Source organism: Ixodes scapularis, unplaced genomic scaffold (genome assembly GCF_016920785.2).
Source record: "Ixodes scapularis isolate PalLabHiFi unplaced genomic scaffold, ASM1692078v2 PGA_scaffold13__105_contigs__length_92229423, whole genome shotgun sequence".
NCBI lineage: Eukaryota > Metazoa > Arthropoda > Arachnida > Ixodida > Ixodidae > Ixodes > Ixodes scapularis.
The window spans coordinates 64,557,318-64,622,775 of NW_024609839.1; the positions used below are offsets into that span (position 1 = coordinate 64,557,318).

Below are 65,458 nucleotides of genomic sequence, written 5' to 3' on the forward strand. Positions count from 1 at the left end.
AGGACATAGAACAAACTGATATCTGATATTCTCAATCGCGCCGAACTTTGGCCCTGAGGCGGCCATGATAAATATAGAATAACTTTACCAAGCCTAGATACTCGTCGTTAGGGGACGACATCATAAGAAACAAGATCGCTGCGCCTACAAGGAGATGGCGCCAGGAATTACAACCATCGCTAACTCATTCGTCTCCGAACACGTTGGTCGTTGTACATGGCAAGTTTGTCGGTTTTCCAGGGGAAAAGAATTACCCCTTAAAATTCTACAGGGTAAATTCCACAATTTAAATAAACATTCGGTGAAAATGTGAACTTTTTATGAGCAAGCGCCGTTCTTTCGGGTTCGTTTTACAGCACTGGGGTCAATTTGGACTAACCTATACTTCATAATTCTGACACTCACAACTTATTAGAAAACAATGGCCAGCCGAATCACCACCTATCGATCATGATCTTAGGTAAGGCGCCTGTCAAATCTAACGAACCTGTAATTTTGGGCAAAGTGTTTACGTATTGCTTCTTGACGAAGTTGCGGAGCGTGTTTCCTTGAACCAGCCGAGAGTAGTAGGCAGTTACCACAGAATAATATCATTTATTTTCAAGCTAAGGCGACAGCATAAGAATTCAGCCAATACTTCACATATCAGTTCACTGATAAGATCTTAGTTGTAAAGTTACTGTTATCAGAAGGCCGTCCAATAAGAAGTTTAGTAAAAAAAGTTAACAGCCTTTTTCAAAACTGGAAAGCGCCGTGAGAGGCGCGCACGGGCAAAACGCCGTAGAGGCGACATGACGGCACGAGTCCGTAAATGTACGGCTTCACATATTTCTTAGTTCAAGTCTGTGTTCCCTTTTCTTTCAAGTAAAAACAGATAACACACGCCACTTTCGCTCTAGAGATAGTTTTCTTGTTGGCAGATGTCTCATGTTACGTGCCATTCGTGCCAATACTAAAATCTCTTTCGAACGGCGGAGGGAGACCCACCCAAAGGCCGGCGCACTCAGCTCGCGGACGACGACAACCGAGCGAGGAGCGGCGTCCATCACGTGATGTTTACTTCCCGGTCCCGACGCGTGTACGCTCGCTCACGCGTGAACAACCACGGGCGGGGAGCTCGGCAGCACTCTTCGTCGTCGCGGCGATCATCTTTCACCATTCAACCGGACTAGGAAGGTAAGCTAGCTCATTTTCGCATGCGCCTTGCGAGATAACCGAAGTGCAGAAGGAATCAAAGACGCGTAACTTAACGCTATTCGCAACTCCAGCGACCTATAGGGGGCGCCACCACCAAACAAACATGGCGGCTGAGTCCAGGTCGCGTCGGCTCGGCCGGGCCTCCTGAACAGGTGGCGCGTTCAATTTAACAGATTTTATTTTGTTTAATGCCCAGCTTTATAGGTATTTGAACTGAGACGGTTAAGTGTAGCCGGTGCAGATAAACTTGCAATGCATAGTTTTGTTTTGCCGGTGTTTTTCGTTCTTTTCATGTCAAACTTTCGTTTCGGAGATTTCGCTCAAAACCGAAACTATGGGCTCCGGAGAGACGGCAATATACTAATCAGTGTTGATCATCTAAGGAAAGCGGCGATGGCTACAGAGTTGTTCCACAGACAGTAACTTTTCAGCTAACTCGCTTGCCTCGACCATGCGACTTATCTGTTCGCGAAATCGAGCTTTTGCGCGTATCCGCGTTTAAGAAACAGCTCCAGTCGTCTGCTCGGTCAACAACACAGCCTGCAGGAAAATTACGAAAATTAAGCAAGCGCTTCTTGAGCCAAGGAGCATCTTAACCCGCCGACTAAGCAGCTGATACTCGTATTTTAATTCAGGTTTTAGTAGCAATCTAGAAGTCATTTTGACGAGCGTGTTATGTATTCTATTACGTACTATGGGGGGGGGGGGGGGGGGGGTGTCCCACTAAAGCGATATTAGTATATTCTTCGGGTTGAAATATGAGCTTAGTTGACTAGCTATTAGGTGAGCTGCTGAATAAAAGTATATTTGACAGACAGAGAGATACTACTTAAACTTAGTCAAATGGTCCTATAGCCGGCAGCACGGGGACAAACTGAAGAGTCTTCATCGAAGATTCACGCAGAACCTTTCTGCATTGAACTTTGCTTCAAATCCTGAACGGAGAAAATGAGTATTTTTTTGGCCGGTCAACCTGGACAATGTAAACGTATATTGTTGCTGGCTTTGACGTCCTCGTAATATAAATGGAGGCGCGATAGGTCAAAATGCCGTGACAGCATCTAGACTCGTCCCCCACCTTTTGAAAACAGATAATTTCCCTCATTCATTATTTGCAACGAGCAGGTTTTCCTGAATCAAGTAATTGCGAAATCAGCCCAACTCCTTCGGTGTGGTCCAGAGGCTTTTTCGGCGAAAAGCAGCCAAGATGAATAGCCAATGCACCGACCGGCGTGGGCGGCTCAATCTTGAAGCTAATCATACACAACCAAAATCAAGAAAAGCAGCTATCTGACTGCAACAATGGGGTTCCCTCCAGTGAAATGCCTCGTCTGTCGTCCTCAGTCCACTGTCCTACATCCTTATAAAGAAACCACTTATCAGTTACCAAGTAGTCGTAACTTTGAATGTGATTCGAGACAGACAAGAAATCAAAACGTTTTTGCGCGATTCCTCCCCATCCAAGAAACGAAAGCACGCGACAGTGTGTTGTCGAGTAAACGGGCTTTCAAACACGTAATAGAAGAAAACAATCTACTGAGGCTTCACCACACTAATTGTCACTATGGCAAACTTAAGAAATATTCGGACATTCGTCAACACGTCTCCGCAAAAGCCACCAGAGACGCGGAGGGGCGCGGAGCGACCTGGACCGGCTGGTTCCCGGTTTACCCGCTTGGTGGCGTCCGTTTTGCTGGAGTCGCGAATAGCGCGGGCTGAGTCAGAAAACGCGCCATATTTTTTGCTTTAGCTTCCCGACTCAGTTGCGCGAGGGAAACCCATCCACGCACCAGACTCGACTCGATGGACATGTGCAGGCACAGGGCTCATCGCCATGAGTGTTTAGTTTGCTCTAGGCTGACTGGGCTCTCCCGAACTCCTTCTGTTCGTACCTTTTTTGCTTTCGGGCGCCGTCACCCTTTCGCTTTCGGGCGCGGGAAGAACCGGAGAAATCAGATTTTAACATGAAAGACTGAACCGCGCTCGTTGAATAATCATAATGAGCGCTCTCGCGTACTGAATTTAAGAGCTTGTCGTGTTTTCTCTAGTTTATACACTTATGTTTAGAACAATTGCCGGATCGCGTACCCCCGCTTGATCGCTGCAGCCCGAGTGCGGCCACCGGACGGCAATTTTGCATGTTGAGAAAGCGCGCTTTTGGAGCGTTGCGGAGGCTGGCGGCAGCGTGCTGAAGACACGGTTTTTACTCGTTCGTCGTCATTCACCGAAGAAGTTCTTTAAAACTCTATGTAAGACGTGAGATTTGCCGTTGAGAACACGTGACAATTTTTACGGAAGCGCAGTGCAGCAGAAAAAAAAAAACACAACTCGTCGAAAGCAAGTTTCGCCGGTCTCGCGGCATGCTCAAAGCTTCATTGGCACCCCGAAGCGCTGCGTCTCTATGCCTTCGCACGCTTGGATGCCGGTCAAGAATCGACACCGTGTGAATGTGTTTTGCGAGTGCAATGTGCCTGTAGCCGTATGTGCCTCTGGAGCAGCGGTTTACTTTACTCTGACGACTGTATTTGTAACTAAGTGGCGACGGAAGAGGGGAGGAAGGTACTTCTTTTTTTTTTTTTGTTAGACGGTTCGGAGAATACCGCGCACAACAGCTCCTCGTCAGTGATCAGCGGTGTCTCATTATCAACCTACTTAATTTCACTTGACGTTTGTGCACGGCTCGCCTAATTGTGATTGGTCAACAGACTGCACACGACCGTATGGACCGCGCTTCAAAGATGTTCATTCTCGCCGTCTTGTACTTTTGCCTTCGAAAACCCTCCTTGCTCTACAGCGTTGCTCTATTTGTGCTGCTATGTGATCTATTAGAGTAGATATGGAACGCAGCCATGGTTAATAGTGCATAAGAGCAACTGTACAGATTGCTTTCTCCCCTTTATTGATAGCAGCTCGCATGACCATCTGGATGCTCCAGAACTCTTTAGCCGATATAAGATGCAAAGACATCTATGCACGACACACCTTCAAAACTTTTATCGCGGCACCAATTCTTGATCGGTATCCTAGCGCTCGAAGGCACAGAGACTCAGCGCTTCGGCATGCCAAGGAAGCTTTGATCATGCCGCAAGACCGTCGAAACTTGCTTTCGACGAGTTGTGCCTTTCTCTTGCGGCACTGCGCTTCCGTAAAACTTCACACATGTTACTCGCGTATATTTGCCAACGTAAAAGCGACTATTAAAATATAGGCTCAAGCAAAAAGTGGCCACTTTCCGAGAAGAGTGTCCAACCCTTAGTTTCCCTTTTGTAGTAGCTTCTCTTTGGCTAGAACGATTATTGATGCCTTGCGTGGGAGGAAGAGCGGTGTCAGTCATTGTTTCGGTGGCACCGATTACTTGAGGAACACTCGTATGAATCTTCCTCCCATTATATTCATTTTAGGGAAAAATGCTTGTTGTGACGTGTGGTTTATTCGCTATGTTTAAATAGTTTTGTTGCTTTGCAGTTGTCGAAGATGGGACTGATGTAGTTATTTTATCAAGCTTTAAAGGCAATGAGGTCATTGCCAAAGTTTTGTGTTTTTGCTTTCTATCCCCTTTTCCAACAGCAATCTTTTTGCTGTGAATAATTGTGCGTCATAATTGCAGTTATATTAGTTTTTATGACACTGTGAGGAACTGCGGGAATTTCTATAGTGCTTGAATCGCTTTTTACAATGTGATAAACCGGAATCGCCTGCTCCAAAAGCTCAAATGTGGGGGACATGCTACCACAGCCGTGATGAAGCACTCACATATCTTTTTGCTGCAGATTATACTTCTGAGCATCGCCAGCAATGACGGTTCCCATATGCTGGACGAACCACAGGACGCCACGAAATTGATTGTTCTCGAGCCAACCACGGGAAAACAGTTGTTCCTGGGACCCATCTTGGTGGATTTCAAGTTCGGAGCATTAGGAGCCTGCCAGCACTGGTCTTCAGCTACGATGCCTCTACAGAAGCCGCTATCCCACGCCAGTCATTCGAGGCACGCTACCACAGCCATGAAGGAACGCTCGGACATCTTTTTGCTGGAGGTTCGTTATCTGAATACTTTAACTTGCCGTCGTTCAAGCAACTATTGTCTGCTAGTGGTATCCTGCCCTGGTGCTTGGTTGTGCTGTTTTCGTTGCGTGTGGTCTTGGTTTCGGGACGTCATGTCCTTAAGTTTGCAGTGTGAAATAAATTAAATGAAATATGTGCTACAAAAGCCATGTTTTTGCTGCAGAAGCTGCTACAAGCAGTTCTTTTGTAAGCTTCACCACTGATGATTACATTTTGTCTGTTAATGCTTGGAAACATTAGCCACTTGTGCTTTCTTGCCTTTGAAACATGCTCAGATAATTATATGGTTTGAAGTTGAACTAGGGGGGCGGGGTGCGGGGGCTTCATTGTTTACTTTTAGAATGTAACACTCATCTCCAATGTTCAACTCAAAGAGCTTCCTGCAGCGTCCATCTGCATCACACTGGGCAAGCCTTTGTGCATATTTTGGCATGCAGGATACAACACTTCTTTATTTCAATTGTAGGCTACTGTATTACTGTAAAATACCAGGCAAGCGCCCACTCAAAATTTAGAGATAATCGCGAAAAAATGGGGAATGGGCGCTTGCTGGTCATCAATTTTACATATAAATGTACTGTGCATATTTTCTCAGATCTTAGAAATTTGGATATTGGCGCTTCATGTGGAATGGACGGATGCATGGTATTCTACGGTAGCTAAGAGTTGTACTTGGAGTGTCGTTCGGTACGAGGAAAATAGTTTTTCTTCATATGTTCACAAATCTAGCGTGCAAAGGCACAGAGACTCGGCATGCCAAGGAAGCTTTGATCATGCCGCAAAACCGTCGAAACTTGCTTTCGACGAGTTGTGCCTTTTTCTTGCGGCACTGCGCTTCCGTATAAATTCACACATGTTCTCATTAGTAAGTATCCGGCTTACACAGGGTTTTAAAGAAAATGTTTTTGGCAAATGACGGCGAACAAGTAGAAAACGTGTCTTCAGCACGCTGCGGCCAGCCTCCGCAACGCTCCAAAAGCATGATTTTTCGACGTGCAAGATTGCCGTCTGGTGGCCCCACTCGCGGAGCGGGGATGCGCGATTGAACAATTGTCATAGAGATCAGTGAGTTTATGTGTAAAAAAAAGTTCTTGTCTATGGCAGTTTGTTTTCAGGTCGGCCAATAATCTCCACTAGAGGGCTGGATGGCGCATTGAGCGAACAGGTACGAAGCCACCGGAATTAAGCAGCTTGTCCCGGAAGTGAGAGCTTGACAGGCTTTCCCACTCTTACGAGCGGTGGTCCAGACAGTGTCCAAGGCGCTTGATTTGCTTTTGTTATAACAATAGAGCCTGCTTGTCGCGCAATAACAGTTCATGCAGGCCCGAGAAGTCTTCTTGGAAGCCATTTCACGTCTGAGAATTTCGAGATTCTAGTTGATTAAGTGTGCACTCCCCAAGTTCAAGTGCCTCATTCTCAAGATTGATTACTAAAAGGGATTATTAAAACCCACGTAAAAATGCAAGAAAGCATGAACCAAAACATTAACTAAATCCACTATAAAACCCAGCAAACACTTGACTTCTGGGACAAGCATCGAACTTCCGATGGCTTCACTCGTGCCCGACTCCGAGCTAGGCTAAGCGCCTTCCAGGCCCCTATATTAGAGATCAGTGAGGTAGGCCTACCGCACGAACGACGGTCGTGCGTGCATGAAGTCGGTGGTACCACGAGATGGCACCACCGACGTCATTAGATGCTAGAGGGCCTCAAGTAAGAGTGCATTCAACTTAAACCATGGAGTGTGTTTGCAATTTAATGGCGGCGTTAGAGATGGCGGATTATACAGTTTTCTGCGTGTAAAAAATGCTTAACCTATTGGAACAAAAATGGCGTCTATAGAAAAGTGTTATTTTATTCTTTGCGTAAAATCTTCAAGCATCTGTTTATAACCGGATTTACGTTGAAAAACTACCCGTAGCCCCGTAACCAACAGCAAAATGTTGCAATTTAGTGGCGCCCGTAAACACATGCCTTGATCTAGCAGTTGAACACACTCTTACTTGAGGCTCTTAATTAGATGCTGGCAGGAAGCAGATGACGACATGCCATCTGCTTTGGCCGCTATGATTCATTAAATACTTTCAGCAGATATGATGTATTACCGTTCGATAATAAATAGGACTGAGGTACACAAACCACTTCCATCCCACGGTGAGCTTCCATAGAAGAAAACATTTTTTTTCTTTCATGAAATTGAGGAACTCCAAGTTACTCGCTTATATTTGCCTACGTAAAAGCGACTATTAAAATAAATGCTCAAGCAAAAAGTGGCCACTTTCCGAGAAGAGTGTCCAACCCTTAGTTTCCCTTTTGTAGTAGCTTCTCCTTGGCTGGAACGATTATTGATGCCTTGCGTGGGAGGAAGAGCGGTGTCAATCATAATTTCGGTGGCACCTATTACTTGAGAAACACTCATATGAATCTTCCTCCCGTTATTTTCATTTTAGGGAAAAATGCTTGTTGTGACGTGTGGTTTATTCGCTATGTTTAAATAGTTTTGTTGCTTTGCAGTTGTCGAAGATGGGACTGACTTAGCTATTGCATCAAGCTTTAAAGGCAATGAGGTCATTGCCAAAGTTCTGTGTTTTTGCTTTCTATCCCCTTTTCCAACTGCAATCTTTTAGCTGTGAATAATTGTGTGTCATAATTGCACTTATAATAGTTTTTATGACACTGTGAGGAACTGCGGGAATTTCTATAGTACTTGAATCACTTTTTACAATGTGATAAACCGGAATCGCCTGCTCCAAAAGCTCAAATGTGAGGGACACGCTACCACAGCCGTGATGAAGCACTCACGTATCTTTTTGCTGCAGATTATACTTCTGAGCATCGCCAGCAATGACGGGGCCCATATGCTGGACGAACCACAGGACGCCACGAAATTGATTGTTCTCGAGCCAACCACGGGAAAACAGTGGTTCCTGGGACCCATCTTGGTGGATTTCAAGTTCGGAGCATTAGGAGCCTGCCAGCACTGGTCTTCAGCTATGATGCCTCTACAGAAGCCGCTATCCCACGCCAGTCATTTGAGGCACGCTACCACAGCCATGAGGGAACGCTCGGACATCTTTTTGCTGGAGGTTCGTTATTTGAATACTTTAACTTGCCGTCGTTCAAGCAACTATTGTCTGTTAGTGGTATCCCGCCCCAGTGCTTGGTTGTGCTGTTTTCGTTGCGTGTGGTCTTGGTTTCGGGACGTCATGTCCTTAAGTTTGCAGTGTGAAATAAATTAAATGACATATGTGCTACAAGAGCCATGTTTTTGCTGCAGAAGCTGCTACAAGCAGTTCTTTTGTAAGCTTCACCACTGATGATTACATTTTGTCTGTTAATGCATGGAAACATTAGCCACTCGTGCTTTCTTGCTTTTGAAACATGCTCAGATAATTATATGGTTTGAAGTTGAACTGGGGGGGGGGGGGGGGGCTTCATTGTTTACTTTTACAATGTAACACGCAGCTCCAATGTTCAAGTCAAAGAGCTTCCCGCAGCGTCCATCTGCATCACACTGGGCAAGCCTTTGTGCATCTTTTGGCATGCAGGATACCACACTACTTTTTCAATTGTAGGCTACTGTATTACCGTAAAATACCAGGCAAGCGCCCACTCAAAATTTAGAGATAATCGCGAAAAAATGGGGAATGGGCGCTTTCCTGGTCATCAATTTTACATATAAATGTACTGTGCATATTTTCTCAGATCTTAAAAATATGGATATCGGCGCGTAATGTGGAATGGGCGGGTGCATGGTATTCTACGGTAGCTAACAGTTGTACTTGGAGTGTCGTTCGGTACAAGGAAAATAGTTTTTCTTCATATGTTCACAAATCTGGTTCCCTCCATTTTCAATTATATATAAGTGGCACAGATAAGAAAGATTGTAAATAATTTGATTCCCAAAAAAACAGAAAAAAAGACAAGTGACACATTATTTCTAAGCTCACAGTTCACCATTTGCATCTCTGGTTTATTTCTATGGTACATACTACACAACAAGTAATCACCCTGTGCCACCTACCTTATCTGAATGCTGAGGATGCTTGCTTTTGTTTATTGGTTGAAGGTTATCAAGATCCTTTTATAACAAAGGGATGAACCAGATGAGGAAGCAGTTGTGGTTGTCACGAGCCAAAATTTCACCAGCTTCCACATATCCTTGCGATTCTATCCTGATAGCCTGCAGTTATCTGATCTTATTGAACTCGGTCATGCAACCGCATCTGGTAACTGCACTGCCAAATGTTCATTTAACACCGAGGGCGGTCTTTGATATAGGGCTTTGCTTGACCTGCATAGGCTATGCAAAAGTGGATCACATATTGTTCCCCCCATACAATGCACCTGGAGGTGTCTACTCTTCCAACGTTTTTTTTTGCTCCTCTTCTCTGTTCAATACACAAACTGATATCCATGGGTGGTGCCATATGATTTAAGTTATCTTCAATGTTTTTGTTTATCTGTAATCCCTGGTAGCAACCTTCAGTGAAAGATCCTTTTGTTTGCCGAGTCACTTCTATCCGTTCCTGTTTTTTATGTTTCCTTTGTGACATATCAACAAGCCAGTCTACAATTTTAGTCACCATGCATTTTTATCCTAATTATATTGACGAGTAGGATCACTTGTGGCTCTGTTTTGGTTGTTGGAGTACCATAAAAATCCATGCTATGTTTCATGGGAGTTACTTCAGCTCAAGTTCAAGTTCATTACCTTAAGGGCATTCTCGTGGAATGGATTAGGAGGGGGGAACAAGAATTTGTAGCGGCTATGACATCATTCTAAATAGATTAAGCATTAATTTCACATACACATAAACAATTTGTGTACGTGTAAAACAAAACAACAGCTGTAGGTATTATTTTAGCATTCAAATGGTTCTAGACTTTTCAGGAATGGAAAAAATGAAATCTAAGTATGTCACCGAAGCCCATTACGTGTTACTATAAGACTGCCAAATTTGTTTATCAAAGAATGCATTAGTTTCACACAAAAAATTCTAATTAGTTGCGGGACCCTCGGGTCCACCTACTCAGCGCGCCAGCCATGTTTGCAGGCCTTGGTGACGACATCTGCCTTGTCCCTTTAGTGTCCCTAGTCAGTCCCAAGCTGCGGGGCGGTGCCACTCGTAGATGTCTTGTATGCACTTTCAGGCATGGATCAGAAGGCGTCCAGGCGTCCCTCGCCTGAACTAAGCTCCTTTGTCCCACTTTTCCCTCCCAAGTTTTGGGAAGTTGGAATATCTGGCACAGCTTGCTCCTTCGAATTCAACGTCACTTATTAAGGGAGACGGAATAAGAAGAAAGAGGTACAGAGCCTGAGTAACGAACAGGCTTGGCGTGGCGAACGCGGGTAGAGAACGACGAAAGACAGATTCTTTAACATCTCAGTCAGAGTCACGTGGTTTATCGACGAGCTGCCGTCGCCACAGTAGGAGTTGTGTCAAGGTATCCTGGTCCCCAGATAAAAAAGATGAACATTAAAAAAATTATTTCGTAATTATTGGAGTTTTAAATATTCTGAAATGTTTCGTGTATGTCCAATAGGTGTTGTCATGTAACAAATACTCTAACTTGCCTAATTTCTGTGTCCATGCCCTTTTCAAGTAGTTTCATTTGGGGTTTACAGCTTTCTTAAATCACACTGGCACCTGCACTGCACTTACGTGTTACTCATAGTTGGCAGATATCGGGAGGTTTAGTTTGTCATCGCATTCTATTTAGAACCTAACGACATCCCGCTTTTTTTTGTTTTCCAGGTTCTGTAGTTGTTCATATGGACTTGATTGCTCTGGAAGTTATGATGGTTGCCTTCCACATGAAGGCTGGACGTGACCCACTAATTAATTCTCAAGAATAAAGGTATGCACATGTTTTACTCCCTGCTGCATCTTGTGTGCACTTCCTCGACATTTCTTCCTAACACGGTGTTCAAGCACCTGTTTATCTCTGGGAGGTGCACTTCCTTAAATCGCACTGGCACCTGCAGTGCACTTACGTGTAACTCATAGCTTGGAGATATCGGGAGGTTTAGTGTGTCATCGCATTCTATTCAGACCCTAACCACATTCCACATTTTTTTCCAGGTTCTGTAGCTGTTCATATGGACTTGATTGCTCTGGAAGTTATGAAGATTGCCTTCCACATGAAAGCTGGACATGACCCATGAATTAATTTTCAAGAATTAAAGGTATGCACGTGTTTTACTTCCTACTGCATCTTGTGTGCACTTCCTCGAAATTTCTTACTAACATGGTTTTCAAGCACCTGTTTATCTCTGGGACGTGCTCTTGGCAGTAACATCTGAAATTAACTTGCGACAGCAGGCTTAAAGAAACTCTGTGAATGCGGCAACTTTATCTTCGAAGGCATTTTTCCAACTTCCCTTGCTAAAATGGTTTCGTAGCATAAGTCACAAGTTGGTTTCACTGTCTAACGTCTGCCAGAATTAAGCTGAGGTTCCTGCACTGCACTTATGTGCAGCGCTTAAAGTCTCGGTCGTCTCAGGGGGTCTCGGACCCCCCACTGATTTTAACAGATGGTCTGGGACCCTCCTCCACAGCCCCAGCATTAGTGAAATCAAAATCACATCTTGCAATAAAATAGCTTGTTTTCAGGAATGTGACATTTGGGGATTAGCAATTTGAGGGTTCCAGGTACGGTGGGGACAGAGTCAGCAGTCTGTTTTATTTTATGTGCATCTGGTACATTTCGTCAGAACCCCCCCCCCCCCCCACTCCTGCCCTCCTCCCTTCATTAGGGACCCCCCTCAACTTAAGGGAGACTTCAAGCACTGCTTATGTTTAACTCATAGTTTGCAGCAAATGGGAGGTTCGTTCTGTCATCACATTCTGTTCAGAACCTAATCACATACCACATTTTTTTGTTTTGTTTTCCAGCTTCTGTAGTTCTCCATTTGAACTTGATTGCTCAGGAAGTTAGAGATTGCTTTCCACGTGAAAGCTGGACATGGCCCACTAATTATCTTAAGAATAGAGGTATGAACATGTTCTACTTTGTACTGCATCTTATGTGCACTTGCTTGAAATTTCTTACTAACACGGTGTTTAATTATCTCTGGAAGGCACAGTTGGCAGTAAATTCTGAAATTAACTTGTGACAACAAACTTAAAGTAACTTATTGGATGCGGAAATTCTGTCTTCAAAGGAATTTTTCTAACTTCCCTTGTTAAAATGGTTTCGTATCATAAGTTACAAGTTGGTTTCACTGTAGTGCTCGCCAGAGTTAAGATGAGGCTTCTGCAATGCGCTTACATGTAACTCATAGTTTGCTGAAATTGGGAGGTTTATTGTGTCATCGCATTCTGTTCATAACTTAATCACATTTCACATTTTTTTGTTTTTGTTTTCCAGGTTCTGTAGTTCTCCATGTGGACTTGATTGCTCTGGAAGTTAGATTGCCTTCCAAATGAAAGCTGGACGTGGCCCACTAATTATTTCTCAAGAATAAAGGTATGAACATGTTTCACTTCATACTGCATCTTACGTGCACTTGCTTGAAATATCTTACTAACACGTAGTCTTGTGCGAATAGATGATTTTGAGTTAGAAGCGAATAGAAGTATTGGCTGAATATTTTCGATTTGAATATTGAATAGTTTTTCCATGCTTTTTACTATCATTGCATAATCCTTAGACGAAAACCCAGCTAAACTTGTGAACGTTGTTCCACTTGTTTGTTTTTAAGCTAAGTTTAATCTATCTATATTTATGAACTGTGACTTCAGAAGTTCTGATGTCTTGGAATGGCAAGTAAACAATGGATTTGACATAAAATGAATCCTATAGAGATGCCCAATTGAGTGAATTTACAAATCTTGCTATATAAAATAATCTTTCGTTAATTTGAGTTCAAAAATGAAAGCCGTTTACGACTCCCTGTAACGCCGGATAAGAGCGCAGCTCTTGAGGAGGAGGGTGGAAGGGTACTGAGGGATAGGTGACTCCCTGAGGTCGCGTGACCTCGTGGGGGCAGGTCACGGGACTGAGGGGGGTGACCCTCGTGAGGGTAACTCTCATAACCCTCATGACCCCTGTGAGGGTGATCCTCGTGAGAGTAACCCTCGTGATCCTCGTGAGGGTAACCCTTTCGAGGGTAACTAACCCTCGTAACCCTCACGGGGGTAACCTTCGTGACGTCATTATGGGAAACTTCCGATAATGCAAAGCGCGATTATGGCGACGCCGATCAAGCCTAAAACGGTCGCCTAAGCGCTGTGCTCTAAAAGAATGAATCGCGCATGAGGAACGCAGGTTGTAAGGGCATCTCTGCCTAACACAGTATACTTTTGCATAACAGTCGGTTTAATTTTGAAACTTTTACTACAAAGTAGATATGCACATTCACAAAGTTTCCATTTATTTTCAAATACAGCCGGCACACGTGCACCACCCCGCGTTCAATGTATGCTTTTCTTCCAAGCACGCAATTGTGATATTTCTACTTTCTTTAGTGTTTATCGTGGCGGGTTATCCTGTTGAGTGCGCTTCTTACCGAGCACCTCTGCACTGCGGAGAAGCAACACCCGCGGAGCTCGCTTCCGCAGGTATTGCTTCTCCGCAGTGCAACGGTGCATGGTAAGAAGCGCACTCAACGGGACTAGCCCGCCACAACCAGCACTTCGAAAAATACGAACAGCACAGTTCTTCTCAAAGCGAATATAGAATAGTGTATTATTTGAAACTACAGTTCGAAATTCCGAATATTCGCACAACCCCACTAACACGGTATTTAATTATGTCTGGGAGGCACAGCTGGCAGTAACTTCTGAAATTAACTCGTGACAACAAACTTGAAGTAACTTATTGGATGCGGAAATTCTGTCTTCAAAGGAATTTTTCTAACTTCCCTTGTTAAATTGGTTTCATATCACAATTCACAAGTTGGTTTCACTGTTTAGTGCCCGCCAGAGTTCAAGTGAGGCTCCTTGAATGGCCTTACATGTAACTCATAGTTTGCGGAAATTGGGAGGTTTATTCTGTCATCACATTCTGTTCATAACCTAACCACATTCCACATTTTTTGTTTTGTTTTCCAGGTTCTGTAATTCTTCCTATGGACTTGATTGCTCAGAAAATTAGAGATTGCCTTCCACAGGAAAGCTGGAAATGGCCCACTAATTATTTCTTAAGAATAAAGGTATGAACATGTTTTACTTAATACTGTATCTTGTGTGCACTTCCTCGAAATTTCTAACACCGTGTTTAAGCGGCTGTTAATCTCTGGGATGCGCAGCTGGCATTAACTCCTGAAAGAGCTTGGACCCGCAGCCTAGTCACATTCCGTGGGTACTAGATATTTAATTTGAATTGTTCCCGCATCAAAAATTAGTTTACGTGTTGTCTGTAACTTGCAGCGGCAGAAAGCTGTAACTCTCAATCACTGAGGTACACATCAGGAGTGACGACGGGAATCGTTCCGACATTAAACATTAAAAATTAGCTGGCGTGCTGTCCGCACATTGCAGCAATGGCCAGAGCCTGTTAAAATGTTAGCTGCAGTGATTTAACAAAACCGATATCTCAGTGAACAATAAATAAGCAGTAAAATGCTATATTTATTGTTCACTTAGTCATCCATTTTGTTAAATCACTGCAGCTAGCAGTTCAACAGGCTGTGGCCGTCGCTGCAAGGTGTGGACAACACACCTGCTAATTTTGTATGCAGGAACGATTCCTGTTTTCGCACATCACGTACAGCTCAGTGATTGAGATTTACGGTTTTTTGCCGTTGCAAGTTACGGACAACACGCCAGCTAATTTTCGATGCCGGAACGATTTCAGTCGTTGCACATCACGTGCAGCTCAGTCATTAACTGTTACGGTTTTTTGCCGTCGCAAGTTACGGACAACACGCCAGCTAATTTTCGATGCCGGAACAATTCCCGTATCTGTGGATCACGTGCATGAGAGTTACGGTTTTCTGCCATGCTTCTACGGGTCAAGTTACGGGCAAAAACCGTAGGGCCTCATTACTGTCATGCACGTAATACCTAGATAATGCTGTGACCGTTATGCAAGACAACGGAAATTGTACCGGCATCAAAAATTAAATGGCAATTTCCGTAATTTGACGGGATTTTTTTTTTACAGTGTACATTCTTGCGGCTCCTGCGCGAGTTGTATTCTCGTCGTCGTTCTCGCAAAAAGACCCAGATTCACAGGATCCATTCAGGACCAGCCACACTGGTAGCAAGAAAAGCATACCTTGGTAGTCTCCCGAGGTGTATCTAAAGGAACCTGAAAGTAGTAGTACCAATTGATGCCGATATTAGTATTAGCCTGAAAGCACAAAGTAGTACAGCTAAGTAGTGAATCACATTATCATTCATAGTCATCAAGGAGCATGCTCAGTTTATTTACTTTAGGGGAAACGTGATTTTTAACATATAGGCTCATAGTTTCGTGACAACGTATACATTAGTGTAATAACCAAATAACGGAGAATATGCCGGCGAGCTGGTGATCTTTTAACATCTGGAATACCCGGGACTTAGAAACAAATAAGTGGACAACACATACACGGGTTTCGAAATAAGCTGCGACTTGTTTGCCCACTTCCTTGTTGAAAAAGGGGACCCACAACAGTACTTCAGATGCAAGAAGTCAGTCGTCATCACTACAAGCCCCACACAGACCACCTCCGACACACCCTTTCCCGTTCTCAACCTTGTTCTTGGTGTGCCAAGCCGCCAAAGCCTAACGTTGACAAGCTTTGTATTCTTTCGGTAATATAAGCCAGCATTTGCGCAAAACTGGTCTCAGTGAGGAGGTTCAGATGAACACCGAAAATCAATCCCCGACTCACTCCTCGACTTTATTAAGTTCGGGGGTATTCACAACTCTTTTTGATTCCACCAAATGTCCTTGAATGCAGCAATATTTTGCAATGCACATCCTCGTCTCTATTATAATTTGTTTCCTCTTCAATTCTACGCTTCCTTCCCCTTGTTGATAGTCTTTCCCTATGTAATGAGTTCTCTATCCTATTCTTATTTAAAGCAGGGAACTCTCTCTTACGTTAGTTCTGTGGTTTTTCTGCTTCTTATGCCCAACCAGGGTTGAAGCAGAGGCACTGCTTGCCCCTTTGCTTTGAATGGACAATATATAGACGCCCTTCTACCCGCATCCCCTCGAAAGTGCTTTCTCGCTAATTTGAGTTAGAAAGCAATGTCTATTTCTTTAGTTGGGACGCATAGACACATTGCATTGACATTGTCGAGCTGTGGTTCGTCAACTTTTCTAGTTGCTGTCAGTGCCGCAGATATGTCATGTCCACGGTGCCGGAATAACTCCCCTTTGACCGCTGTGTTTGCCGCCCTATCCCGCCCATAGATCGAACGTGTTTGCTAAGCAGCAACAAATTGCGTCACAGGAGCTGGTGTGTCACGCTGTCGAATGTCACGGTCCTGGCGGTTGGTCGTGGAGATGTTGGCGAAGAAGGCGAGCGGACACGAGGGACGCCGACGTCGCGGCATTCCATCGACTGTCTACTTTGGTTTCCACCGATTGTCTGGATGCAAAGCGACCTGCAGCAGAACAGACATCTGCCGCATACGCTTCCGCTGCTGCACCATCGCCAGGATCCCAGGAGAATAAGTTGTCTGCTTCTTGCGAAGGAGTTGTGGTGACGTCCGAACGACGCCAAGCTCTTATTGGCCTTGATTAATAGTGGGTAGACCTCAATGCTAGATGCCTGGATGTCTATCCACTATTCTTTTTTTTTAACCCGCCAATAAGAGCTCGGCACTTGGACATCATTGAACCCCTGTGCAAGAAGCAGACGGACTTGCGCTCCGCATAGCATGACTTTTCTTTTACGCAATCAGGAATAAATTGAGGGAGCCCTTTTGAGGACGTGGTAGACAGGACCATCGGACATGCGCTCCCAACACTATAGTTATGTCCTAAGCTCAGAGCTTTAGTTGACTGATCTCTAAAGGCGTCGCAGTGCACTTCTGTTCTTTTTTTTTTTTTTTTTGCAGGTCTCAGATTTGATTGTAGGCAAATGGGGATGACTTACCGTACATCGAAGGTCTATGCAGAAAGGTACTGCTATGAAGAGCGTCAGAAAATCCGAAGCACGAGCTGAGCTCCTGCGCGATGCACTGCTGCATTACGCTAAAGGGTTCATGTCTCATTAAACATATAATTAATGGCTCCGGACCTCTGTTTTAGTCTCAAAAGAATGACCACCCGAATCATCATTTACTGATCTCAGTCCTAATACTCGTGTAATGTCCCCAAAACCTGAAACAATAAATAAAAGCTTTGGCAGGTTTAATGTACGTATACGAGGTTAGGATGATTGTTTCTCAAAACCAGCTGAGTTGAAAAGTTCTTGTCATCGTGTACTATGGTTTCGTTTTCAAACTGAGAGGATAATGACGTTATAAAAACTTTTTATATGAATGTATGAAGGATCTTCCACGAAGAGTAACAGCACAAGTCAAACGAACGGCTGAAGATGATTTTTGATGACATCGTTTTATGCGATTACTTTATTGATTTTCTGCAAGTCCTGTTCTTGTCGTCGTTCTCGAACAAAGACCCACATCCAGACGAATGAGCTTAGACTTAAACAGGCTCCCAGTAATATGAACATGCCTTGGTAGTCTCCCAGTGTGTCTCTAAAAAAACCTGGAAGGCATAGTAGCAATTAGTGCCGTCACGAGCCGTCATATCACACAGTAGAGAAGCTATGATGGCGCATAATATTATCTTACATCCGTATTAACAAAGGTTTTGCAATCAGGTTTATTTTCCAGTTTAAAGGAAAAATAACGCTATCCTCAGGTGATAGGCATGTAGTTCTCCCAAAACGCCAAGTGTAACAATGTAATCAGAAGTAACATGTGGCTGTGTAGCTCTTCGTGAACATGTTTTCTCGCTTTCTCATTATTTTGGCGATTTTTAGGCATCTTACGCACAACCAGGATTGAAGAAAACCTATACGGAGCGCAAATTCGTCTGCTTCTTGAGCGGGGGTTGCGGTGACGTCAGCGCGCGCCGCGTTCTGATTGGTTCTGATTGGGTGAATAGTGGCTAGATGTCAATGCCAGCTGCCCTGAGGTGTACCCACAATCCTTCAAATCGAGCCAATCAAAGCTCGGTGTTCTGGCGTCACCGCAACCTTCTGCGCAAGAAGCAGGCGAGCTTGCGCTCCTTGTAGTCAGACTCCTTAACAAACACAGGGTGTGGCAAGTCCAGACCATCTCATTAGCGCTCCTCAGCCAATGGGATTGCGGCATTAGCCGATACACGAAGGCCAAAGAACCAATCACGAACCAAGAAACTTGGACGTGATAAGCAGAGCCCTGCGTTTTTCTAGAATCTTGTGACTATACCCGCCATCAATCCTGTGTTCACAATATAAATTAAAATCTTAACGGATACCGCACCGCCTGATACGCTTGTTTGCAAATTTGTCATAGAAAACGATGTCTATCTGTTTAATGGGGATGTACAAACACTTTGCATAGAATAAGTCCAATCAGTTTTATTACTTTTCTATCAATTGTTCCATCGGCGGCTAAAAGATTATTTGGAGTGTGATGTAGCTGTCAGCACCGCAAACATATCTTATGTGCTAAGCTCAAGGTTTAAGGTTGTTGATGTTTGAAGACGTTAATGTGCAGCTCTCTTAAATCAGCTTTCGAATTTCTCAGATTAGATTGCAGACAAATGACACTTACTCACCGATCATCACGGGCCTGAGGCAGAAAGGTAGTACGATGATGAGTGTTACAAGCCCGAAGCAGAAACTGAATTGCTGGACGTCAACAAGTTCCATCACAAGAACGGGGACCAGCATCGAAGTGGCGCCGTTGCTCCAGCCAGCGGTGATGGCCGACACGACATGAAAAGGGTAGTGTTTGGCGGAAGCCAACATAAAATACGACGCCGACCAGAGAAAAAAGTGCACACTCATCACGGCGCTCCTCTTTATATATTTCTTGTCCGAGATCCAACCAGACCCGAACCTGGATGCCACATCTGCCACTCCGTAAATCGCGAGAAGAACTGCATCCCACTTGGAAACATCCCTGTCCGTTGCAAAGTCCACGATGACCGTCAGGTATGTTGACATGTTGAAAACGATTTGCGCGTAGGAGAGAGCAATCAAGTAGAACATCGGAAGTCTAAAAAACGAGGGCAGGGTGATCTTAAAAATATTTCTTTCATTTCTTCTGAACCACGAGACTAGGATGTTTGACTTCTCTGAGGGCATATTGTCAGAAAGTGCCTGTATTGTTTTGTTGAGGGAATAACGACTTCCTCGCGAATTCTGCTGAATATCCTCGTCGTCCATTTCTTCGCTCCCTGAATAGTCGTCAGGTCTGGAATGCTCGATTTCTTCGGCGCATGATATATCTCTTCTAAAGTTATCTGCCTTTGTTTTGCGCGTACCACCATTTTTAGTAGAAGTTCCATTCATTGTACTCGGCAAATGCTTATTTGCTCCCGGTGGCAGCCTATAAAGAAGGGCGCCACCCAGTGCGTGGGATGCGATACCACCACACAGTAAGAGCCCTCCTCTCGTTCCGTACTCGTCAAACAAAACTTGAAACAGTGATGGAAAGATGAGGCCTCCAATGGTATATCCTGAACTGGCTATCCCCGAAGCAATGGCCCGATAGCGCGAAAAATGCTGACCAATGACTGTGTTAAAGAGCAAAAGGAAGCCCAAGCTTGTGCCTGCGGAGAAAGGGACAAAATCAGTGTGGTGAAAAAGGCACATTAGATAACCGGTCGATCAGTGACGAATGCAGATCAGTAGGAGCAGCTCTAGAGTCACTAACAGTTTAAGAAACGCAGGCCGTGACAAGTCACGACTATGGTTTTATGGTTCCGAGGATCTTATTATCGCTCGTGGCGTTTCCGAGTACGGCCTCTGGGCGCAGCCATCTTGCTGCTGGTGTGGGTAGACCGTCTGATAGTCAAGCATTTCTGAGGCGTACCCACGGCTTCAGCAATGCTTCAGTATCAGACGATCTACCCACACCAGCAGCACGATGGCGGAGCCCAGAGGCCGTACTGGCAAAGATCTATATGGCTGTGGTATCAAACGAATAGGGTAGGAAGTGTGCAGATAAGAAGCCACGTCCCGGATTTCTTAAGCTGTCGTCGTGTGTGCAGCTTTCCAAAAATCGCCTTCCCTGCGTTGCCATCTTTGTCCGCTGGGCTGTGGAACGCCTTCTGAGCATGCGCTGTTGCTCTGTTGTGCAGTATATCAGCCGCTGCGCATGTGTAGACAGCTCAGTGACTCAGCATAGTTCGCCCGGGTGATAAGCGCCGGAAAGGTCGATAGTGCAGGGAAGGGTTGACACTACACTCCGAGGTTGCGTGTGTGACGACATTCCCCCACAGGGCGAGTGGTACGCCACTAACTGCGTTCTGCAGAAACCCTCCCGGGTATGAGAATTCCACAAGAACAAACTTGAATCGAAAATATGGTATGCACGGGGACGGCGCGCAAGTGATACGTAGGGTTCCGTGTTTTCGTCCTTTATGAAAATCGGTGAAAACCGAAGACCCCAGTTTGAAGATGTCATTGAATGATCAAACACAAGCTATAAGGCGAAAATATTTTTTTCTTAATTTTTTATTGGTAGCTTAAGTTTGCGTTGACCGGGAAAAGAGCCAGCGCTCGAGTGTCCGCGCGGGACGGCATGCTTTCTACGGGAACCACAGCGCTTATCTGGTTTTGTTCTCTTATCCGTACCGGGACGTTCTCAAGGTATTCGGGTAAGGCGCACGTTACTTGGAAGTTTAAAAATCGCATGGTCTTTTCTGCTTTCTTCAAAAATAATCCCTGAAAAACGCCGATTTTTATCGGATGCCGAAAATAGGCGCTGAAAACCATCGAATCTGTGGAGACTATAAAACCCAAAACAAAATCCCCCAGGTTCGGAAATAAATAAATACCGGAAAATTGGGAACCCGATGATACGGTATATAAATGTGCTTATTCGTGTGGGCGGCTGAACCGCATAAAGCGAACATGCGCTCCGAACAGGCGACGAGTGTCCTCCGAGGCCGACCGTTCTTCGCGCTGCGACAGAACGGTGTTTGCTGACTCCCCGTGTTCAACGTACTACCCTGTGAAGTTCGTCAGTCTTTCGCCGCATTTCCGCTCCATGAGAGTCACCATCGCACAAGAGGCTGAGATGGGCTTCGCATTCCTGTCAGGGCTGACCCTACAGGGGTCGGCCCTGACCTGGACGGTCGCCCACAGCGCCATCAGCGGCGCCCCCCTTTTGACTAATCGTTTTGATATATTTGAGCGCGACACCCGACATGACTCCGTTCATTTTTGGAATGCGATTCTCGTCCGAAAAAACACTCGTGCTGGGCCACTACTCAATTGTTTACTAACAACGTGGTGTCGTGCCTAGTAAATAGGGACGTATAAAAAAAAAAAACGGAAAGGGGGGGGGGGGGGGGGGGGGAGTACCGGCTGGAGTTCGCCAAGAGCGTTTGGTGCTGTACAGCCGGCCCTGGTCCTAGTGCACGTTCACTTTTGTCCAATCTGCGTATCAAGTGCGGTTTGGAAGTAACGACGTCACGGGAAAGTTGGGGAGGGTATAATACCCTAGTTACACGGGCACTTTGAACCGTCGTTGAGTTCAATCCCAGTTATCAGCCTCAGCTGTGATTGAACTGAACTGAACTGAGATGGTGCTACACGGCTCTCTAGAACCCAGTTGAAGCCAAAACGAAACTAGTTTTTGTGCCACAAGATCAGTCTAATTGTTAAAGTAACTTACTCGGGGACACACCTTTTATGTATTATAAGTATATTGTACATTATGTTCAATACCTTGTTGCTTTTCAGCGGCATTTACACGAGTACCAAAGCATATTCAGGGCTAAGTTGCGCATATTTTAGGCTAGGTGGTGCAAGCTACCGCCCGCTACGATGGGTGCACCCATTACTGTTTGTCCATTCACACAGCTGGTCCCGCCGCCACCTTCGCTCGTTTGGTGGCTTGCCGACTAGCCGGGATCGTTTTAGCGACAGCTCGGACGCCTGAACCTATTCCTTCCCCGATATTTTGCTGCTACGATTCTTTTGAGACGGCTCCCCCTGCATTCCGAAACAGTAAGTGCCTCGCAAACGATGGTTGGCCGCAGCGGTCCCGCAGACAGGCGCCATTTTACCTCCGTTGGGAAAGTCCGTTCAGTTGAACTGAGGTAGGGGAGCTCATTTGAACTCAACTGTCATTAGCGGCTAGATGACAGTTGGCGCCGCCGTGTAACTCCGGCCAATCGCGATTGAGAGCGCCCGTGTAGATATAGGGTATTAAAAGGGGTATGGCATTATTTTCTTGCGGCACGTTGGGAGAAACAAAAAGAATTAGTCACGGAACTATTTCAATCGAAGCCTATCAGGACATTTGAATTATTTACGTTTACGTTTTGCGCGTTGACAAATTAATCGCGAGTATGACAAGGAACGCAGGGCGGGGTCTTACTTATTCACGGTTTGTGCTCCGTTATCTGGTCAGTCCAGGGTTCTCGAAACCCCGCCCCCGGGCAATATCCGGCCGCGGTCTTTCCACTGAAGTCCGGCCTGCGGCCCGGTTCTAGCAGACCCGCTGCTATGCGAGGAGCGCAAGGTCGTCTGCTTCGTTTGCAGGGGTTGTGGTGACATCAGAGCACCGAGCTCTGATTGGTTCTGAATGAAGGGTAGCGGGTAGACCTCAAGGCAGCCAGCTTTGAGGTCTATCCACTATCCTTCGGTCAGGGCCAATCAGTGCTCGGCGTTCTGACGTCACCACAACGCCTGCAAAAGAAGCAGACGACTTGCTCTCCACATAGCAGCGCAAAATGGAAGTGTGCGTGAAGAAACGGCGGCGCAGCGTGCTCTAAATGCGTTAACTAAAATACCAGAAAGAACGAGAAAAATTGCATCGTAACGAGCATCTTCTCGTCATATTATTAATTGAACATTGTCCTCACTAGCATTACCATTACTAGTCCCCTGCTTCATGTCTGTGTAACAATGTTAAAATCCCGGTGCATTCTGGTGTACATTGCGCTTAGTGTCCCCTGTCACAACTATTGCAAATTGTCAACATTAGTTTTCGCATTCTCACTAGCAGTTAGCACTATGGGGCAGGATCGCTAATCCTGCCCCTTAGTCAAAAGGTTTGGTGACCCCCTGTTTTAGTCTTAAGTATAAATTTCATTAGATGGGGAGCGATAATAAGGTGCTCCGGAGTCGGCATCCCCAGCATTTCTTAAGATGTCATTTACTAAACTCTAAAAAAAAAAAATCTAGAGTGTCTACGTTCCCCAGCCAATCGCTGCAATCCGCAGAGGAGGCTTGACAAAGGCCAAAGCTGGAAAAACGTTTAGAGCTAGAAATTAAAGGAAGATCCATCGGTGAATCTTTAGGAAATTCGTCAGCATGACCCTCGGGATATGCTAACACGTCCCTCTTTAGGAAACGCAGACATGACCCCTTCACTTTTCTGCTTTGGCTTTCCCTTTTGGGTATATTTTCTGGTTCCTCTATTTTTTGCTTCCTCTTTTTGGCTTCGTTCCGCGGTCAGTGTTAGCCGTTCCCAAAGCGGGACGTGTGTGACGTTTCCCAATGTTCATGGTAACACATTCCTTAAGGATCCACCAATGGATCTTCCTTTAATTGTTTCTCGGCTTCTGTCGCACTCAGCTCGACCCGCGTCGGCTTGCCGCTTCTTGCGCCGCATTTCGTCCAGCCGAGCTAGGCGCTGCTTCCGCTCCTCTGTCTCGTTCACCCGCCTTGCACCGCTTGGCAGTGGCATCCAGTGCCTGACGCTGCCGCAAGTTCAGAGTCGCCCCAGCATCCGCACGCTCATTGGCTTCCGCCCTGTGACGTCACCTCCCCTCTCGCCTTTGACCTTCACTACTCTCGTCTTCTCTAGGCGGTACGCTTCCCTTTCCACTGTTTTGTCCGCAGACGGACGCCGTCTGATGTTTCCTGTCGTGTGGGTACTAATGCTAACGCGTTGAAAGTCTTCGCTGTGACGCGAAGGACGGTCAAACGCAGATTGCCCTTTTTAACTCGTTACAGAAAGAATAAAGAAAAATAACGGACGAGGACTCTTTCTGTGACAACTTTTTGAAAACCAACGCGCTTACGTTCAACTATGTCTTTATATATCTCAGCATATTTTGTCTCAGTGGCACCACGTTCACTGCAAGGATTTGCTCTCTTATGCGCCTTGCGGCAAAGTACATGATCCAGATTTCTGGGAGTGCACACTGAAACCAAGACATGCAGCGGGCATTCTTAGCATCAACACCGGCGGACATTAAATTCACCCGGCACGTCATCCTGTTTTAAAAATATTGCAGCAACTGTTCCTGTTTCCTGCTACGTACCGTGTAGGATTCCCAAGAATACAACGAGAAAAGGCATGCTGTTTCCGAAGAAGCAGGCAGCGAGAGAGACAGAGGCCACCAGGCTTGCGCACACTGTCAGCTTCCAAATGGCTACGTGCTTTGCCAAATTTCCCGCCACGGGCGCTGAAAATGAGCGGCACAGCTTCACCGTCAGTCACCTTTTGTCCATTCCTTACGAGGGCAATGCTATACTTGCGATATTACCCTTTTGCTTTGCTTGCTTTGTTCCTGTTCTTATAACGTGAATAATTGTCGTTAATCTTGGTGCAGCTTTTCTATGCTGCATGCGCAGTTTTGCTTATATATGAATGTTTAACTCGTTTAACCACTGTTTGTAACCACTACCTCAAATTAAACGGCTGTAATCCTTTTTTTTTTTTTGCTTGTTTAGTAATAGCGCGACTGTTGTTGAAACAACAAAGAATTTAAACACGATTATAACTCCAGCACCACCACCTTATTCTGCGATGTGGCGTGACACCTATTGTGTCCCGGATTCGAAATGGTCAATCTGGAATTTCTCCATCGTAGTTCAAAAGTATCTTATAAATTGTTGCATTTTTTCACACACAAAAAAAAAAAAAAATAGGGGAATTGTTGACCCAATGTGTTAGCGCAATGCGGCTCGGAACAGTTGGAGCGAAAGCTCGCACTGCGCATCCCAGGGCACCTGGGTTCGATCCGAACCCCTACCTGCTTCAATCTGAAGGAGCATCATACCGTATACTGTCGTGTAGTCGCTACTGCGTGGAGCACGTTAAAGACCCCAGTCTAGCGGTGGTATTGCACGGGCTAAATATCTCATCTACAGCGGAGGCCATTTGGAGCATATTAGCTATTGGCCTCGAGATCGACCTAGAGGTGGCGCTACGGTCGCGCTATCATCATCATCAAAGCGGGGATACGAGAACCGCCGCCCCATAGGCTCTCCACGTTCGCGCGCGAGACGGCGTAGATTCTTGCGTTTATTTTGTCGCATACTATCGGTGGGAAAACAATTCTTGCGGAAAAGGATGCGGTACTGTTCGGTGCTTCAGTGAAGATCAAATCGTGTTGCCAGCGTGCGGCCTAAACTTATATAATCGCTTCTGTGGGTGCGTCGTCTGCTCTACGCAGACGTTGGAAAGCATGGATCACCACGACTGATGCCTGTCTCCAGCTGAACTGGAATATTTATGTTAAATATTTGTTTCTTTTAAAATGGATGTATCGGTTCATCAACGTGGGAATTAAAAACAATAATAAATTCCAACCCAGATAACATAATCATAGAAGCTGTGAAATCGCAGCTTCTATGATTTTTTAACTTCTATAGCTTTTGCAGCAATATACATATTTAGAATGAAGATAAGTTAGCGCTGTATTGGAAATTACCATGCTATTTAGTTCCTCTGCCCTTTACTGTGCGATAGTATCTGTAAGTTTTTTTGGAGTCTGAGCAAATCTACTGCGTTGCGATGAGGAGAGAGGGTCTCTTCCAGTTAAATTCTGCAAACTGCACGGCTGATAGAACAACTGAAACAAGTGAAACAAACTCTTCTAATATATCTGCCGTGACTGTAATAAACAAGTGTGACCGAGGAACGCAGCAATGTTCCTGTTATTAAATGCTTTTCTCGGCAGTGTTTGTTCACCCGCTTCAATTTTCTTGGTGAGGGCCGCGGATGTCAAGAGGCTAATACTACAAATTTCTGGCTAAATATTTGTAGCGGTAGCTCTCGGTAGCGATCTAGCGCTTGAATGGCGAAGGGCCCCTCGATGAGGTAGTCAAAAAAGACAGTGTAAATATTGTAAGTAAATATGTAGAGCGTGATTTACCGAGCCTCTGCTCCTACATAGTCTTGTATTCAAACACAGTACACTTTGCAACCCAAACAAACGACGCGCACCACGAAAGAGACATCATCGGCCGCATGCGCGCGCGCAGCGATACTCTTTTACTGATGATGGCTAGCGACCTTCACGAGACTTTCCGATCACCCTCCGCCCTCACCTAACGTATATCGGGACTGGGCAGTTCATCGATTAACTCTCAGATTATTCAAGTAATGCTTTAATTTCAATTTTTTTTTGCCGGTTAATTGGAATCTTGTGCTGGAGAAAGTCAACAAGGAGTCAAAAATGCCTGCTTTAATATTTTTTACGTCTTTATTTCTTTTGTGGCACAGGCTTGCCCGGTGAACCACTTCAGCGTGCTTGTCATTTCGCCGAGGGTGATTACACTGTTTAAATATAAATAATAACTAAAAAAATACTTCATTTTAACAGGCTTAATTCCCGCGTTCATATTTATGTAGGACTCACAATGTAAAGTTTAGGATGGGAATGCAAAAGGCCATTTATGGCATAGTAAAACCAGTAAAAAAATGTGTAGTTTTAACCTCTTTCACGCATTATGACCGGCAAAAAATCAACATACGAATTCATTGATTGATTAATCTATTAAAGGATAGCGATCAGCCCGGTTAATTTTCTACTCAAACCACAGACCCACTCAAGATTCAGTGCTTTATGAAAGCCACGGTTTGTGCGAGATAACAAAAATATGTGGTACCAGCGATTGTATACAAACCAACACACTAAGATTATGGAAGCTTCCGACTTAATAATAATCGCTTTGCTGATTTTTTTTCCATGGGAAACGATACAACACAACCTTTAGTAAGAAGGAACGGCAACAAAAACATAAAACATTTAATAAGGAATGTCAAGCTCAGCCTGAAACGGGCTTGCGTCGTCGAGATCCATGCTTCTGAGTGTGCCCGTAGCAGACGACGCACGGCGGTATCCCCGCTTTCGCGCGTTTCCGATTTTGGCCGCACGGTGGCGACACGGTTCGATCTCGAGGCGAATACCCGCGGCCTAAGCATACACAAAACTGAATTGTTATTCATATTACCGAGGGGAAGGGCACCACGAACCTGAAAGGCAGTAAGATATTCCCATCACTGAGATTGGCCAAGAAGCCTCCTCTCTCGTCATGCCGAGCGATTGGACCATGTTCACAAACAGCACCGCCGTCGACCGAAATACGGCGTTGGAAAATACGTTGATCCAACAACAGGCAGCGGCGACAACCCAACTCTTTGCTGAGTCCATCGCAATTGACTGCAGCTCTCGCGCACATGGCGATCCTGGTGATACGGTTTCCATGGCAATACGTTTTACAGGGAGATAGACTGCAAGGTTAATTGTCTGAGACCGTGTAACAGCCTCGTGATCCCACCCTTTTATGTTTTTATCGGTCAACCGTTTTTATCGGTCGGAAAAGTTACTCAACTGACGAGATTCTCCTTCAGCGCCCGCAACATCAGTGTCAATCGAGGAAAGCGAAAACAAAAGGGATGTTGACTTATACGAAAAAAAAAAAGTGTGTTTCGTTTGATTAAACTGACTTGTAGTAAAATAAAATGAGCATGTATATTGAGTGAGTTGGGTGTTTTGCTGGATTGGAGACTGGAGTTTCCACACACTGGTTCTCTTGTGTGTTGAGGTACAGAGAAAGAATGAAAAAGCCGAGAGAGGTGTGGGCCATTTCCGCAGAGTAAGTCGCTATGAAGCCTCCGGAAAAAGAAAAATAAAAGCCGTTAAAAAAAATTGATATGGAAATTTAGAAAATAATATTAAGGCTTGGCCCCAAGCACGGAAATTCTGAAGACCTTAGGGTCTGAGGTAGGCGTGCAAATGTGAAGTGTTTTGCGAGCGTTTTATGCTAATTGACGTGGTGCATTAAGAATGTCACTAAAGGGGACACTGAACCTAAAAAAATGTTTTTTTTTTCTACCTGATTAGGGCAGGCATATTCCTAAATCATCAAGGTGCCTTTGCACACAGTCTTTCTCGCCGGCCTCTCTGCGAAACTACGAAAAAAAAAACAAAAAAAACTTGACGGGGTTGATTTGGCTTTTGCGACGCAATCAAAAATTGAAGCCCTCTGTGTGACATTTGGATTTTTATACTTTCTGAAATTACCACGTTCATTTCAACGTTCCCAGGCACTCACTTTTAATCGTCTTTATTCGAAAAAGTGAGTTTTTGAATATATAATCATAAAACAAAAAAATGAAAAAGAGACGCACATATTAGCTATATATAAGAAAAATTACAACCTAAAGTATTATAAATCAAATGCCGGGCACTAGTCGGTACATGTCCTCAGAATAGCTCGTGAGGATATGCAGGAACATGAAAGGGACAGGTACGAGCCCTACTCACAACTGGGAATTTTTATATCCTCGTTATCCACAAACGAAGTATACCAGTTTATATCCCCGAAGAACCATGAGTAGCTCTTTTCCTGTGGCTTTCATGCTCCTGTCCGCTCGCGCTACATGTAAATGTGTGAAACGTCTGCGTCTGCGCATGCGCAGTGGCGTGACATCAGAGAGTCGACTTGGGCTATATGGTCACTGAAAACTTAAGAAACGTGGAGCGTGGCGACTTCCCGGAAACCTAATTATCGCCGGCAGTCAATCAGAATGCAGCGTTAGCCGATGACAACACAGCAGAACCAATCGCGAAGACAGACGCGTGTTAGAGATAATAGAACACGCCCAGCGTTCCTCGAGCTGTCGGCCAATATAATGAATTCCCAGCGTTGAACTGAGTCACGCGTCTTCGGGCACCGGTCACGGTCTGTCCGGCACCGCGCCGTTGATCACGGGTGTCTTCACAAACTCGGCGACGCAATTCTCAGAGAGACCGCAGGGCGCGCGTTCCAACTCCAGAAGCAGAAGACGGTTGCGCTCTTGGAACAAGACCGAGGGTACGTAGAGGGTCATCTGCGGGCCCATCGCCGGCCAGTAGCGGCCCAGATTGAAACTGTTCAAAAAGGCGAAGCCCTGAAACGACAGAGAGATCGACACTAACAAAGAAAGTATCACACTGACTTACGATCTTCCGTTTCACAATACATGTATATGTTAGATTTAAGCGCCGCTCACACATATGCCACCGAGTAAGACTGAGAGAGACCAGACCGGTCTTTAAGCCTCTTGCGACTTCTTAGGACCAGCTCCGCTGCAGTGGAGCTGGTCTCTCTCGGTCTTGCTCGGTTGCATAGGTGTGAACGGCGCTTTACCTGCTGCACCTCCTGCACGGGTGCAGAAAAGTGTAGGGCGGCGTACTTCCGGTCGTATCTCAATACACGTGTCGGAAGTACACTGCCCTACACTTTTCTGCACAAGTGCAGGAGGTGCCCCCGGAAATCGAACGAAGCTATGCGCAGTGCAAATCGTCCGCTGCTTTTGTAACGGTAGTGGTGACGTCAGAGAGACGCCGAGCTCTGATTGGTTCTGAAGGAAGGATGGTGGGTAGACCTCGAGGCAACTTGCTTTGAGGTCTAGCCACTATCCTTCCTGCTCTGCGTCTTTTTGACGTCACCGCAACTCGTGCTCAAGAAGCTGACGACTTGCTCTCCGCCTCCGCATTAAGTTCAGCCGCAGATGACGTTACGATTCGATGAACCCAATCAAGCGGTGCTCAAAAGTGCACCGTCATGGTGGTTCTAGTCTCTGTTCGTTTGCTGTCACGAACTAAACCAATCACGCGCAGTAAATGCGCCACGAGCCTGCGATTTGTTTTTTTCTGTGCGTGATTCGTTTAGGAGCTGACAGCAAATCCACAAAGACAACGAGCACCCGTGACGACGCACTTTCGGAGATGATTGATTGGATCCGCCGCTTCTTAGCGTCAGCTGTGGTCGGACTTACAGTGAAACGGGCTTTGCAGTCTACGATTATCTTGCCATCGCTCCAGTTCAACAGAAAATCTTCGGTATGTTCAAAAGTCCCCATGACGGAAAACTGCTAAACTTGAGCACTTGCAAATATTCGTCTTATGCCCACAAAAGGAATAACAAAAAAAGGAACATACAAGCGTTGAACGTACCGCGTGCCCCCAAATCCGGGTGACGCCTTCAAATTGACCTACTAAATCGTCTCGGTAACGTAACGCGTTATAATTTGCCACAGAGGTTCCCGATGGTGGTAGAAACACCGCGTACGAATTAATAATAATAAAAAAAAAACTCGAAAACTGTTGCTCTTGTTGTTTTTTTTACTTAATTATATATATATATATATATATATATATATATATATATATATATATATATGTATATATATATATATATATATTATTTCTTTTTTTACCTACAGCCAACGTTACTAAAACACTCAGTTGGGAAACTCCCATAGAGACAGCTTTGAAAAAGTGGCCCCAATCTGTCTCCGAGCACCGAGCTAATGACGAACACAACACCATTTCCATAACCATTTCTCCCGCAGCGGCCACTCGAAGAACTGCACGTGACTTCTATTATGGCTTAAGAACAGATACAGTGGAAAAGGTTACAGGGTTTAAAGAAAAGTTTATTGACACTGTAAACTGCAAGACGTAAATCACACCGGTATACAATGGGAACATGTACGCTACAAAGATCCAGGGACGGAGGTAACGAAAAAACATAACTTAGCGGTGCCACCCCCGCCTCCCCGGCGGACGCGCCGCGGTCAACTACTGACGTTAAAATGCACCTAGGTCAGGACGTGCTACCTGAAAGGCCCGCTGAGGCATGGTTGAATGAAAACAATATTAATTGTTCCGCAAAACCTTGCGAACTAAAGATGATAAAAACATCACGCGCCCATCATTTGGTACTAAACTCCAATAAATTCCATACAAAAAGAGTCTTTTCCGCTTGTTTTTACGCAAAAACATGCTTTCTAAAAGCTCAAGGTGACCACAGTACAGACAAATGATAAAGAGTGGCGCTGTTGTCGTATTTAGCTCGGTCTCGGTGGACGTCAGCGGCCCAGGTTTCGACTGCGAGTTTCCCAACTGAGTGTTTTAGTAACGTTGCCTACAGCGTTTGAATGCCCACCGCGCACCCCACTACAACCGGCAGATGGCGGCAGCGCGGCCATCTGCCGGCTTATGTCAACTAGGCGGTCGCGCCAAAGGAAGACGCGCTTTTGGAATTATTGGTATTGCTGTATTACCGTCGCGCGTTTTTTCCCTTCTGTAATGGTCAATGCTTGATTACTTTCTCGTTCCCGTTAAAACAATACATGGACACAAATCAAATACAAGCGATGGTTCGTCGTATTATTTCATCTGCAGGTCGTCTGCTCTGGGCGCGAGCGGCCGGGGCCACTGCCGCCATCTGTCGGTTGTTGCGCCAGTCAGGGCGTGCTCGGTTGACAGCCGGGCTTCCACAACAGGTTCCATAGAAACTAGAGCCTGCGCGCTCCGTTTGGTTGCGTTGGCTATGCCACTGATCCTAGGCCAAGCGAGGGCAGTGGGTTTTCATCACGAGGCGGTCTGCGACGATCCTGACAAAGCACTCCAATTAACCCGGGAAACTTCTTTTTTTGTTTTTCTTTTTTAATGCTCCGTCATGACTCATCTCCGTTGCCTTTGGTCCGAGGCGTCAAAGATGGAATTGTTATATGCTGTCGGCAAATTCAGTAAAAAATAATAAAAGAAGAAGTTTCGCCACGTGACGACGCAATTTCAGAGACGGCTGGCGTCTCGCAAGCGAAGAAAAGCCAGACATTAGGGCGCGCAATCGGGCAACGTATAGAAAGCCGTGGGAATGCGGAGACAGGACGCCTGCGTATTCACTGCGTCAGTCGACCAGAATCTCAAATGTTTTCGTGTTTGCGAATGTGAGGATCAATGCTTTATGTGTTGCGTTGTGTGCCGTGGTGTCGGGAAAAGTATGCCGGAGAAGCGAGGATTCACATATTCTCCTTCCCAACCGACGAGCTACGGCGTGTTCAATAAGGCAATTCCGGAGAAAGTAAGTCACGTTTCGAGCTCTTTGAAGGGATGTTGGCATGTATTTGCTTTATCCTTGCACTCTTGTACTCAGCTTTTTTTTTTTTTTTTTTTTGTATTCTCAAGGAGGGATAGTAGCTATTTTTAGAATGAGGTACGACTTTCAAATTGTTTTTAATACTTTGTTGATTTCAGCATGCGATTCACCTGCGCAGAGTATTCTGCTTTGTGTTCTAGCTTTTGTATTTGACATCACCGACTATGATTTAGCAGCGCTGTGGTCGAGGACTCCTATTCTGACCTACATAACTGAATACTTCGCCTCTGTGTCTGTAAAAAAAACAAAAAACAAAAAAAAAACACTTTCTCACGATGCATGCAGTAAAAAAATTGTGCCTTAGGCAGGACGCAAGGTCTGCCCCAGCCAGAAAGCCTTAGGCAGGTTGCAAGGTCTGCTGTGTCAAAAAGTTAGCGTTGTTTTAAAAATAAAATGTGGAGGAACCACATCTCTGTAGACCGACATACTAAAACCCGAAACGGAGGCAAAAAGGAACTTGTTTCACGAGACGAACTAAACATTTTCTCACGTTCATTTATTACATGCCTTCTGACACCTAGTCAGTCAGTCACATTTTGTGTGGCATTTCCTTGTTTCACTTTATTAAAACTACCTGTCTTTTTTAATAAAACAAATGACTCCTTAATTAGCAAGCCGTCACTTATATTTGTATATTTCAATACAAAAGTGTCCATCCAACTTTTGGTGGGAAATCGAGAACGTGCTGTTACTTTTATGTCATCTACCAGGAAACCACCTGGAAGGCGCTAAGCTTTAAATACTATTTCACATATCTCCTAATCGTGTGGTAACCATGGCCATAAAAAAAAAATATGTTTCTAATCAAAATATTTGTGATTGCAGTCCAGCGCTTTGGTTTTACAAGGGAGATTAAGTGAAATAATTGTGGAAGGGGTGTAGTCACTAAAAGTTAATCATTAGTGTTTTCAGTCGACGTAACTTAATAGACGAACTGTAGAAGTTAGAGTTGTTATATGAGTTAATCTTAAAATACTCTAATTCGATTGGTTACGTCGTCGTCACGCACGGGTAAGTGACATTTGTGCAGTATCTCCAATAAAAGCTACATACCGCCCCCTGTTAGCGCGTCGGCACAGCGGAGACCAGTGCCCAGCCGCCTGTCGCTTTTCCGCTCGCTGGCCTAGCTACAGTGACGTCACAGAGCGGGCTGGCAGGCTGTAGTTTCTAGAAGGTGTTTGATCCCTAAAGGGGGGTTGAGAAAACCAGTTGTCGTGCATTTTACAATTTTTTTTTTTACACCGCTAAGCGCATTTGTTAAAATTTTAATGCGATGATTCCACCATCTTCGGGAACCTGGGGTAATTCTCTGCACGATACGTTACCAAGCTTATGTGTCACTATAATAAAGGCTTTAACACGAATTGCGGGCACGCGGTGAATACCTCACAGATCACCGAAGCATAAAGGGGTCAGCTTAATTTGTAAAAATACAGTAACCGAAAAATAATATTAACATTTTCGTTTAGAGAACAAAAACAAGCAATGCACGTCGGGGGAAAAAAAAAAAGAACCATAAATCCGTCGAACTTTTCTTAGTTAAACCACATCTCGTCATCAACGTGGACCGAGCTTTTTATACATGACATCGTGAGACCATAATGTCACGTGACGTCGCGGTTTAACTTAACACCACAGTGTCATGTGACGTCATGGTGAAACTTTGACGTAATTGGCCGAAAAAAAAAAGGGGGGGGGGGGGGGGAGGGTTCTACGACAGACATAAGGGCCCCGGGTGCCGGATGGCCTAGCGGCGCCACTGCGCTTGCGCACAATGACGTCACGGGACGACTCTTCAGAAAACTCAGCAGAGGATCCGTAACCAAACATCGTCAGTAAAATCAAACTGCTCACCTTTTTCCATCCGTCTACCTGGAGAAATGTGTCCAAGACTTCGCCTTCTGGTCCGGGAAAGTCTGCGATGTAGGCCCCTATGCCTTCCGTTTGTTGGTGTGAAGAATTGACGTTAGAGTCGATGCTCTGAAGGCCGGATAATTCGCTCAGCGGGATGGGCATCATCGACCACCGACTCAAAACCTTTCCGGACAATGTTACGTTCGATATAATGCCCTGTAAAAAAAGAAAAGTTTTGTGTTTTATTGTTAAGGCAGTGAACCACCATCTTTAATAGGCATGTAAAATCGTTTGTTTGCTTGGCTGTCACACTTACTATAAATTACACTTGCTAGTTTTTGTTTCTTACTTTTTTATATGTTCAAATCTTTCTAAAACAGAGTGAACTAAATTCACAGACTTTTTTGAGACCGTGTGTCACCAAGCGGGTACAGCTATCGTAACTATCATCGAATGATTCTTGATCTTTTTTTTGTCGTGTTCAATGCGTTTTTTAGTGTGAAATAGCGTCGGTGCTATAGACACTTTTCAATTCAATTCATGTTAATTTACCATTTTTTACAATAGTGGAGGCTGAGAAAAGAAGCTGCATGGTCATCTTGACGGCTTCGTAGCACCACAAAAGTTTCACCAGCAGCGGCAATGCGAGTACACACGCAAGTTTGACATATTACGGGTGTACATTATGGGAAAACAAGAAAGTTAAACAATATTAGCTAATGAAGAGAACAGTGAGTACGAAAACAAAATCTAACAAAACAGGAAATACCATACAAAGGCCAACTCTAGTTCGCTCGTCACACAAAACATAAGAAATGTGCGTGCCCTCCAGTAGCTGCGGCGTCGATATTATTTGAGGCCGCCATCATTTGGTCGTGCACAGTGAACACGCGATGGACACGAGCACCGCGTCAGTGTTCGGTGCACACTCGGGTCCGCATGTATTCGGCGCGAATGCAGCATCAATGCTCGGCATTGACTCGGATCCAATCGCGCGCTTCGGGCAGAAAGCGACGCCGAAAGTATGAAAGCCACCAGTGTTGCTAGGTAGACTTTTGAAACGGGTCGATTATGCACGCAAGTTGAATGGTTTAAACAAACCAGTCATTTGAAAACGCAAAGATTAAAGTTAACTACAGCCAATTAAAAAAAAAAAAAGAGAATAATTTATCCACTTTGTATCGGAACAAAGAAAAGAAAGAAGCAGGAAATGTTTGTTTTTTAGTGAGTGCGAGAAAGCTTAAGTTTCCTCAATTTTTTTTTAGATATTTCACTGCATTTTTACATTTTCTGTCTTAGAATGGCGTTGGATCGTACAACCGTACCGAAATGCACGTATTTTCCCTTCTCTTCCTTTGCTCGATCCCCTACCTTCGTGTCGTTGTTTCCAGATGCGTCTGCAATCCGTCCTTGGTTCTCGACCACGATTGCCAGGTTCTGTCCTTTCTTGATGGGAACTAAGACGTCGTAGACATTGTCCATGCGAGATAACAGCCCCTTGTATTCCTGAAACAAAACAAAACAAAAACAAACGAAAAGATCAAGGCCACGATTGTTTAGTGGGGCCTCACATTTACGAAATACACAAAAAATGCATAAATGAGTAATTAGGTTACTGAGCATTAGCTAAAACATAAACTTAGAAGAGTACAAATTACTTAATTCCCAAATGTATCTGAGCACAAAACTGAATACTAAAAATGGTGGTTCGTTAGTTTCAGAATGTTCTCCTTACAGCTTGTTTCGCAATTAACAATCAGACAGCTAACAAAAAAAAACAAAAAAAAAACCTTCAAACCCCAGACTACCTTACTATAAGGGCAGAAAAGTTTATTCTCATATCCTCTATATTTACAAATCCCATACCCCCCCCCCCCCCCTGGTTTCCATACCATAAAAAAACACAGACAAAATAAAGCTATCGAATTTTACCAGTGTTTTGTAGCAGTACCACCTCTGTAGGACACGGAGTTTTTTTTTTTAATATTATCTTGTAGACACCCTGTGCAATCACGGTAATCGCTCAGATGCACTTCTGCCCTGTTATCTAAGAGGCCAATGCTTTCTTTTAGGGTTAGACAAAAATTAATGGCCAGAAGGTCTTCTCTGACGTAAAGCACTGTCAAATGACAGGCTTGCTGACTACGAGGCGAGGATACCTGTGCTGCCCTTTTTACCATATCAGCACGATTGTGCCTCAAAATATTTCTCTTTAAATGTGTCAGCAATCACAGATGGCTTAGCAATAACATTCCAAGTTGTTAATTTTTCCGACCTTCAGGAACCTTCATATAAAGACACGGGAGTAACTTTCGAGTAACGTAACAAGCGAATATCAATTACTCGCAGAAAGTAGAATGGTTACATTCCTATAGTACACACTGGCGACACTATTTGTAAGATATGACGTTATTTCCATTAGTGTATAGTAATCTTCCGCAGAGGATTTAGGGTGCGTAGGAGTCCGGCTGGCTGAGACTGAAACTAAAAGACACTGCTCGGGCAATTAAATAAGCCACACTTCAGCCGTCTTGGTGCTTCAAATAATTGTTGCCAATTATCCGGAAAATTATATTGCAGAAAAACTGGTTTCCATCCCATAGAAATGTTAACCCCCCCCGTGCGGCAGAGCAAGACGACTTAGCCTGAGCTTCCTGACGCTGTCCCTAAATCTCGAAGAGTCGCCGTTTTTAATCGTAACAATCGCCAATGGCGCCATCTCCATACTAGCACCAGGATGGAGTACAGATACTCAAAGATTTTCTTAGTTAGTTGCTAGTCTATAGTTGTCGTCACGTCAAGAAAAAAGCAAAACAATTTGCTCATTCTTTATGCGCTGCACGTAGTAGTCTGTGGCGGTAGCCCGTGCTTAGTGGCAAGACCCCATTGACATCGTCACCACTTCTCCATCGTTCAAGAACTCCGTTACTACATAAACTCAGTTATGGAACTTCCCATAGACGCTGTACGTTTGAGGGGGTCCAAAACCGCGTGTTCGACTTTTTTTTTTTTGCAGCGAGGTGGCGCCGCTGGCGTATTATTCTACGCGTTGTCGTCTGCTACTGCTTTCCGGCTCCAACTGCTTGCGAGTCCCGACCCGACTGCTCTCGAGGGTCAATATTGTTTTCGGTTGGTTTTTGCTCTTTTGACAGTAAAAATATACAATTTGGGTATGATAAGCGGTAGGACCGTTGGCATACGCTTTGTATTGTTGCAAAATTCTGCCACCTTAGCTGTTCTGACAGCGTGATTCGTTTCAAACAACCAGAAATCGTCGGCGCCACTTCAATCCGGTGACGTATACAATCTGTTATCACTTCGGCAGTGTCACCAAAGCATGACGATACTGTTATCAACTGTTTGTTTTATGAACTGTTATGCCATTGGCCCGTGGCAGCGCTATATATACTTCCACGCGTGCCCGGAATAAACCGTTCTTATCCTGGTAGTCGACCTGCCTGTTTGGTCTTCACGGTCATGCGTTACCGGGAAGGGGCCATGACATGGCGAAGTGACAACACGGTCAAAGTGAGTTTCTACCGTAGTAGTAGATGTGCAATCTTACCAGGGCAAGTTCATTACTGGCCGAACATCCAGGACATCTTCGCACAAAGGCGTCTCAGGTGACCCCCTACTTTCGGGCTTCCTTTCCGAACGCGGGAAATCTTCCGGGAAAGTCGCAAATACGCTTTCAGACTCCACTTACCCCGTGGCGTTAGGACGACTTCTCCACGAATCTCATGCTCGAAGTACTTCAAAATTTCCTCTTCCGCTAAGTGCAAATCACAAAGGAAGTCCATGTGCGTTATTTCTTGCCAATTGAACTTTCTCGCCCATAAGGCGCGTCTTTTCTCGTCCAAAGGAACTTTGAAGAAATGTCTCGCCATAGTAGCTGACACCGACCGTTTACACGATGTCGACACTCCGGTGCGCAGTACGCCAGCGGCATATTTTGATAAAATTGTAGACTCACAGATTGTCGCTTCACAAGTTCTGAACAATGTGTGAACTTTGATGTCCTGATATAAGTTTCTCTGCGTTGTCTTTCCGAGGTGTGAAATGCGCGCGGGCGTCCCCGTCGCGGCCGTTGCAGACAACCGAGGGACTGTACGCGCGCGCGATCAAATTTTTGCACCGATAGCAGACGACACTTGAAATATGGTTTAGGGTCAGCAGGAACACAGATGCAATGTTTTATTGGTTAAGAATATCTGAATTATTGCGTGACTGACTAGCAAGAGGAGAATAAACAATTTGAAAGTCGTCTGCTGCTGTCAAAAACAGCGCCGCAAACATCCGTGAGCTCTGTAAGCCAGAAGCAACGGCCAGAGGCGCGACGTCATTGTTGCTGATAGCGAGTATTAATTAATGCCGAGCGCGCGCCCTCTGCCAGTCGCCACGCAAAGGGACCCCCCTCCGGAGCGGGGTTCCATAACTGAGTTGGTTATATTATATTAACGTTGTTCAATACCAACGACTCGCTGTATAAATATCCACACAACCCAATTATCATTAAGGCGTCTGGTCGCCATTACACCATGCCTCATGCAATTGCCAATTCCAAAGTTCTATCAAAACTCGTTGAATCAAACAACGATGCTTTTGGCGCTTCAAACGCGCACGTCTGGATAAAATAACATAAAGATAATTAAGATGCATTTACGTATACCTTAGTTTAACTCGCGAAGGGGCAGATTATTAACGTCCCATTAGTAGTGGGACTTCTTTATTTTTTACTACGGTGTTTGAGTTGAATACGAGTATGGGCCACAGATGTCTTCTTGCTGTATCCATAAAAGACGGCCCACCAAGAAAAAAAAAGGGGAAAACAATAAGTTTGTAAGCTCACATTTTCGACGTAGACGTAACCACGGTCTCGAAGTCCGGGTATGTGCAGAACCGCCGGGTCCCGAGGCCGGAAAGATATCTTCGTGTAGTAGATCATCAAGCCGTGACCCTGATGTACCAAAACGTTCGTTTCCTTTAACTTTAGTGAGCCTAAATGCTTAACTAGGGAACAACGGCAACTTGTCGACAAACGCTGAATCAATTATAGAAGTGCGTGACGGTCTAACTCTCGCAAACGAGAACAAAAACTCTGTGATCGAGATTTTTGCCACCAACATGGTTCAACTAATGATCACCTTTACGACGGATTGTAGCAAAGGCTACGATCCATCCAAGGCAATCCCATGCCGCGTGAAGTTCGTGACCTCCGGGAGGGGTGCAGGGACGCGTAATCACGTGATACGTTCACAACGCTGGATCGACTGGGATGGCTCGTAGCCAGGGTGGAAACAAATTCAGCTTTTTTACAGCGGCGGCTGTTAAGGGCTCGTTACCCCGGTTTCGTGTCCGGTACCAAACAAATGTCGACACAAAACTCTGGAGCACTACCACCATCTATGAGTGACGGCGGCAACCAGACGACCAGTCTGATTGCCACCGTCGCTCATAGATGGCGGCAACCTTTCCACCTATCATAGAAGAATGGATAGTTGGGCGAGTTGGTAGGAATTCATCGTAGGAAACAGCGCGCAAAACAGACTAGGACGAAAAAGAAACGCACGGGACGAGAGGGTACACCTTCGCTGGTCTTCCTTCACCAGAGTGAAAAGGCTGAACGTTTTGATTTTTTTCTAATCGAATAAATTACATTTAACGGGGCACTGAAGTCGATTCTGAGATCGTCCTTTTGTGGTTACAACTCAATCTAGACGCTCTAAGCATCCCAACACACCCGAAATCGCAATTGTCTGTAACATATTTACTCGTTGAAAGCGTGTTCAAAAATCGCGACACGGCCTTTTTGGCAAGAAATGTCTTCCGACTGAAGTGGTTGACGAAGGGCGCTTGTCGGTGGGTTGCAAGCGATGGCTTCGCCCGCGGAGAAAAAGAGCTCTTATACAAATGTGTACCTATCAGACTCTCTTCTAAACGAGTTATTATAAAATCATTCGGAATCTGCGCGTATTTAGGGGCTTTCATTGGTCCACAAAATGTAGTCCGCGAGAGAAGTGAGACGACATGTTTTTCTATTGCCCTGAAATGAATAGGTGGTTTCGTAATATAGGACTTGGTATATGTGGGAACTAACACATTTTAAACAATATAAAATCAAAAACGACCTTTTTTTCAAAAAGACTTCAGTGCCCCTTTAATGATTTAAATCACTTCCATTTTATTTAAATCAAGGCAGCTAGAAAATAGTGAATCTTCATCACTACATGCGTTCCTGAACATGGCGAATTGATTGACCAATCCGTCCGATCACTGATAACAATGCGGAAGAAATAATTACTGTAAATTTAAAATGCACTTTAATTAATGTTTTTATTAACCCGACATACTAAAGCAAAAACCGCCTGATCTTTTTTTTTTAATTAGCTAAAACTTTTATTTGATTTTTTTCACGTTTTAATTTGCTCGCAATAAACATTCATTTTCTAGTTTTTGTTTCTTTCGCGTTCCAATTTGCTTGCATTAGGAAGTTACTTAACTCTCGAACGAAGTGTATGGTAGAAAGAAAGCTCAATATTCTCCGATCTGCTCAGTAGATAACAACGTTCTGCTCGTTTTCAGCCTGATATACACCTTTCCCGTTTAACGATTGTTTGATTTAAATGCTACCTCAACAAATGCTCATAAAAAGCGTCAAATCACAGAGCAACGGTAAATAAAAAAAAATAAACGATTATAAAAACTTATTTTTGCGGGGAAGATTCGATTTAAAACATCGTAGTAAAACTGATCTGATGTAAATCACGATATAAATCTCGATTTAAATCTTGATTTTAATCACGCTGATTTTTTATTTTCCACCCTGAGATTCATAGTAGGGCGAAACGGAGTATTGTACTTGCGTTGCTAAGTTATGGAACATTCACTTCGGTACGAAGCACGATGAACTAAGTTTGCTCTGGCTTTTGGAACATATTTGCCAGCAATAGGAAACACGTTCACCTGCTAGTTAGTGACAGCCCGAGAGGCGTGGCATACTAATTATAGGGCTTCTCGCTTTGTCATTCGTTCTGCCGTGGGCATATCCCGCATATCGGCCGATGCCGTAATCGTATCGACCGCGGAGTGAATAGAGAGTTTTAGTAGATCGTTCCCATGTCTCCGATAACGATACCCGATACTCCGCCACCGCCTCCCATGCGCATGCATAGTATCGTTATCGGGGCTATCGGAGGTATCGGAGGTATCGGAACGATCTACTAAAACTCTCTATTATAGTAGAAGAGCTTTAGGGAACCGTTTTTTCACATCCGATACGGTACCAACTGAGCCTGTGCTATCGCGCATGCGCAGTGCGTACCGCAGGGCTCATCGTACCGTATCGGGTGTGCAAAACCGGTTTCCTAAAACTTTATAATAAGATATATCCGAATCTCGTCACGCCCGCGTTCCTTAAGTTGCCGTGCATACAGGACGCTTCTTTGTGCAGCCCGTGTTTTTTTCTTTTAAGGCAGATAACGATGTCGAACGTACGTGGCCAACTTGTTCGAATGACAAGGGAAACTCGGAGGAGATGATGGGTCCCGTCGTCATGATGTCTTCGAGGCCCATCACCTGGAACAGGAAAATGTGATCGGTGATCGTTGAACGGGCCGGCAGGTTGTACATTGTCAAGAAGCAGCTAAATTAGAGCGAACAGGGGTGAAGCAAAAGAAAGTGCGGTATATTTGTTTCGTAGTGACAACGAGTCTATTTCTGTTTGTCGTCAACACTGAGTGCTCTCTTATTGTAAACATTGACGTACATAAAGTACTAGAAAGAAGTTGTGGAACATTTCACTATAAACAAGTTATGGGACAGAGGAGGCCGTACTTTAATTGTAAGCAAGTTAGGCGTGAAAAAGGAACCAACGCGATGGAAAGGAACAACGCAGTAAACTCGGACAAATAAAATACAATTCCGACAAAACAAAGCTGTATTTTTTTGTTGTTTTTTTTTTTTTTTTTTTTTTTTTTTTGTAGGCAGTAACTGAGGGTTTCGTACCTATAGACCAACACGCGTCCCTGATGTCACGCAGCTGCGGTGGCGCTGTCGACGGCTCTGCGCATGCGCTGAAGCTTCAGTTCATTCGAATTCGGTTTTTGCGCATGCGCAGTGCCCACACCTGATGTGGGCAAACGCGGGCTTGTTTGTAAAAAGCGGGTCAGTCTATTATGTACTATAAAGTATGAATGAAATTCGAATAGCGGAGCGCGTGGCGTATACGATACACTTTGCTCTACCAAGAGGCTACTAGGAACTGATTACAGGGGGAAAAGGGGGCTGCGACGGTGCGCGCCTACTCCGATGTGCAGATATACCCTCGTAGCCCCTTCTCTCGACTCGACAGTTCTATCAGTCCGTAGTCGCCCCTAGCGTGCGCTGCAGGTACTGAAGACCACGGGCTCCGCGGTTCGCAATTAATTAGTACCAAACAGCACAACGTTCATCAACCGAGCGAATTCGCTACCTTAGTGAAAACCAACCATTACTATAGTATCCCGAAAGATAGCCCACCACAAAAAATTGAGAGCAAATCAGGTAAAAATGGGGAGTGCGGTAACTTTTAGGGTGTGAACAGAAAACCGATTTGCCAAATTTGTTTTTACATTAATAAGGGGCTATCAAACAGGCGACTGTCCTACCCAGTCGCCAATGTTCGCTTACTTCCCGCCGTAGCTAACAAACCCAATTTCGGCCGAGGTCGCGATTGCGGCGGACACTGCAATTACTTGAGCTGTGCTATTTTAATGCGACGGCATTAACTGGGGGTCCCATGGAGTGAGCCGACGTCACCAGTTTGAAGCGCGAAAACAGCACCTTAAACCCTTTCTCCAAGTGTAGCCAGCTCGAAGCTACGAAACCACGCGAAAAGCCTAGACCTGGCACCTAGTTTCCCCAATCCCAAAGGAACGAAGTAAAGCTGATAAATTTCCGGTTTCGGTCCCAATGGGTGGCGCGCGTCAACGAGGCTCCCATTGGCCGCTGCGCGTCAGTTTGAACGATCGCTCACCCGATGGCGCTGCGTGTCCGCGAGGCAGCGGCTCCACCGTTCCACGCCCAAAGTCAGCGCGCCGTGCGCCGCAGACGAAAGAATGAAGCGAAGCGCGGCGTGCGTGCTTTCGCATTCACAACTCATAAAAAGTGCTTAAGTGTACCTCGAGTCTTTTTTGTGTGTGTTTTAGAGAAAATAGCAAATTATGGACATAAGCAGGGGCGGGTTATCTTTCGAAGGTGGGGCAACTTTCAGAAAGAAAAAAACCAGAAGCGTGCATGTAGTTTTATCAGTGACCCCCTCGTGCCTTCGACTTCTTTATTTAATTTTCAATATCACGATGAATGATGTGTTCTAGATATTACTCGGACTGCTTATATCCCTCCCTTTTATCTCGTAAATGTATAGACATAACTTTTACGGTATCAAACAAGTGTCCCGAGACGGCGCAACCGACGCGAGCAGATAATGGGACCAACGAACCAGCTTTCAAAGAGCAATTCACGTGGCATTTTCTGTTTATCGTTGGTTCAGCGATAAAACACGTAGAGAAACATGACGAGCACCATGATGGCGCGCGTTTGACGCTGTCTGATTGATACCATCAACTCGTAGTGTCGGCAGCGTCTATGCTTAAGCTGAAACGAAGTGTATTGCGCGAAATTGTGATAAAATGGGCATTAAAACGTGCCTAGAGATCGCGTTTTTATGGGACCAACTCTAAAATGCGCCGTAATCCTCATAAAACTCTTAACAACTACAGTTTTGTGTAGTTTTGTTAAAAATGCCAGCAAGTAACACGTCACGCCCCTATTTGTGTCGCGAAGTTTATCGCGTTTTAATAGAGAAAAGGGCCATGCATGAAAGTAATTTTGGTTTTTATAGCATGCTTAGGGACCGAAGGTCAAGTTTGCTCCGTAAAAGGACGATCTGCAACTTCACTTTCGTGCCAATTTGAATCGGTTAAAGTCATTCGACATTGGTTTAACGTCTATGAAAGCAATAGGAGCTAGTACGGGTACTGAAGACTTGGGTAGTCTCTGCCTATAATCCTTTTCTTGCTTCTCACTCGGTATTTGAGGAAAAGCAATTTCGAAAACTTGTGGTGTGAATTGGACGACTCTTCAATTATTGTGCTTTTCTGGACGCGTGAAGTTCGCACCGCGAATGCATTCAGGTTTCTCTCTTACTTACACGTCTCATTGTAAAGGGTCCTAGCGCCATCTTCGCTTTAGGTGACGGCACGGGCTCCAGGGGAGGTTCGGGCACAAACTATAAAAGAAAAGGCACATTTTCATAGAATTTCTATATGGTCGTGCACGCAGAATTTCTATATGGCCGTGCACGGGCATGCATAATACTACGCGGGTAGTATTATACTAGAGTTCTGTGTTTTCCGAGTTTAGTTTTCTGTGAAGTAGTGGGTCTTTTTTTTTTTTTTTGCGTTTATTTTTGTCCGCAAGTTCGGCGTTTTTCGGTGTTTGTTTTAGTGTTAGGCAAGAAATCGGTGTTTATCGGCACTTATCTTGAAGAAAACCGAACGCGGAAAAACATGCACAGGCAATATGCGAAGGATACTCCGAATATATTTCGGTACTGATAAGAAAAGGAAACGAGATAATGGTTTCCGAAGATATCGTCTTTCTTCTCCAACACAAATTAAAACTGTAGATGATTTCTTTCCGAAAATCTTGGGTTTTTCTTCTTAAAAGACCGCTCCAAATCGTGCTTTCTTTTCACTTTTATTCGATTTTTATGAATCCGGCTCGGCGGTTAATCTTCTGGGTTTATAGCTAGGTGTAGACCGAAAACACGGAAACCTAATTATTACCTGCATATATTTCTTTTCTCGCTATCCACTCGGTCATTTATGTATTTAATATTATTTTTATATGAATCTAGATTTTTCCCCACCTCGCTGATGACTTGGCGCAGAGCCTCAAACATTTCAGTTGGATCTCCAGCCTCGTTCATTGGGGCGTCATAGTCGTAGCTGGTCGGATTTGGAGAGTAGACGTCTTTGTCAAGATTGGCTGCGTAAGTGCATAGAAATGCGGTAATCAGTTTTTCCTATTTTATTTCCGGCAGAAAATGCAGTCTTTTTTTTAAGTGTCTGATCTTTTAAAAGAAGAGTGTGGCCCAGCTTCCAAATGCAAGATTTCGTCAGCGTTTGGAAGTACTTTAAGCACATTGTGCTTAAAGTACTACGCTAAGTAGGTTTAGGAAATGTGTACACTAGACGTATATTGCCTGACAGTGCATTTTTACTTTACTTAAATTATATTTTTTTTTCTGGTACTTTCCGAGGAAAGTGCAACTGCCGACTTTAAAATACATTCCCAAACTTCGATATTATGAAATTTGTATCTCAAAATAATGCTTTGTCAAAAGGTAAGTGGCTTGTAAGTTGCTTGTGTTAAAAAGCATCTAAGCCAGCGTAAAACAACGACAATGTGGCCGCTAAACTTTATTCAATATGCGCCGCCATTTCCGAAAGCACCTGAAGCAACGCATAGAAGTTAAAAATAACATGCATAGAGAAATTTAAGTTCATCCTAAAATATTACGTTAAAAATTAAAGACGTTTACAAATCTCTGTAATGCGAAACTAGATCACAGCTCTTGAGGAGGAGGAGGGAAGGGTACAGATGGGAAGGTATGCCCCTCCCTCTCCTCCTCCCCTCATTTCCTCCTTCTCTCCTCCTCCTCTTCCTCTCCTCTTCATCTTCCAAACCTCTTCCTCTTTCCTCCTCCTTCTCATCCTCTTTCCCTCCTCTCCTTCCCTCCTCCTCTCCTCCCGGTGAATTTGTTCATGAGTGACGTGACACAAAATCATGTGACGTCATTTTCCCCGCTAAATTTAGCAGAGACTCTGAATTGGTGTTGAGGTCACGTGATGTCAATTTCCCCGCTCAATTTAGTGGGAAACTTAACCCGCTAAATTTAGCGGGAAAATCTTCCCGCTAAATATAGAAAAACATTTCCCCGACAAATTTAGCGGGGAAATTGATGTCCCGTGACCTCAACACAAATTTAGTTTCCCGACTAAATTTAGCAAGAAAATGACGTCACATGACTTCGCGTCACGCCACCCATGAACAAATTCAGTTTCTCCGCTATATTTATCGAGGCAGTTGACGCCGTCGCCACGTGACCTCAATACCAACTCAATTTTCCGCTAAATTTAGCGGGGCGGTTACGCCGACCCCGACGGCGACGCTGCGAAACGCGGGAACGGGCGCCTAAGAGCTGCGCTCTAAACGTCCTTGTACTTTACTTCTCAAGATGGTGTTTATAGTACTTTTAGTAGATTGCACCCTGCGTACTTCCTAGTTTACTTGACGTACCTAAACTCTCATCTACATTGTCCTTAACTTCAAGGACTTTTAAGATGTACTTTACCAACACTTTATTTTGTTTCGCATCTTAAAGCATATAATTTTTAACAGAAACCTCCCTAATTACAGAAACTTGCACGTACGTCCTTTGAAAGTCCCCGCTAGACTATAGGAAGATTGATCACCTGACCCATAGACCTCTTTCGTTTACCATCGTCCCATGCCACGTAGTTGATAAATTCAATATGCGTGATGAAAAAAAAAGTAGGGTATTACAATCTGGAACAAGCAAAAGAATAAAGAAAGACAGAAGAAGGATGGTAGAGACATTCGTGTTTAAAACTTGAGCTCCTCCCAGTCGTTTGGGGAGAGCTGAACGATGTTTTCATACCGGAAGTTCGGCGATTCAAGATGGCGGCGCTCGCATAGGAAAGGTCTATACGCTTATTTAGTTCGGCTTCAAAATATAGCGTGGGATGTTAGTCTCGTGTGACCTATGCAATAAGTCTCTGTACCCGCTTACTTTAGCGGGAAAATTGACGTCACGTTACCTAAACTAAACACCAATTCGCTAACGTGGTCACGTCGCGTAATGTGGCGTCACCGTGTCAAAGTGCGGTGGGACGTGAAATCATGGCGTCATGAGACGTGAATGTTCCAGCTTCATTTATAGGGACATGTATGGGACTCTGCGGCCATCGTTTCGTGCGCGACTCCTGATCGCGTGCTGACGGCAAACTTCCACGGCTCTTTTGCAACGTGGATTCCGCACCATGGAAGACAGCCGGTCTTAGCAGCCTGTTAATGAGAGCTCGTTCTGAGCACGCGCTGTAAATATCGGGAATGGCCCCCTGTAAAATGTAGCTTCTTTTTTATTCCTTCAAACAATCCTTTAATGTCTTCTAAACACATTTAAACGATCGCGCCTTATATAAAGCATGACATGAGGTATGGGACTCTGAAATTAAAACTGGATGCAATTATTTTTTAAGCTTTATCTGCTTTGAATTAGGCCGCGATGTTTGTTTAAAACAATCTATACAGTTCGTCACGGGAAAGTGAGAACAAGGGACTATTTACCGCCAGCTGTGCATCCGAAAGAAGATCCTCCGTGGAACACGTATCTGTACCAAACAAACAAAACAAACCAATGCACCGGTGTTATTTAGAACAATAAAAGATACGAGCCTGTCGAGAGAACTTTGCTTACACACACACACACACGCACACACACACGCACGCACGCACAGACGCACGCACGCACGCGCACATACACACATACACACTTCCATGCATACATGCATGCATACATACATGCATATATACATGCATACATACATGCTTACATACATACATACATATATATATATTATATTAAAGGGGGGTATATTAAGTTGGCATGATGCAATGAGTTTGCTGTGACTATGGAATGTTTCAAGTCACCTAACTTGCAACACATTAAGTTTTTGTTTCACTCATTTAAAACAAATGATTCTAGGCAAAATTATTTTAAAAATACATTTCTTATATTTTTTTAATTGTGAGTTTTGGCCATTGGTAGGAGTGCGTCACCAAAATATCTCGGTGCTATCACCAAGCCGACCCAGATGTATTTGCGTTCCCTCCGTCCTACCGAAAGAAGTATACTCAAAGAGGAGCTCACATGTTGACGGAAGCGTTCATGGTCAGCATCTCTCGCAGCGTCTCAGCAACGGCAGAAGCGTTTCCCTCCCAGTGTTTGTCGCCCCAGTTGTCCAGCCAACCCGAGTAGAACTCGGAGTTCATAAGAGGACCGCGGTCTTGGTGACGCCTCTGGGCGGCGAAGGAGGCCACCACGTCCGCACCTGCGTTGGAAGACGCATGGTGCTGCCGGGACGTGCCTCCAATCGGTGTATTTAGCACATCCTAAAATGGACTCCCTCGATTCCCAATCGATGACGTCATAAGAGTGTCATGTTGTCGCCGGCCACGATTCTGGCGGCGGTGCCACAGCGGCTGCGCTGGACGTGACAGAGGCCAGTTCTCCCGTAGGTCGCTATCCGATTTGAAAGTCAACGACAGTCTCAGCAGCAAGAAGTTAAGACTTGGCGACAGCAGTGAAACCGGCGTTCGCTCGTATAGATTTTGCCGGGATCTCCAGCATTAACCGCCAGGATCGGGACATCCGACAGCGTGGCATGCCGTCTTCGGTGACGTCATTTGTTGGTACGGCGAGACCACTTTTAAGTTATGGGCTGAAGAGGACACTAATTAAGACACCAGTCGAAGACCCCCTTTGTCCAGGCACCGTAGTTTGAAGTCACCATCGTCCAAGACAAATAATTTGCGGGGAGCGGCGCGGTTGCTAAATTGCCGAGACTTGGCGCAGATTGTATCTTAAAACTTTCGGGCTGTAAAGCAATAATATTCATATCTTAAAATAAAAGTATGGAAAGCGCTTTTGCAGGCGCGCTACCCCTCCGGGCGCACGCTGCAGAGCACGCTTTAGAAAAGCCGCCTGAGCACCCGGTGTATACAAAGTTTACAGAAACACGATCTGCTAGAATTGGCATTGAGATTAGATTACGTTTTCTTTATGAACCGACCAGGCGCATGCTCAGCCATTTACGCATAGGCGTCTGTAAGTACAGCTTCTGAGCGCCGACATCTTTCTGCTGGCTATACGTGCAGATCGTCAGACAATTAAGGCTCCCTAATGCGTGCCTTCGGTCTCCAGACTGGCGCCAAAACAAACGTATAATCGCTTGCAAACCTCTATCCGCATGCTTTGATTCGGAAACTGGCAACTGTAGCGATCCTTTTCATACCCGTTCATTAAAACTGTTTCTTTCCACAGCGTAGATAGATTGACAGATACGGGACCAGAGAGGACAAGAATAATATCCCTCTTCCTCTTGTTTTCGTATGCTGGATTCCAGTAAAGGACCAACACCTCCTAGACGAGAAGGCCTGTAGTTCTGATGTATCAACGTCACCTAAAGAGGCAGATCCCGGGCACGGATTGGAGCCCGAGTGCCGTGTCAGCGTTCGGTTAAGACTCGTCTCCAATCGGAGAGCGTACGAACCTCAGCCGAACGCTGACGCGGCACTCGTATACAATCCTTGATCGGCGTACGCCTCTTGAGGCGACGCTGAAAATTCAGCAACTTATTGGTGAGCGTTACCGGTAAGCATTACCGGTAAGCATTACCGGGACCGAAGTCGATGGTGGTGTAGGCCCCGTCGTTCTTTCCGCACTTGAGGTATCTGTCTCCGTTGCCGTCGGTGGTGTACAGCAGAACGCCAGGGCCCAGGTGGCGACGCATCAAGTCTTTCAGGTGGGCCGTGTAGACGAAGTCACATTCGTGGTAACTGCCGTACTCGTTCTCAACCTGAGTTCAGTTCACGTCCTTCGGTGATTCCACGGAACGCTGCTGATCATGGGCCGTGGCTCTAAGTTGGGCACTCGTCGAGAGAGTGAGCGAGACAGCCGAAAGCCGCGATTGGTCAGCGCCGAGCTTGTCTTCGGTGGTTGCCAATGGCGGCAACCGGCGATCTCGTTGAGTTTCTCGTCGAGTGTCCAAGTTGCCCCTGCTTTACAAAATCTGTATTTACCGTAACGTGGTCGGGTGAGAAGCTTTTAATGTGAAAAGGACCTTCGGAGACCACCGGATCTCAGACACCTCATACGTCGTGTCACGCTGAGTCAGGACGCGGACGAGACTACGCGTCGAATGGACCGATCAAGCAGGGTCAAAAGCGCAACGTCACGGCGTTCGTCATGTTTCTGCGCGTGTTCTATTGTCGACCAAGTTAAGCGCTGAGAAGGGCGACGTATGGGCGTGTTTCTACGTCTTCTTGCGCTCGAGTGCGCTCTGACTTATGATGAGACGAAGCATAGCGCTGTTACCTCTTCAGGAACGTAGCTTATCACAGTACAAGTAAGCTTATCAAGCTCCTGCTTTATGAGTCAGGGGGCTACACTTTTTTAGGATAACAGTGCTGTCTTCCACGTTTTGGTGGCAGTTGGAGAGTACGACGTTAATTGAATGGACGAAGTTCGAGTACCGCAATAGGAAATTACGTTTTTGTTTTTTTTAAGTCCTTCATAGCTTGTGTTTACACTTCCGTAAACTTTAGCGTGGGCACTTCTTCAAACAAGTCTCTGGCTGTTTTGGATGAGTTAGTACGCGCTTTTTTATCATGCAAAATACTACGACACCTAGTGGCTTGCGCTTGTAATGAAATACGACATATCACCTGAAGCATCAAGACTGGTCCACCGTTAGAATACAAAAGCGGCTTGAGAAGCGGGAGCAGCTTGGAGAAGTAGCGGTCCACATATTTCAGGTATCCTAGAAAGATAAATTCAGGAAACATAAGATAGTCTTGTTTATTATCACGAACAATCGTCATATAAGTTTTTTTTTTATATAAACTGTCTCCTAGAGTAAGTATAGACATCCAAACGGCAGCGTACGATCGATTTAATCAAAACCCATGTCACTCAATCTTCAGTCCCTCTTTGCCATATAAATAAATCACCTGCCGCCTTTACATAGATTCTAGGGCAGCGATAAAGTTTCACGCCCAATTTCGCGAACTCTGTAAAGATGAAAAATGATGGATTACTTTGATCGCTGGATCGAAGTCTGACCGTGTTGTCCTCACTCAGCAGCCAATACGGAAAACCTCCCTGCATGAAGACAGGCACATTATGTCATGTCCCTGGACTTCGTCTCACTTTAGTATGAACTAAATTCAAGACCTAGCTGCAAGCGCGACTCCTTTATTTCTGACCGAACGAACGCTCGTGCAGAGGGAGCACCCGTCTGATCTACAGGTTTTGCTCTTGCAGCTTTCGTGGTTAGACATAATGCCTTATGAGTTCCCAGAAAATATCTCTTTTAGCATTTATCCGGTAATCAGAGGTTCGTTTTCAGAGGTTGAAGTCATTGAGGAAAGTTGGAAGCAGATGATCGCCTCCTTATTGAGGCCTACTTGAATCAGTGGTAACTAGTATATCCTATCTCTTTTGTGAATGTCAAGAAAGGGAAGAGGCAATTAATTTTTTTTCGAAAGCACTTAGGGTATGATGAGGATACGTTTTACGGTTAAAAATAAAATTAAGTCTAACCTGTTTTTATCGGAAAGAGGATACTATAGGGCCTCATTTCCGAAAAAATTACCCTCTGTACATAAATAGTTTTGCCTGATTTTACTTCTGCCGAAAGTCGTTTTGACGCATCATGATATTTTAGCACATGGCTGAGAGAATTACGAGAAATAATCAGAGCACCCCGTGATGCCCTGGTCCTAGTAAACTGTTCTTAGGCTATGTCATGTCTTTCTGTCCAGCCCCTTGTCAAACTTTACGTAACGAAATTACCACTCCTTCCTGTTTCGATGTCGACCAGAAGCACATCGGCATGTCGTCCTCTAGTGATATATATATTTTTAATGAGCTTTTGTTATTCCTTAGTATGATGCCTAACGTTCCTCTAAATCCGCTGTCAAACTGCTTATACATCATACAAAAGACAGTCTGTATACTTGTTTGAAGCATACATATGTATGAAGTAAACATGCTTCAAACAGGCTTGAGGCGGTAACCACCATTCTGAGTCGCCCATCAATTATTTTTGTTAACCTTTTTCTTCTTAGCTTCTTTCATCTTCCTGTATCTTTTTAATTACTACTACGTGACTTACGCCATTTCTCCGGGTTACGTCATTCCTCCAGCTTACCATGTCTCGCTCGGCGTCGATGAAGGGACCTGGCCTGAGTATTACCAGAAACCCGAGGCGTTCCGCGATTTTAATGAACTTCACGATGTCTTCTTGTCCCTCGAAGTCGTACTGGCCATTTTCGGGCTCGTGGCTGCTCCATTCGATGTAGCTAAATGTGCGTCAAGAGAAGGACGAAACAGTGTAAACGTGGTGACGACGCCGCTGGAACTAACCGAAGCAGGCGGTTACTAGTCCTCTGCGTCTTTGGTTAGGCTTAAGAGCGTGTGTACAGTATACGTGGGCTATATTAGCAGGAGGAATCAGGTTATGATATCAACTAGCGCAGAGCTGTTCCTATATAATATGAGAAGAAAAACATGCTTGTCAGTTTGAATGACGGAAGCAGATGGCCCAGTTGGACGGAACGTTTGACGTGGGAACGACGAAAGAATATTTGAGCCTGCAACGGTGCAGCGCAACGTTCGTATTGCCTGAATTGCTTTTACGTTTGAAGGGTGTTGAGGCCCACTGTCTTCATGGTGGTGAGTCTGTCTTCCCACTGCTCCGGAAGTGTCCTGAAGTAGTGCATGGAACCGGAGATGATCTGAAACGGCTCGCCATCTTTTAGGAAGCAGTTGTTCTCATAATCTATGGTGAAGGACCGCTTGTGCTGTGCCCGAGAAAATGGAAGAATATGACAGAAAAGAGTTTTAGTACATCGTTCCGACACGTCCGATGCTTCCGATAACGATACGATGAGCGTGCAAAGGCGGCGGCGGAGTCTCGGGTATCGCTACCAGAGTTACCGGAACAATCTACTAAAAGTATTTAATTATGGATTGATCAATATCGTTCTCCAACGTCACTAGACGAACTCAGTTACAGAACAGCCCATCGACGCATCTTTGACGAGCAGTACACCCCCCTTCCCACAGCGTCCTCCTACCGTCGTTCGATGCGCCACCGTTTTGGGGACGACTGCTATGGTAACTACAGTGTGCTCTATGGAATGCACAGGTTTTGTATCTTAGCGTATTTATGTGGTGCTTCACCGAATACCTTACCGAATACACAGTTTTGAAACGCATCCTTTAGATGGTGCTTAAAGCGACAAGTGATGAAAATGAGGGGTAGTAGGGGAAAAGGGGGGGGGGGGGGAAGCGTAACACCCCCCCCCCCACCCCCCCCCCCCCCAAAAAAAAAAAAAAAAGCTGTACGATTGAGTTTATCTAACGTTGCCTTCGTCTTAATTCAAGTCATCTCGTTGTGTTTGGGGACTAATGGGCAAGAAGAAGGAAGCTTGCCAATGGCGTAATATATACATTTCCACAAAACGTAGAGGGTCTGTGGATGGTTGCCACCGAGCCAAAAAACACTCACCTGTTGGCCGTAGGTGAGCAGCAAGACCTGTGCTGTCGCTAGGAGTGTAAGCAAACAAGCCCAGGACGAAGGCTTTTCACCCATGTCTGAAGAGCTCCGTGAAATAAGCAATCTTGAACTCTTGAGTCGTCCTCAGCGCATGTTCCCCTGTGATTTAGCTATACCTAAGTCTGAGGATAAACGAGCGATAACGCTCAATGAACACTTGAATGCTTGGACGCGGAGAAAAAAAACAACTAGTTGTGACGAGTTTACGAGGTACTGACCAGACCTTAGACCAGGATCACCAAACACACAACTAGTAAAGCCCTCACATCAAAACCTACAATGCGGGTCATTTCATGTCAAACGTCCCAAACGCTCGACCACCTTCGATTTCTTAAAAAAAAAAAAAAATTCATGGCCTTCTCCGCAATGTCCGTAGCCATGCCCTAATATATTTTTGACCAAAATAGTTTTTGATGGCGTGAGCGCGATTTCAGCTTTTAAAAATAGCGCGAAACTATATATCACTCCATAATTGATGAAAAGTCAGGTTTTTTATGAAACACCCAACAATATTTTTTTTTTAAGTCTGCACGGTTTTCGGCTTGCAATGTGGTGGGGCTTGTGTAGTTTTGTTTAATTTAAACTTTATTTGAAAACATTTTTTTTTTAATTTAACATTTTTGCTATTTTATTAAAATATTTAATTGTGCTGCGGTCTTACTAGAACCTTTTTCCGGCTGATTTGCAGGTATATAATTTATAAAAAAAATCGTTTAAACTGCTCAATTAAACATATCGCAGTAAAAAAAATCCTGAAGTTTAAAAAAAAGTGTGTTTTGACGCATTAGCAGTCGTTTATTTTACCTTGATGTGGTTCAACTAAAAATAAGAAATATGGTGACTTTGGAAGAACAATCGATTGTCTTTTGATTCTTAAAGTTCAATTAATGTAATTTCTGTTTGAAGTGGGAAAACAATTTCTGAATTTGAACTCTCGCACCACAACTCGGCGTCGCTTCTAAACGCCTCTTCGCCGCACAGCACGCCACCTACGACGATAGATGACACGATTAGGTCCAAAGAAAGATCGGAGCTTGCTGCCGCTTCTCCTCGTCCGTCTTTCCGGCTAAAAGGGATGAAACGGCGAATACCATGTAATAATCGGAGGTGTCACCAGTGCGTAGCCATAGCCATAGAGTTATTATAATGTACGCTAGAGGTTCAACTGGCGCTAGTGTGCTGCTGCAAATTGAAGCAGACCGCAACCAGTCTGAAATTGACTTCCGGTAATGCTTTTCTATGGGAAAACGCGGGTGCATTTTCTCGCTGCGCTCGATTAAAAGAGCAAATATCACGAATATTTCGTACGTACTAGGCACATTGAAACATTTTTCGGTCACGCAGACGAAATAATTGGTCAGTTACGGCGTTTTTATTTGAAATTCGTGGCATGAAAAACGGTGCTAAAACCGCTTCGTACATGTATTTGTGTGCACTGTCGAACACGGCGTCGGCAGGCGTCGGCGCTTTCCCAAACGAACGAAGGACATGTGGAAAACCAACAGAGACGGCAAAAACTACGCAGTAACACTGGACAAGTAACTCCTCGTGTATACAAGTGATAAAAATATATTGAAAGCCACGTAATATAGTCCGATTTGCAATAAATAAGTACTGCTTTATTCTTTCTGCTCGTGATAATGTGCGAAGATGCATAGTTCTGGGTTCAAATCATCAACCGCTCGCTTCAAATCTTTACAAGTAGAAGTCAGAGAACAGGTGCCCGATAAAAACTGCCTGCCATAGGAAATAATAAAAAGACACACCTTTTGTAGCCCACCTACTTTATTTTTTTACATTCGAATGGTAACCGACCGTAAAGATGCACGACGGAGTCACATTCATAGAGTGACAGGACGGGCATATTAGCAATATATAAGCGCCACCGGAATGCTAGCGAACCTTGAACACACTCTACATTTCTTTCGATCGTTATTTAGCTCAGAAGCGTCGCTCGTTATTACATACCTGCCATAGAACAGAGGTTTGGGCTTGAAATATAGCGAAGCGTAACATCGTTCAGTAGTAAAGAAAAATGCTGTAATTAAAGCAATTACACTTTTACAATGTTAATAAAGGTACATACTATCCGGTACAACCGAAGTAATAAAAGTTATTCATGTTATTTTCGGGCGAAGAGACAAAATTCACGCGCGTTTTCCCATAGGAATGCACAGGAGCACCGCAAAAGTAGACTGGTTGCTGTCTGCTTCAATTTGCCTCCCGGAAGTCGCATAGACACTAGCGCCAGTTGAACCTCTAGCGTGCATTATAATAACTCTATGGCCATAGCAGGCCCGTTGTGCCCTTTGTACCCGAAGGCGGCCCCTCAAACTCCGAAAAGTGACGCCAAAAACGACCGGCGGCATCAGGCGACGGGGACTTCTCCATGCGTCCGTCACACGACGTGGACTTGTTCAAAAAAATATCCTACTTGTCCGTGAGAAATAAGATATATTTATGGAACGGTGGAATAGTTTTGCCTAAAAAGCACACGGTATTTGGATTGCTATGTAATAAGCATCATGAAGATCGGTTTGAAGAAATTAAGAAAAAGGAATATATGATAATTTTAGCATTTTTGATAGTTTTGTTACAAACTATCTCGTTGCTGCAGCTGATTCTAAACATGCTATGTTTTCAACATCAGGACACTAGTTAAACAGCATCACAAAAGCCCCGTGAACGGGCAATCTCAAGCGACGAGGCGATGTGGTGTTAACGATTGCGCGCCGTTGGAGGCTCACGCCTCGTTTGTGTTTAAATCGGCTTTGAAACGGCAAATTCTTGCGTCGCTGAATAGTTCCGCTTTTAACCAGAGTATGCGTGACGGCTAGATTTCGCGCCAATATTGTCGTGTTTCCCTTTTAGGGGAAGTCCATGTCAGCTGACGCCGCCCGTCGATTAGGCATTGCGTTTTAAAATGTGAGGAGCCGCCCTCGGATAGAAAGGGCACAACGGGCCTGCTATGGCTACGCACTGGCGGCACTTCCGATTATCAACACGATGCCCGCCGTTTCTTCCCTTGCAGCCGGAAAGACGGACAAAGGGAAGCAGTAAAAAACTCCGTTCTTTCTTTTGACTTAATCGTCTCAGCCAGGGGTGGGCAAAATACATGCAAATAGGTATCGAAATACACATACAAAATACTTCGTCAAAAATGTATTTAATTACAAATCTAATTACATTTCCAAAAAAGCATTTAAGTACAAGATGCAAATACAACCAAATGTATTTGGTCTCGTCCAAATACTTTTCCAAATACATTCCTCAAAATTTGCGTCAGCCACTTCAGGGCACCTGCAACGGGTTTCTGTGTATCTCATTTTAATTTTGCACCGCACGCTCGGGACTTGGTGTTTGAGGCTCTAGTAACATAATAGAAATATAATCACAAAAAAAATGTAATCAGCTTGGACGTAATAGGTGAAAAAAGTACAGAGCTTCAAGCAGTTTTTTTTTCTTGATGACATTTTGGTATAGACCAACAAAGAACCGAGATGACCAAGACGCGCAGCACTAGCTAGATAATTTTTTTATTGTTTCAACTCTCACCAGTTACGAAAATTTGGACGACCCATGCAATTAGAATGTTCCAGGCAAAAATATGGATGGAAATCAGGCTGGAAAGCATCGCAAGTTGTCACAGGCACTTATTTAGCCAGTCTGCCTGTGAACGTTAATTTCGTCACTATTCTTGCCCTAGGATAGCACCGTAATCACAAAGTCACTAAACGCTTGTGCTTGATTAAGAGACACTGCATTCGGTGCAGAACGTAGTTTTCTTCCTGCTATGGACAGTGCCTTTAAAATAAAGCCGGAGGAGAAAAAGAAAAAAAGCCTTTTGGCCGAATAAAGGATCGAGACTATTTTACAACCACATGCATAAGAACAAGAATTTTAACTTTGGCAATAACATTTATTTAACGTAATAGAGGCAAGTGCCGGGGGCGCCCGGCGTGCCCGGGCGCCCGCGGTGAGTCAGACGCGAACTGCCGCAGGACTGGTGTATCAAGAGGTAAAGAGTTCCTTGGTTTGTCGTTGCCGTTGGCGTTGAGATGAAGAAAGAGCAGCTTTGAACACGTCTTAGGATGACCAAAATGAGTCGTGACAATAAATTTGAGGAATATATTTTCGCCCACAAAAATGTATTAATTACAAGTGTATTTGAAATACCCACGTTTTAGCATTTAGATACACACGTCAAATGCATTACCCAATTTGTAATTAAATACAAATGCAAAATACACAAAGTATCTGAAATACGTATTTCAAATACTTGTACTTGAAATACTGCCAATCCCTAGTCTCAGCTATCAACGACGGTGGCGTGCTGTGCGGCGAAGAGGCGTTAAGAAGCTACGCCGGGTTGCGGTGCGACAGTTCAACTTAAAAACATTGTTTCTCGCTTTAAACAAAAATTATATTTGATTAAACTTTCACTATCGAAATACAATTAATTGCTCTTCCAAACCCACCAATTTTGTAGTTTTAGTTGGACCAGCTCAGGGTAAAATAAACGGCTGCTTTTGCGTCAAAACGCACTTTTTTGCAACTTCAGGATTTTTTTACTGCTTTATATTTAATTGAGTGGTTTCAAATTTTTATAGATTATATACCTGCAGGGGCAGCCGGTTAAAGAGTCTGTTAAGTCCCCGGGGAAATTAAATATTGTTTAATCAAACAAAAAAAAAAAAAAGTTAAATAACCCAATTTTTTTTTTTATATTTCAATTAAAGAAAACTGCACAAGCCCAACCACATTGCAAGTCGAAAGAAGTGCAGATTTAAGATAAAAATTTGCTTTGGGTGTTTCAGAAAAAAGCTGATATTTCATCAATTATAAAGTGATACCTAGTTTCGCGCTATTTTTAAAAATTAAAACCGCGCTCACAGCATCAAATTTTTTCGTCAAAAATATTTTAGGACATGGCTACGGACATTACGGCAAAGGCCATTAATTTGTTTTTAGAAATTGAAGGGGGTCGAGCGCAACGTCTGGGACGTTTGGCATGGAATGACCCATACCTAATTCGTACTCACAAAATGAATTGATTGTACGCTTTGCGTAACTTACACCGGAATCCTTCGACAGCTTCAGAAATGTCTCAGGTGGTCTACACAAATACTGTGGATATTTGCGTCACTTGTCCGATTCACCATGATCGTAGAAGAGTAGTAAGTTGAGCGAGTTGGTAAACGTTGAACATGGTTAAAATCGCGCACAAAGAGACGAGGACAAACGAGGAAGTTCTGTGTTCCTTCCTCGTTTGTACTCGTCTCTTTGTGCGCGATTTTAACCATTTTCACTCTGATCGGTCTGGAGAATATATAAAGGATGAGTGGCACCATTTATGATGTCTGCCTAGATGTATTACATGTGCTGAATCATTTACTACTAAATGTAACGGAATGCAGACTGAACAATTCGCTCCAATATAATGTTAACGCTGTGACCGCGACGTCGGGAGTCCTCACAGCTTGTCAGCCGTGATTCCCAGGCCGTCCAATCAGTTATAGTAGCTGCAGCAGTTTTAATGTTCAAATCCCAGTTTTATTATAATAACACAAATGTTTGCTGGGTGTAAAGGTTTTACAGCTAAATATCGCACAACAATGTAAGTTTGTCATCGCTTACTGCTTTTTCAATGTTTATTTTTACCGATACCTAAGTTTGTTTCGTGCCGGGTGACCCTAGTCAAGGATTGTGAAGGCATTCTTGACCCTGTGACTTCATTCAGCATGGGCACACCGACACTTCGGGATAGAAACCTCCGCCTAACCTCAACGCGCCATCACTTTGGCGTCGTTTTTTAACTACATTTTTTTTTAAATTCTTAGCATGTGCTTCAGTTTGCTTGCGTTTTCAGGGGAACGCGGGTATTTGGCGTATTGCTAAACTGAGACACCTGCATCTAACTGCTGACAGGTGTTGACCTCCGAGGTCTAGGGTCCCTTCTATTCCTACCTAGGCGTTTTCGCTTAAAGAGTCAATGAAGTGATTTTCCAGCTCTTTTCGAATGAAGACCCTATTAATCTTCAATGTTCATAGTACCCGGTGCAAGAATCCATTTACGTTTTATTGCCGCCATCTTTGTATGAAAAAAAGGATGAAAATTTACGTTCGCTTTCCGCCTTGAATCGACCGGAGTCGGCCAGCAACATGTGAAATCGACGTAGAGTGTGCCTTTCTACCGGAAACGGAATTGAGCCAAGCGAGGGAGCTGCGTCGGTCAAGCGTGACGTTGCGTCGAAACGACGTTTTAGCGTCGTCGTTTCGACGCAGGGACGTCGAAACGATGTCATCTACTGAGATTTTCACGAACGCTGATTGCTTTCTAAGGACTCGTTGACCCGTGACGCTTATGCGATCAACGCCATGGTTATGGATAAGTCCCAGCTGAGTGAAGTGCAGCTTAATAATATTTCGGTATAGTGAAAGTATGGGCCTTTTTCTGTACACGGGGACTCCCCCGTGGCAAAACGAGAACTCTCCCGACGATGGCTGTAGCAGTTCGGCGCCGGAACCGGCGGAAGAGGAGTGGCGATCATTCAGTACATGATAGTACGTTCACATTTCGGCTGCGAACACAAAGCATCAGAAAAGAAGAAATATAAATTCCTAGCAATTCATTCGTTTGTAGGTGCACCTGCCAACGCTGCGCTCTAAACACACTCCCGGGCTACAGCCCTGGAGTGTGTTTATTTTTTTGCCTGGAGTGCCCGCCCCCGTCGTACTTCAGAACGACGGGTGCATTACAGGGTATGCATATTTGCGTGCTGGGCGGCTGGACGGGTTTTGCGCGTGGCCTAGTTACACTGTAGCCTCGTGGGGAAACATCTCGTGCTCTCGTTGACGCTGCGGCTTATGCAACCGGATAGTGAACTCATTAATTTACGTCCATGATATTCATCGACTATTTCATCGTTTGCGAGCACAGTTCGGGTGACACACTAATATCCGATACGGAAGCTAAATTAGACTGACGGGCACGTAAGAAATGGAGAAAAAATTCTCCGGCACTGTGAATGTCGCTGATACTTTGCAAATTGACGCAAGCTACAGTGATGTCTCGTGAATATGGTCACCTCCGTTCCCCCGCAAAATAGTCCATAATGTGAGTTGTCCATATTAACAAGACAAAAATGCATGTATTTGTACAGTCTGTCCCTGAAAATGGTGTCCATATTTTAACGCGGTCCATATTAACGAGACATGACTGTACCATTCATTACAGAAAGTCTCGCCACAACTCGTTTGTTAATCCACCCGTTCATGCACTCAGCTTTGTTGTGACCATTCGAGATGGAGAACGTAAGTTATAGTCTGCTTTGATTGGCCAAAGGTTTATGCCAAAAATTAGGATTTAGCCTTTTTAATCTCGCGTGCTAGTTTTAGTTTCATCCCATAAACGATTTGTAGTCAGTAAAAGTTTGTCTGAAATCGTTTCATGGTCCCTTTAAAAAACCCGTCACGCATTCCACGGCAACTGCCGTGGTTCTACCGAGAGCAGTCTATACTCGGAGTCGGGCAGCGTTACTAGAACAACTCAGTTGGAAAACTACCATAGAGCCTGCTTTGGAAGAGTAGCTCCGAACCGTACTCGAGAACGGGACTAAAGGCGATCGCAACGCCGCCATTTCTTCCGCAGCGGCCACTCCGGGAACTGCACGTTTGCCCGTATTGGTTCAAGTCCAGTCGCGCCAAGGCCGGTGGTGCCATCTCCTAGTGCCATTTTGTAGTAGTTATATAAACCAACTTTCACGTTTTGACTCATCACTAAAGGGCGGCGCTGTAATCGTACCCAGTTTGGTCTCGGTGGACTCGAGCAGTCCGGGTTTCAAGGGCGAGTTTGTATGCAATATTGGCAAGGTTAGTGTAGCTTCCGCAATGTTTGAGCTCTGCGAAAGCTCCTTGCACGATCGCGTGCGAATGGGGAAGTGCAAGTCACACCTTCGCGGTGCGGGGCTGCTCAAGAACACGGCTCGACATTGGAAAAAACGAATTATTTCCAAATATGAGAATTTTTTCAATTCATAAACCAAAATAAAATATGTTTTGACAGTGTTACAGGAAAGTCCTAGTGCAGTAGATTGAGAACTGACAAAAGCGTGAGTGGTCAAACATGCAATCCCCGACAAATGAAGGAAACATGTTTTTTTTTTGTTTTTGTTTTTTTGCCTTCGCCGTTTTACAAAAGAAAAAAAAAAAACACCTTAAAGCTTGCCGTTTGCGCTCTTTGTTATGTCAAAAATTATCTCCCAAAACCTGTGTTTCTTTTTAGGCTAAAAATAGAAATTGGGCACGAACTTCGTGTTTGAGTTAAGAATAAACACTTTCACAGGGTGCGTCAAAGCGATGGATGGCTATTTGAAGGGATGGCATAAATCGCTTTATGAACATATCAAGGCGAGATTTTGTGCATAGCTTGCCGAAGAACGTGCATTAAAGGGATACTTCAACGAAATTTGAAATATTCCCATCGTGTTCAAAAATAGGTTGAATATGATCCACAATATCCGTAAATGACAATCGCACGTTTGTATTTTGATCCTGGTGGCTGTATTTTTCGTTATAAACGGCCCACTCTGGCAAGCGCTCGGAGAAGGCCCAGCTTAGAGCACGTGACATCCAACGCAATCGTGACGTAGGTCGTCTCAAGACGAGCAAAGCTACGGCGGGGCTGACGTCGAGAGGGTGGCCTAGTCGTTCCAGTCACCGAAGCGGCTGCTTTTGTACGAATTTTGAGTGACGGGTTAATCTTCTATAATCTTCTAGGGGGACAATAGCGACTTCTGCGACACACAAAAGGGATTCTCGGGAAGAGGGGAGTTCCTCCTTCCCCCCTTCTCTCGTCGTGGCCGGAGACGAGACAACCTCCGTCACTAGCTGTCAAGGTTCCTAGACGAGCATTACAAACGAGGCGTTAGCGACATCCACCAGGTGCTCTTTGCTAATCGTTTTTTTTTCGTTTTAAAATTCCTTTTCGAGACTTTTTTCACAAGATATTGGTATGTTCCATGTGATACTGCTCTTTTGAACACATATAGACCAAAAAATGAGCGCCGAAATTTCGTTGTAGTATCCCTTTAAGGGTATATAAATTTCACAGAACACACTCACATGATCAGGAAGTTAGAAATGAAACACTAAAATTCCCCACCTATGGCGTCCGTGTACCAACCAATGTCGCTCGTCACTTGATTGGCGCAAAAGCAGATAGATGCCGGCAGTGCTCTCCCCGTCGACAAGCAAGGAGGGAGGAGTCGGAAGTGAAGGCACCGATTACCGTATGTTTCAGCGTCAACTTCGTTGATGACACCACTGTTGTCGGTGACTCGTTTTGGAGGTTTCCTTCCTCCTTGAGGCGCCTTACCCAGCATAGAATTGGTGGGGGTCCCGGATGTCGCTGCTGAAACTCAGCTCGGAAACATCGGCGAACCTCTTTCATCCTATGGAACTTTCCGTACCAGCGAGCAACATTCACTCGCTCGTTGGGAGCTAAGCGCATCATGAAGATGGCGTTAGCCCTAAAACTGCACGGATGAAAGTTGCAGACGAGAGACGTGGTAACAGCAAAAGAGTGCAAAGCAGACGATGACATGTCGCAGAAACTAATTGTCAAAAAAAAAAAAAAAATACAAGACAACAATTTTTTTTTGTTTGTGCTTGTTTTGTCTTTAGTTCTAGTTCCAATTGGTAGAATAAAAGAATCACGCACTGGAAAATTCGCGGAGGAAAAAATCGCATCGCTTCTGGCTCAAAAACCTCGTCTGCTTTTGCCAAGGTTGAGCGAAGCACCCGTTGTGACCGCCTGCGATTACAGATACTATTTTGAAGAGATGGTACATCTCGGACAGTGGAAAGTGTTTGCAATTTAATGTCGGATGCGTCCTGCGGAGTTTGGTCGCGAGCACGCATGCTCCGCTCTTTCGCGTTGCAAGGAGTAAAACTGCCGGGAAGGCGGAGACGATTACAGACGATCGATGCTCTCGGAACGTCCTCACAGCTCTTATTGCTAACGGGATTCATAAACCACGTGACTCTGATCAAACAGTTGAACCCTCTCTCTAATGCAGGCTGTCTACTTGCGATCTTACTCGCAACAATTTGTCGGCTATTGCGCCAATAAGATTCCTTTAGTTAGCAGATGGACGCTTTAATGTCAAGCTCTTGATTTCTAACGTTTTACTCTAGCAAGTTTGTTCAGATAACGTTTAATACCTTTAATGCGCGGTCTTCGACCTCTGTGCAAAATCTCAGCTCGATACGTTTAGAAATCTATTAATGCGGTCCCTTCATGAAGACATCGATCCCTTTGCCTCGCGCTTTAGCATACATAAGAACGGCATTTAAATATGTTTATAAATATCAGTTCTGCAAAATACTTGACAACTTCTACGTGCACAGTAGCCGTTGTACAGTTAAATTGCCATTAGAGATGAATGCATTAAATAGATTTGGTATATTAAAAGGTAACTCACCGGGGCTTGCAAGCCGTGGGTATCCGAACGTCGCGTTGTTGACTCGGCAGCGATATGGCCAACATAAATTTGCCGTCAATTCCCCCAATGCGCTGTTGGCTTTTCTACTCCTTGCAGCTGCCTGCAGCTACCTGCGGGTTTATATTTAGCGAAGCGGGAACGGTAGTCACTCGGGGGTATCGCCTTAAGTGCTGCGGCTAAAAGATACAAATCGACCTTCGCGAAGTTGTTGTGGATCGAACCGGATGACCTTCAAACAAAAGCGCCGCTTTTCAGAAAATATTTATTTTCTGGCCAGGCTGCGAAAGAAGGCGACGACATCTGCAATCAAGTGTGATACCGCTTTGTTGCCATTGGCAATTTTCATCATGTTTTAAACCTTTTTTCCGCTATCTCCTTTAGATCGCCAGGCGCAGTGAAAACCAGATGCGCTCGAGGAAGCTGGTAAATAGAACCTACTGTGACAAGCTGCCGTCGATTTCGCAAAAAGCCGTTAAAACTCGGCGTTAGTTATTTCGCACTACGTTATCGAGACTATGCGGAGCGAAACTTCGTCCGCTTCTTGCGCAGGGGTTGTGGTGACGTCAGAATGACACCGAGCTCCGATTGGCTCCGATTGAAGGATAGTGGATAGACTTCAAGGCAGCAAGCATTGAGGTCTACCCACTATTCTTCCAAGCAAAGGCCATCAGAGCGCGTCATTCTTACGTCACCATATCTACTGAGCAAGAAGCAGACCAATTAACTTTCGTTCCGCATCGCGTAGCTTTTGCGGAGCTTTTGAAGCTTCTTGCGCTGGCGAATGCGACGCAAAACAAAGTCACGTGTTCCCGCAGCAGTGCGGGGTTTCAGCACTGCGGAAAGCTACGCTACTTTTGACAAGCTAGCACAAAAATATTTGACGCCGAGTATACACCATCTCAACGTTCTAAAATATACAGCCCATCCCTTCGATGTTTGTCACTTCGGATACCGAGAAAAGCAGGCGCCAGACGCACGAACACTAAAACTGGCACCGCGCAGGAACCCTTCTTCTGGAAAAGTTTGTGCTCCAACACGCCTTGTTTACAAAGCGTCTACGCATGCGCGGTGCAGGC

General features: G+C 44.7%; 2 protein-coding genes across 2 annotated transcripts; both read right to left on the bottom strand.

The window, feature by feature from the left end:
* Positions 1 to 17,744: 17,744 nt before the first annotated feature.
* On the bottom strand, positions 17,745 to 27,790 carry LOC115309681 (monocarboxylate transporter 1). The gene is made up of 4 exons (XM_029967924.2): positions 27,597 to 27,790; positions 24,655 to 24,798; positions 18,982 to 19,980; positions 17,745 to 17,922 (listed from the first exon to the last, which is right to left on the bottom strand). Exons 1-4 carry the CDS (start codon positions 27,772 to 27,774, stop codon positions 17,771 to 17,773), a joined length of 1,473 nt encoding a protein of 490 aa, XP_029823784.2. The 5' UTR covers positions 27,775 to 27,790; the 3' UTR covers positions 17,745 to 17,770.
* A 1,422-nt stretch (positions 27,791 to 29,212) lies between these two features.
* LOC115309671 (beta-galactosidase) lies at positions 29,213 to 53,913 on the bottom strand. Its single transcript, XM_040503403.1, has 15 exons — positions 53,830 to 53,913; positions 52,956 to 53,119; positions 52,468 to 52,618; positions 51,353 to 51,416; positions 50,981 to 51,075; positions 49,932 to 50,112; positions 48,405 to 48,585; positions 47,822 to 47,865; positions 45,318 to 45,436; positions 44,598 to 44,675; positions 41,903 to 41,983; positions 39,258 to 39,365; positions 35,780 to 35,914; positions 34,409 to 34,624; positions 29,213 to 29,516 (listed from the first exon to the last, which is right to left on the bottom strand). Exons 1-15 carry the CDS (start codon positions 53,911 to 53,913, stop codon positions 29,304 to 29,306), a joined length of 1,914 nt encoding a protein of 637 aa, XP_040359337.1. The 3' UTR covers positions 29,213 to 29,303.
* Positions 53,914 to 65,458: the final 11,545 nt, after the last annotated feature.

Coding starts and splice junctions, on each gene's coding strand:
- LOC115309681 (XM_029967924.2), bottom strand. CDS start 27,774: ATGGACTCAGCAAAGAGTTGGGTTGTCGCCGCTGCCTGTTGTTGGATC. Junction 24,799..27,596: donor AATATCTTACTGCCTTTCAG/GTTCGTGGTGCC, acceptor GCTCATTTTCAG/CGCCCGTGGCGGGAAATTTG. Junction 19,981..24,654: donor ATTCTTGGGAATCCTACACG/GTACGTAGCAGG, acceptor CTTTCTCCGCAG/GCACAAGCTTGGGCTTCCTT.
- LOC115309671 (XM_040503403.1), bottom strand. CDS start 53,913: ATGGGTGAAAAGCCTTCGTCCTGGGCTTGTTTGCTTACACTCCTAGCG. Junction 51,417..52,467: donor TCGACGCCGAGCGAGACATG/GTAAGCTGGAGG, acceptor GTCTTCATGCAG/GGAGGTTTTCCGTATTGGCT. Junction 41,984..44,597: donor GACCCTTTACAATGAGACGT/GTAAGTAAGAGA, acceptor TTCCTGTTCCAG/GTGATGGGCCTCGAAGACAT.